The 69,520-nt window shown below is 45.5% G+C and overlaps 6 protein-coding genes and 1 long non-coding RNA gene across 8 annotated transcripts in view; 1 reads left to right on the forward strand and 6 right to left on the reverse strand.

Annotated features, from left to right (window-relative positions):
* Positions 1-3,606: 3,606 nt before the first annotated feature.
* Positions 3,607-14,703, reverse strand: LOC135541203 (otolith matrix protein 1-like). The gene is made up of 10 exons (XM_064967309.1): positions 14,420-14,703; positions 14,092-14,228; positions 13,808-13,910; positions 13,645-13,723; positions 9,121-9,227; positions 8,860-9,034; positions 4,435-4,502; positions 4,088-4,272; positions 3,849-4,008; positions 3,607-3,743 (listed from the first exon to the last, which is right to left on the reverse strand). The coding sequence occupies exons 1-10, from the start codon at positions 14,496-14,498 to the stop codon at positions 3,733-3,735; spliced, it is 1,104 nt and encodes a 367-aa protein (XP_064823381.1). The 5' UTR covers positions 14,499-14,703; the 3' UTR covers positions 3,607-3,732.
* Positions 14,704-22,153: 7,450 nt separating this feature from the next.
* LOC135542656 (uncharacterized) lies at positions 22,154-26,722 on the reverse strand. Its single transcript, XM_064969770.1, has 6 exons — positions 26,197-26,722; positions 25,835-25,897; positions 25,682-25,744; positions 25,398-25,460; positions 22,835-22,963; positions 22,154-22,536 (listed from the first exon to the last, which is right to left on the reverse strand). Exons 1-6 carry the CDS (start codon positions 26,666-26,668, stop codon positions 22,256-22,258), a joined length of 1,071 nt encoding a protein of 356 aa, XP_064825842.1. The 5' UTR covers positions 26,669-26,722; the 3' UTR covers positions 22,154-22,255.
* Positions 26,723-27,408: 686 nt separating this feature from the next.
* Positions 27,409-37,144, forward strand: LOC135542655 (activin receptor type-1-like). The gene is made up of 11 exons (XM_064969769.1): positions 27,409-27,559; positions 30,832-30,894; positions 31,433-31,503; positions 31,602-31,856; positions 31,985-32,196; positions 32,288-32,387; positions 34,126-34,272; positions 35,196-35,471; positions 35,666-35,863; positions 36,008-36,138; positions 36,343-37,144. The coding sequence occupies exons 3-11, from the start codon at positions 31,446-31,448 to the stop codon at positions 36,472-36,474; spliced, it is 1,509 nt and encodes a 502-aa protein (XP_064825841.1). The 5' UTR covers positions 27,409-27,559; positions 30,832-30,894; positions 31,433-31,445; the 3' UTR covers positions 36,475-37,144.
* Positions 37,145-40,188: 3,044 nt separating this feature from the next.
* Positions 40,189-47,454, reverse strand: d2hgdh (D-2-hydroxyglutarate dehydrogenase). Of its 2 annotated transcripts, XM_064969766.1 has the most exons (10): positions 47,121-47,454; positions 46,238-46,585; positions 45,918-45,975; positions 45,660-45,799; positions 45,315-45,508; positions 45,045-45,213; positions 44,701-44,844; positions 44,442-44,584; positions 44,133-44,298; positions 40,189-44,028 (listed from the first exon to the last, which is right to left on the reverse strand). In XM_064969766.1, the coding sequence occupies exons 2-10, from the start codon at positions 46,581-46,583 to the stop codon at positions 43,766-43,768; spliced, it is 1,623 nt and encodes a 540-aa protein (XP_064825838.1). In that variant the 5' UTR covers positions 46,584-46,585; positions 47,121-47,454; the 3' UTR covers positions 40,189-43,765. The 2 variants fall into 2 exon arrangements, with proteins under 2 accessions (XP_064825838.1, XP_064825839.1); XM_064969767.1 differs by lacking the exons at positions 46,238-46,585; positions 47,121-47,454 and having other exon boundaries at positions 45,895-45,953.
* A 2,635-nt stretch (positions 47,455-50,089) lies between these two features.
* On the reverse strand, positions 50,090-51,894 carry LOC135541694 (DNA ligase 1-like). Its single transcript, XM_064968007.1, has 3 exons — positions 51,891-51,894; positions 51,270-51,853; positions 50,090-50,913 (listed from the first exon to the last, which is right to left on the reverse strand). The coding sequence occupies exons 1-3, from the start codon at positions 51,892-51,894 to the stop codon at positions 50,200-50,202; spliced, it is 1,302 nt and encodes a 433-aa protein (XP_064824079.1). The 3' UTR covers positions 50,090-50,199.
* Positions 51,895-52,129: 235 nt separating this feature from the next.
* Positions 52,130-55,617, reverse strand: LOC135541204 (uncharacterized). The gene is made up of 3 exons (XR_010455937.1): positions 55,521-55,617; positions 54,309-54,519; positions 52,130-52,439 (listed from the first exon to the last, which is right to left on the reverse strand). It is a non-coding gene; the product is annotated as an uncharacterized LOC135541204 (long non-coding RNA).
* Positions 55,618-68,860: 13,243 nt separating this feature from the next.
* The window catches only part of LOC135541695 (uncharacterized), a 2,824-nt gene continuing 2,164 nt past the window's right edge, over positions 68,861-69,520 (reverse strand). Inside the window, exon 3 of the mRNA XM_064968008.1 lies at positions 68,861-69,520. This exon is cut by the window's right edge and continues 165 nt beyond it. Within this exon, the coding sequence (XP_064824080.1) occupies positions 69,155-69,520 (366 nt within the window). The 3' untranslated portion in view covers positions 68,861-69,154.

Consider the following 69,520-nt stretch of genomic DNA (forward strand, 5'->3'; position numbering starts at 1 on the left):
TCAAACTTGCAACCTTTCGGTTAACTAGTCCAACGCTCTAATCACTAGGCTACCCTGCCACCCCTATACAAGAGTTTTATTGAACAATTATTTGAGCTTAATAGAGTTGATAAGTAGACAATACTATCATAGTATTAGTAAGACAAATTCCTGCAGACTGTCTGGATTGAGACAGTATATAGCGTGAAATAATGAACCCCAGTGGTCTGCTTCCTGTATGTCTAAACCACATCACCTCTCTACCACGACCTTCTGATGCCTTCCATCTGATCTCCTTCAGTAGGTTACACACACACACACACAGGCACGGGACACACACACACACACACACACACACACACACACACACACACACACACACACACACACACACACACACACACACACCTCAGCAGAGTGCATCAGATGCTTTTCGGTAGTAGTCTCAGTCAGTGAACTCTGACTGAACTAACTGATAACTGGTTTCACCCAGCTATGACCTTACACACTCTAGTGTCTCCATCACACCCCTGGAGAGCAAGATACACACACAAAGGCACACACACAAACCAACACACTCACTTTGCACGCTGCTGTGATCTCCAGTCCAGTTAACTGGTGAGAAAAAAGAGACACAAAGAGAAGAGATGAGAGGCTAGATGGTACAGATTTAAGCAGCCATGAAGCCAGTGAGCTCTGAGGTGTCCTGTCAGTTTGAAGGAATGTGTCTTTAGAAATGATGAAACACCTCGATTGTCTCTCTCTCTCTGTCATGTTTTAGAGAACAGATATTGAGGGAGGGATTTAACAAAGATAATAAAAGAGAAGGACCAGGGTTGACAGAGGGGAGAGGAAGCACTGTAGGGTGTGTGTGTGTGTGTTGTCATGGCGATAAGACGCTCTCCGTTAACAGCTCTGATTTTCTCTACATTTTCAATTAACATGTTTAATTAATAATGAAAAGCTCAATCTCCAAACACACACATGAACACACAAACACACACATGAACACACACGCACAAACACACACATGAACACACACGCACAAACACACACATGAACACACACATGCGCAGGGAAAGAGAGAAAGAAAGAGGACAGACAGAATGGTTAAGAGGGAGAGGAAAAGAAAGAAAGAGGGAGGAAGTGGTTGAGAAATGGAAGAATAGAGGGATAAATAGAAAGGTCAATAGTAATGGGTAGAAAACAAGAGAATGACAGGAATGGAGAGATTAAAAGAAGGCAGGAAAATAGAAATGGAGGGAAAGACAGATAAAGGTTAAGAAGGATTTCTGTAATACATGTTCCTTATTCCGCCATCCAGTCTTAATAGCGGTCTTACCACTTCGTGACGTAACCTAGGTTACCAAACACTGTAGTTTGACAGCAGATATCACTTACCACACACACACACACATAGCCCCCAGGTTCCAGTAAATGCAGTGCCAGTGTGATCGAAATGATTGCTGGGTGGGAAATGTAACGACACTATCATTCCCAGGTTGTGTGTGTGTGTGTGTGTATTCTGTTATCATTCCTAAACTCATCATACCCAGGTAATTTCCAGCTCTAGCTCCTGCAACGGTGCTTAACTTAACACATACAATCATGCGTACACACACACACATGTGCGCCTCCACATGCGCATGCCACACACACACACACACACACACACACACACACACACACACACACACACACACACACACACACAGTGATGGCCCTAGGGTACCATCTAGTGTCTAAAATGTGTGTGTGACGGGGGAAAATACATCTCATGTCTAATCTGACTCATATTCTCACTGTGAACTATGGAGAAGATGGGGAAGGAGATATACAGAGAGAGAGAGAGAGAGAGAGAGGAGGGGGTATGAGAAAGGGAAGGGTGGGGGGGCGAGAGAGAAGAGGGGGTATGAGAAAGGGAAGGGTGGGGGGCGAGAGAGAGGAGGGGGTATGAGAAAGGGAACGATGGGAAGAAGGAGGGAGAGATTTTAGGGTCTACTGCACTAAAAGCATATGGAAACACAGTGCCAAACTCATTATCCACACACAGTGTACACACTTCCCTTGACTAAGCAGAACTGACCCTTCAATACAGCCAACCACTTACCGCAGTGTGTGTGCGCGGGCATATGTGTGCGCAAGCGAGCATGTGTCTGTGTGTGTGTGTGTGTGTGTGTTTGTGTGTGTGTTTGTGTGTGTGTTAGTGTGTGTGTTAGTGTGTGTGTTAGTGTGTGTGCGCGTGGGGGTTATCAGTAGTGTAAAGGATGGGTGGTAATTGAATACCTGATGGATCACCTGTCACTACTCTGTCCTCCATACCTGTCACTACTCTGTCCTCCATACCTGTCACTACTCTGTCCTCCATACCTGTCACTACTCTGTCCTCCATACCTGTCACTACTCTGTCCTCCATACCTGTCACTACTCTGTCCTCCATACCTGTCACTACTCTGTCCTCCATACCTGTCACTACTCTGTCCTCCATACCTGTCACTACTCTGTCCTCCATCCCTCCATCCTTATCCTCTCCTTTCTTTCAATCGCACCATCCACAGCTTCAAGTCAAATCAGCCGTCAGCAGTGTAAGCAGGCTAAAGGCCCAGGTGTGTGTGTGTGTGTGTGTGTGTGTGTGTGTGTGTGTGTGTGTGTGTGTGTGTGTGTGTGTGTGTGTGTATAAAAACCCCTCATAACAGCGTCTAGAATCTACTTCTTCCAAAGCAAAGATGCCTTTGACAGCATTTTGTCAGCATTTCTTTAATATATTTAAAGAGGTTGCAGAACTACAAATACAAGCAGGTGAAGAGTATTTACACACATGTCTCTTTAGAACAATTTATGTCCTGAAGACAGACAGAAAATACTGTAGTGTCACAGCACCAATATCCCTCCGTAGAGTGAGTTACTCTACGGGTACAACATTAACAAAATATAGAGGTCATAAGGAATTGTTTAGAGAGAACATTCTCCAGAAGAAATTATAGAAAAAAATTGTAATTCCTGTTCATTCAATGATTTACAGTACAAACATAATTTCAGTGGCTTCAAACATCTTATCACATCTCCAATATTTCATCACCTTCCAGGTCAATCAAATCTCTCTGGAGACATGGTTTAACGCAGTCAGCATTTGTTTGAATTGCTGTGTATAGAGTATCATGGATTACTGCTCTGGATAGAAGTTCCTATTTTAGCACAGATCAAGGATCAGCTTACCTTACCAAAATGGAACATGAACCATTATGGTTAAAAACATTAACCTGACCTTAGATCAGTGTCTGGTGGTGACTTACAGCTGTAATCCCCTCTCTGTCAGGTGTAGAGTGACTAGCATGGTGGTTTGCTATACCAACCGTGGGAACGCAGTGAACCAAGGGTACACACACACACACACACACACAGAGTTAATGACATTGATATTTTTTATAGGAGGAAAAGTGACTACTGGAACTGTGTGGGAGGAAATAAACACTCCGGATATCTATGTAGGGAGGGAAGGAGGCGAGGGAAGGATGTAGGGATGGAGGGAGGGAGGGGAGGGGGGCATGTAGGCAGGATGTAGGGAGGGAGGGAGGGGGCATGTAGGGAGGGAGGGAGGGAGTGGGCATGGAGGGAAGGAGGGGAGGGGGGCATGGAGGGAGGAAGTGGGCATGGAGGGAGGGGGGATAAGATATAGAGGGAGGGAAAGAAAGATGTGGAGAGATAGTGAGGGGAGAGATGGAGAGGATGCTGGTTGATTTCTTTCTAGAAGGATCAGCACAAACCTGTGGGAAGAAACACAAGACATGAAAGAATGAAACCACACTGTGTCTCTTTCTCTCTCTCCACTCTCTCTCCACTCTCTCTCCACTCTCTCTCCACTCTCTTACTTTCACACTCGAAGGCCTGCAGGACCGTGGTGTATGTAGGACCCAACCAGGAAGTGTAACGACCCACAACCCTGAGCAGGTGGTGGGTGGAGTCAGAAAACAGGAGATCTGATTGGGTGTAGCCTACTGAGCTGAACATGGTGGTGTTCCCTAACACATTCTATAGAGAGAGAAGAGAGGGGGTGAGATGTCAAAAAAAGTACACACACATACATACTTAGACAAGCGCACACACACACCTGTAGACGTTCCAGGTATTTCCAGACTCTACACTTGTCCTCTAGGCGTACCACCACAGCGTTAGCTGGTACCACAGCCAGGTGACACGTCTCATGGTCAAACGGCCCGGCCTCCCTGCCATCCGGGCACAGCAGCTTCAGGTCCTCCAGTTCCAGGTCCATGGCCCATGATTCCATATTGTTGCCTAGGGTCGAGTAGAAGAATAGGTGAAGTGATGTGGAGGAAGCTGATCAGAAAAACTATGAAATACTGACACTTAGTGTCTCGAGCGAGAAATGCTGAAGTTTGTTTCGAGAGGAGACATTCTGAATGTTGGTGTTTGGTTAGATTTAGATCAGACTCTCACCATACATGTTGTCAGAAATGGTGGTGTGTTTGACAAATGCCACATCGCCCAAATTCTCAGCCACACACCTGGAAGAAAGACTCAAGTCAAACACAGCTAGTTAAATAAGACACTGTCCTCTGGGACACCAGTCCTCTGGGATCCACAGCAATTCTACCTGATTCAACTAATCAAGGGCTAGGTGATTTGTTGACGCGTTACATTTGTAGACTGGTGTTGGAATATATCAAATATGTGGGATGGTTAGGGGCCCCCATGGACTGATTTGAGAAACTTTCAAGAAGGAGAAATAGATCCTTTCCTCCTCTCGTCTCATCCCTATCGCCTCTCCTCCTCTCCTCTCTTCCCTACCTCAGTGCCCCAGCCTCTCCCTCTCTCCTCTCCTCCCTACCTCAGTGCCCCAGCCTCTCCCTCTCTCCCTCTCTCCTCCCTATCTCAGTGCCCCAGCCTCTCCCTCTCTCCTCCCTACCTCAGTGCCCCAGCCTCTCCCTCTCTCCTCCCTACCTCAGTGCCCCAGCCTCTCCCTCTCTCCTCCCTACCTCGGTGCCCCAGCCTCTCCCTCTCTCCGCCCTACATTTACATTACATTTAAGTTATTTAGCAGACGCTCTTATCCAGAGCGACTTACAAATTGGTGAATTCACCTTCTGACATCCAGTGGAACAGCCACTTTACAATAGTGCATCTAAATCATTTAAGGGGGGGGGGTGAGAAGGATTACTTTATCCTATCCTAGGTATTCTTTGAAGAGGTGGGGTTTCAGGTGTCTCCGGAAGGTGGTGATTGACTCCGCTGTCCTGGCGTCGTGAGGGAGTTTGTTCCACCATTGGGGGGCCAGAGCAGCGAACAGTTTTGACTGGGCTGAGCGGGAACTGTACTTCCTCAGTGGTAGGGAGGCGAGCCTCAGTGCCCCAGCCTCTCCTCCTCTCTTCCCTACCTCAGTGCCCCAGCCTCTCCTCCTCAACTCAGTGCCCCAGACTCTCCTCCCTACCTTAGTGCCCCAGCTTCTCTTCTCCTCCTCTTCCTCTCTTCCCTACCACAGTGCCCCAGCCTCTCCTCCCTACCTCAGTGCCCCAGCTTCTCTTCTCCTCCTCTTCCTCTCTTCCCTACCTCAGTGCCCTAGCCTCTCCCTCTCTCCTATTCTCCCTACCTCAGTGCCCCAGCCTCTCCCTCTCTCTTCCCTACCTCAGTGCCCCAGCCTCTCCCTCTCTCCTCCCTACCTTAGTGCCCCAGCCTCTCCTCCCTACCTCAGTGCCCCAGCTTCTCTTCTCCTCCTCTTCCTCTCTTCCCTACCTCAGTGCCCTAGCCTCTCCCTCTCTCCTCTCCTCCCTACCTCAGTGCCCCAGCCTCTCCCTCTCTCCTCTCCTCCCTACCACAGTGCCCCAGCCTCTCCTCCTTGCCATCTCTCCTCTCCTCCCTACCTCAGTGCCCCAGCCTCTCCCTCTCTCCCTCTCCTCCTCTCCCTCTCCTCCCTACCTCTGTGCCCAAGCCTCTCCTCCTCTTCCTCTCCTCCCTACCTCAGTGCCCCAGCCTCTCCTCCTTGCCATCTCTCCTCTCCTCCCTACCTCAGTGCCCCAGCCTCTCCCTCTCTCCCTCTCCTCCTCTCCCTCTCCTCCCTACCTCTGTGCCCAAGCCTCTCCTCCTCTTCCTCTCCTCCCTACCTCAGTGCCCCAGCCTCTCCTCCTTGCCATCTCTCCTCTCCTCCCTACCTCAGTGCCCCAGCCTCTCCCTCTCTCCCTATCCTCCTCTCCTTCTCCTCCCTACCACAGTGCCCCAGTCTCTCCTCCTCTCCCTCTCCTCCCTACCTCTGTGCCCAAGCCTCTCCTCCTCTCCCTCTCCTCCCTACCTCAGTGCCCCAGCCTCTCCTCCCTACCTCGGAGCACCAGCTTCTCTTCCTTACCTCAGTGCCCTAGTCTCTCCTCCTCTCCACCCTACCTCAGTGCCCCAGCCTCTCCTCCTCTCCACCCTACCTCAGTGCCCTAGTCTCTCCTCCTCTCCACCCTACCTCAGTGCCCCAGCCTCTCCTCCCTACCACAGTGCCCCAGCCTCTCCTCTCTACCTAAGTGTCCCAGCCTCTCCTCCTCTCCTCCCTTTCTCAGTGCTCCAGCCTCTCCTCCCTACCTCAGTGCCCCAGCCTCTCCTCCTCTCCTCCCTATCTCAGTGTCCCAGCCTCTCCTCCTCTCCTCCTACCTCAGTGTCCCAGCCTCTCCTCCTCTCCTCCCCTCCCTACCTCAGTGCCCCAGCCTCTCCTCCTCTCCTCCCCTCCCTACCTCAGTGCCCCAGCCTCTTCTCCTCTCCTCCCTCAGTGTCCCAGCCTCTCCTCCTCTCCTCCCTACCTCAGTGCCCCAGCCTTTCCTCCCTACCTCAGTGCCCCAGCCTCTCCTCATCTCCTCCCTACCTCAGTGCCCCAGCCTCTCCTCCTCTCCCCCTACCTCAGTGCCCCAGCCTCTCCTCCCTATCTCAGTGCCTCAGCCTATCCTCATCTCCTCCCTACCTCAGTGCCCCAGCCTCTCCCTCTCTCCCTCTCCTCCTCTCCCTCTCCTCCCTACCTCTGTGCCCAAGCCTCTCCTCCTCTTCCTCTCCTCCCTACCTCAGTGCCCCAGCCTCTCCTCCTTGCCATCTCTCCTCTCCTCCCTACCTCAGTGCCCCAGCCTCTCCCTCTCTCCCTATCCTCCTCTCCTTCTCCTCCCTACCACAGTGCCCCAGTCTCTCCTCCTCTCCCTCTCCTCCCTACCTCTGTGCCCAAGCCTCTCCTCCTCTCCCTCTCCTCCCTACCTCAGTGCCCCAGCCTCTCCTCCCTACCTCGGAGCACCAGCTTCTCTTCCTTACCTCAGTGCCCTAGTCTCTCCTCCTCTCCACCCTACCTCAGTGCCCCAGCCTCTCCTCCTCTCCACCCTACCTCAGTGCCCTAGTCTCTCCTCCTCTCCTCCTACCTCAGTGTCCCAGCCTCTCCTCCTCTCCTCCCCTCCCTACCTCAGTGCCCCAGCCTCTCCTCCTCTCCTCCCCTCCCTACCTCAGTGCCCCAGCCTCTTCTCCTCTCCTCCCTCAGTGTCCCAGCCTCTCCTCCTCTCCTCCCTACCTCAGTGCCCCAGCCTCTCCTCCCTACCTCAGTGCCCCAGCCTCTCCTCCTCTCCTCCCTACCTCAGTGCCCCAGCCTTTCCTCCCTACCTCAGTGCCCCAGCCTCTCCTCATCTCCTCCCTACCTCAGTGCCCCAGCCTCTCCTCATCTCCTCCCTACCTCAGTGCCCCAGCCTCTCCTCCTCTCCCCCCTACCTCAGTGCCCCAGCCTTTCCTCCCTACCTCAGTGCCCCAGCCTCTCCTCATCTCCTCCCTACCTCAGTGCCCCAGCCTTTCCTCCCTACCTCAGTGCCCCAGCCTCTCCTCATCTCCTCCCTACCTCAGTGCCCCAGCCTCTCCTCATCTCCTCCCTACCTCAGTGCCCCAGCCTCTCCTCCTCTCCCCCCTACCTCAGTGCCCCAGCCTCTCCTCCCTATCTCAGTGCCTCAGCCTCTCCTCATCTCCTCCCTACCTCAGTGCCCCAGCCTCTCCTCCCTACCTCAGTGCCTCAGCCTCTCCTCATCTCCTCCCTACCTCAGTGCCCCAGCCTCTCCTCCTCTCCCCCCTACCTCAGTGCCCCAGCCTCTCCTCATCTCCCCCCTACCTCAGTGCCCCAGCCTTTCCTCCCTACCTCAGTGCCCCAGCCTCTCCTCCTCTCCCCCCTACCTCAGTGCCCCAGCCTCTCCTCCCTATCTCAGTGCCTCAGCCTCTCCTCATCTCCTCCCTACCTCAGTGCCCCAGCCTCTCCTCCCTACCTCAGTGCCCCAGCCTTTCCTCCCTACCTCAGTGCCCCAGCCTCTCCTCATCTCCTCCCTACCTCAGTGCCCCAGCCTCTCCTCCTCTCCCCCTACCTCAGTGCCCCAGCCTCTCCTCCCTATCTCAGTGCCTCAGCCTCTCCTCATCTCCTCCCTTCCTCAGTGCCCCAGCCTCTCCTCCCTACCTCAGTGCCCCAGCCTCTCCTCCTCTCCCCCTACCTCAGTGCTCCAGCCTCTCCTCCTTACCTCAGTGCCCCAGCCTCTCCTCCTCTCCCCCTACCTCAGTGCCCCAGCCTCTCCTCCTCTCCCCCCTACCTCAGTGTCCCAGCCTCTCCTCATCTCCTCCCTACCTCAGTGCCTCAGCCTCTCCTCCTCTCCTCCCTACCTCAGTGCCCCAGCCTTTCCTCCCTACCTCAGTGCCTCAGCCTCTCCTCATCTCCTCCCTACCTCAGTGCCCCAGCCTCTCCTCATCTCCTCCCTACCTCAGTGCCCCAGCCTCTCCTCATCTCCTCCCTACCTCAGTGCCCCACCCTCTCCTCATCTCCTCCCTACCTCAGTGCTCCAGCCTCTCCTCCTTACCTCAGTGTCCCAGCCTCTCCTCCTCTCCACCCTACCTCAGTGCCCCAGCCTCTCCATAGTGTCTCTCTCGGTGGTTGTTAACACATATATGTCTCTCGTTGTCGTCTCCTATGCAGGCTTCACACAGGTTCTTAGGGTTGTTTCCTCTGGGGTCGTGTTCTCTGTCCTTTACTCCTGGTACACAGCTGTAGCCAAAGAAGTCCCCCACCGCTGGAGGGACACACAATAACACCAACAATACACACACAGAGTCGGGGCCACACAACCCCCCCCCCCCCCACACACACAGGTCTCACCTTTAGGAAAGTTGCATTGTTCATCAACACTGATCTGTGAGGTGTTGACCAGGAAGCCAATAGGAACAGTCCAGCCCACCGTGGTACGGATCCCTGGGTGACAGGAGCTACAATATCCAATCAATCAATGAGTCAATCATTCAAATCGCAAAGTTGGTGTGGAAGAGGCAACGTTTTTTCCCCGCTGTCTATAAGAACAAGCCACCTGGTACCGACAACCTGGATGGTCAATTGCTGAAACTGGATTCCTCTTTGCCACATCTTCAATTTAAGCCTAGAAGACAGTATGTGCCCTCAGGCCTTGAGGAACGAAAGGGTCATTCCGCTATCCACGTATAGCAAAGCACCAATATAGTATAGCCACCAGTATAGCAACAGCCGACCAATGAGCCTGTTCCCGGTGCTTAGCAAACCACCCTTTAATGTTTCAAACAGCCGGCCAATGAGCCTGTTCCCGGTGCTTAGCAAACCACCCTTTAATGGTTCAAACAGCTGACCAATGAGCCTGTTCCCGGTGCTTAGCAAACCACCCTTTAATGGTTCAAACAGCCGACCAATGAGCCTGTTCCCGGTGCTTAGCAAAGCACCCTTTAATGGTTACAACAGCCGACCAATGAGCCTGTTCCCGGTGCTTAGCAAAGCACCCTTTAATGGTTACAACAGCCGACCATTGAGCCTGTTCCCGGTGCTTAGCAAAGCACCCTTTAATGGTTACAACAGCCGACCATTGAGCCTGTTACCAGTGCTTAGCAAAGCACCCTTTAATGGTTACAACAGCCGACCAATGAGCCTGTTCCCGGTGCTTAGCAAACCACCCTTTAATGGTTCAAACAGCCGACCAATGAGCCTGTTCCCGGTGCTTAGCAAAGCACCCTTTAATGGTTACAACAGCCGACCAATGAGCCTGTTCCCGGTGCTTAGCAAAGCACCCTTTAATGGTTACAACAGCCGGCCAATGAGCCTGTTCCCGGTGCTTAGCAAAGCACCCTTTAATGGTTACAACAGCCGACCATTGAGCCTGTTACCAGTGCTTAGCAAAGCACCCTTTAATGGTTACAACAGCCGACCAATGAGCCTGTTCCCGGTGCTTAGCAAACCACCCTTTAATGGTTCAAACAGCCAACCAATGAGCCTGTTCCCGGTGCTTAGCAAAGCACCCTTTAATGGTTACAACAGCCGACCAATGAGCCTGTTCCCGGTGCTTAGCAAAACACCCTTTAATGGTTCAAACAGCTGACCAATGAGCCTGTTCCCGGTGCTTAGCAAAGCACCCTTTAATGGTTCAAACAGCCGACCAATGAGCCTGTTCCCGGTGCTTAGCAAAGCACCCTTTAATGGTTACAACAGCCGACCAATGAGCCTGTTCCCGGTGCTTAGCAAAGCACCCTTTAATGGTTACAACAGCCGACCAATGAGCCTGTTCCCGGTGCTTAGCAAAGCACCCTTTAATGGTTTCCCACAGCCGACCAATGAGCCTGTTCCCGGTGCTTAGCAAACCACCCTTTAATCGTTCAAACAGCCGACCAATGAGCCTGTTCCTGGTGCTTAGCAAACCACCCTTTAATGGTTACAACAGCCGACCAATGAGCCTGTTACCGGTGCTTAGCATACCACCCTTTAATGGTTACAACAGCCGACCAATGAGCCTGTTACCGGTGCTTAGCAAACCACCCTTTAATGGTTACAACAGCCGACCAATGAGCCTGTTACCGGTGCTTAGCAAACCACCCTTTAATGGTTACAACAGCCGACCAATGAGCCTGTTACCGGTGCTTAGCAAACCACCCTTTAATGGTTCAAACAGCCGACCAATGAGCCTGTTACCGGTACTTAGCAAACCACCCTTTAATGGTTCAAACAGCCGACCAATGAGCCTGTTACCGGTACTTAGCAAACCACCCTTTAATGGTTCAAACAGCCGACCAATGAGCCTGTTACCGGTGCTTAGCAAACTTTATGAAATGATCGTGTTTGACCAAATACAATGTTATTTTACAGAAAACTAATTAACAACACTGTATTTACACTGTATTTCTGATCAATTTGATGTTATTTTAAAGGACAACATTTTTTGCTTTTCTTTCAAAAACAAGGACATTTCTAATTGACCCCAAACTTTGAACGGTAGTGTACTTTCCGCATGACGACCGGGAAGGGCACTCAACATGCACGGCACTGACACTAATGACTGATGATCGGCTGAAACTATTTGATAAGAAGAAGATTGTGGGAGCTGTTTTGTTAGATTTCAGTGCAGGTTTTTGATATCATTGATCATGACCTATTACTGATAAAAACGTAGGCGTTATGGATTTACATCCTAATCATGGATTCAGAGTGATCTAATAGAACACAGAGGGTTTTCTTTAATGAAAGATGCAAATTAAATTGAGTGTGATATACCGCAGGGCAGTTTTTACTAATGACCTTCCACTGGCCTTGAATAAAGCCTGTGTGTCTATGTACGCTGACGACTCAACCGAATACACATCAGCTACAACAGTAGAATAAATAACTGACACCCTTAGTATAGAGCTCCTGTCCATTTTAGAATGGTAACTAGCAATAGGCTGGTGCTAAGTATCAAAAACGAAAAACATTGTTTTTGGGATAAATCACTAACTCAACCCTAAATCTCATCGAGATCTATTATTGAATAATGTGGTGATTGAGCAGGATGATGAGATTAAACTGCTGGGTCTAACCCTAGATAGCAAGCTGTCATGGTCAAAACATATCGACTACAGTGCCTTGCGAAAGTATTCGGCCCCCTTGAACTTTGCAACCTTTTGCCACATTTCAGGCTTCAAACATAAAGATATAAAACTGTATTTTTTTGTGAAGAATCAACAACAAGTGGGACACAATCATGAAGTGGAACGACATTTATTGGATATTTCAAACTTTTTTAACAAATCAAAAACTGAAAAATTGGGCGTGCAAAATTATTCAGCCCCTTTACTTTCAGTGCAGCAAACTCTCTCCAGAAGTTCAGTGAGGATCTCTGAATGATCCAATGTTGACCTAAATGACTAATGATGATAAATACAATCCACCTGTGTGTAATCAAGTCTCCGTATAAATGCACCTGCACTGTGATAGTCTCAGAGGTCCGTTAAAAGCGCAGAGAGCATCATGAAGAACAAGGAACACACCAGGCAGGTCCGAGATACTGTTGTGAAGAAGTTTAAAGCCGGATTTGGATACAAAAAGATTTCCCAAGCTTTAAACATCCGAAGGAGCACTGTGCAAGCGATAATATTGAAATGGAAGGAGTATCAGACCACTGCAAATCTACCAAGACCTGGCCGTCCCTCTAAACTTTCAGCTCATACAAGGAGAAGACTGATCAGAGATGCAGCCAAGAGGCCCATGATCACTCTGGATGAACTGCAGAGATCTACAGCTGAGGTAGGAGACTCTGTCCATAGGACAACAATCAGTCGTATATTGCACAAGTCTGGCCTTTATGGAAGAGTGGCAAGAAGAAAGCCATTTCTTAAAGATATCCATAAAAAGTGTTGTTTAAAGTTTGCCACAAGCCACCTGGGAGACACACCAAACATGTGGAAGAAGGTGCTCTGCTCAGATGAAACCAAAATTGAACTTTTTGGAAACAATGCAAAACGTTATGTTTGGCGTAAAAGCAACACAGCTCATCACCATGAACACACCATCCCCACTGTCAAACATGGTGGTGGCAGCATCGTGGTTTGGGCCTGCTTTTCTTCAGCAGGGACAGGGAAGATGGTTAAAATTGATGGGAAGATGGATGGAGCCAAATACAGGACCATTCTGGAAGAAAACCTGATGGAGTCTGCAAAAGACCTGAGACTGGGACAGAGATTTGTCTTCCAACAAGACACTGATCCAAAACATAAAGCAAAATCTACAATGGAATGGTTCAAAAATAAACATATCCAGGTGTTAGAATGGCCAAGTCAAAGTCCAGACCTGAATCCAATCGAGAATCTGTGGAAAGAACTGAAAACTGCTGTTCACAAATGCTCTCCATCCAACCTCACTGAGCTCGAGCTGTTTTGCAAGGAGGAATGGGAAAAGTCTTGTATAATGTGTTGCATAATGTGTTGTATTAAGTATTTTATATTGTATTATGTGTTGTATTAAGTATTGTATGATGTATATTGTATTATGTGTTGTATTAAGGATTGTATGATGTATATTGTATTATGTGTTGCATTAAGGATTGTATGATGTATATTGTATTATGTGTTGTATTAAGGATTGTATGATGTATATTGTATTATGTGTTGTATTAAGGATTGTATGATGTATATTGTATTATGTGTTGTATTAAGGATTGTATGATGTATATTGTATTATGCATTGCAGTATGTATTGTATTATATTTTGTATTGTATTATATATTGTATTATAGTGTTATGTATACTATGTAATTATTTATTTGTTTGGACCTCAGGAAGAGAAGCCACTGCCTTGGATCCTAATCAAATCAAATAAAAATCTAACAAACAATCAATCAATCCGTCTATCTGTTCTCACCTGCGTTCATGCATCTCCAACAGGGACAGGTCACTGGAGGAGCGACGAGCCAGAGCTACAACATAGTAGCTGATGCCATCTGAGAGAGCAGACAGGATAAGGTAAGACAGGTTCAACTTTTACACATGGTTTCCTTCTCCCCGTCTCCCCCCTCCTCACTCACCCACTCCGTTGTAAGACTCTCCAGCAGCCAGTTCTAGTCCAAAGCACCAGCCAGCTGTGTATATGTCATCAGCAAACATGGATGCTGCATCCGCTGTACCATTCTGAACAGACATAGGTCATATTACATGTTGCACAATTCAACTACACTTTCTCTACAGGTCGTTTAAGGTTGCACAATTCTGGTAACTTTCCAGAAATCCCGGTTGTAGGGTTCCCAGATTTCCTGTGAATTTTTTTGTAATTCCATGGATTTCTGCAGCCCAAAGGCTGTTTGCCACACACCTTGATCTTCTCCATGCAGTCTGTGGGACTCTGGCCACGGACACACAGCAGCGTTCCTCTGATATTCCGGGCTTTAGCACTCCCAGCCAGGTCCAGACACTTCTGCTCCTCTGCCTCCGACACTACACACCAGGAGACTGGGAAAGACAAGGAATGTTGAACTGTGTTCAACTTTATTCTCACTGGAGAAAAACAGGTACAAGCATTGTACCTTCGCACCTGTTGCAAATGCTACAGAAATTCTCAATAGCCTTCACATTATGATGAGGTTCATCATAACCGGGGTGAAAACACAGAATACATCTGACCTAAAGACTCCCAGACTTACCAGAGGTTTTCTGAGTGGAGAAAGAGATGAATGAGAAGAGGAGAAGAGTCATGGCCAGCCTTCTGTCCCGATGAATCATGTCGACTGACAAAATCAGAGAAATCTTCTCCCTCTCAAACACACTCTGTGAAGACGAAATCTCCTCTCACACACGAGACACTCCAACGGAACGCTACAGTGGAGAAACCAGTAACCTGAGGTTTTATCAGGAAAAAATGCTTTCACATCGACCCCCTCTTATACCCTTGTTCTTAGGAACCCTCAAGCGGAGAGATGGATGTGGGAAGGGGGAGAGGGGGGGGGGGGTGTCAGGTAAGAAGAAAACATTTCATTATTCTCCTCCATTCCAAAAATTCTAACCCCTGGTAGATAATCTCCTGATAGCTGTCTAACGTTTCTCTTTCAATTATCCCCTTAGCTTTAGAAAGCGAGAGGAGGGGAGAGAGAGATGGGAGGAGATGGGGAAAGAGAGGGAAAGGAGAGGAGAAATGCAAGGGGAGAGGAAGAGAAAGAGAAAGAGAGAGAGAGGGTAGAGAGAGGTAGAGGAGGGGAGTTGACAGAGAGAGAGAGGGGAGGGAGAAGAGAAGGAGGGAAGAGGAGAGGAAGAGAACGAGAGAGAGAGAGGGTAGAGAGAGGTAGAGGAAAGGGGAGGTGATGGAGAGAGAGAGAGGAGGGAGAAGAGAAGGTGAAGAGAAGGAGGGAAGAGGAGAGGTAGAGGAGGGGAGAGAGGGTAGAGAGAGGTAGAGGGGAGAGAGAGGGTAGAGAGAGGTAAAGGAGGGGAGAGAGAGGGTAGAGAGTGGTAGAGGAAGAGAGAGAGTGTAGAGGTAGAGGAGGGGAGAGAGAGGGTAGAGAGAGGTAGAGGAAGAGAGAGAGGGTAGAGAGAGGTAGAGGAGGGGAGAGAGAGTGTAGAGAGAGGTAGAGGAAGAGAGAGAGGGGGTAGAGAGAGGTAGAGGAAGAGAGAGAGAGGGTAGAGAGAGGTAGAGAAAGAGAGAGAGAGAGAGGGTAGAAAGAGGTAGAGGAAGGAATGGAAGTTGATGGAGAGGGTGGGGGAAAACAGAGAGAGGGGAGGAAAGGTAGAGTGGTAGAGGAGGGAAGGGGAGGCAGGCTGACTACTTGGCTTGGCATACCCTCTCCAGTACACCTGGCATATCCCAGCAATCTCTCTAATTAAAAGAGTGACGCAGACAGAGTGTCTCTGTGTGGAAGTCTGGTGGGATGCCTTGCCAAGGAGAGTGGATACTCCCTGTCCCCCGCTCTGCCTGGGCTGAGATTAAAGATGTAGCCTGGCCACCATAACAGGCTGTGTATTGTTCAGGTGTACGGCAGCCAGTCAAGGAAAACGTATTGGCTATCTGATACCGCTTCCCCTCTCTCTGGGTCTCAGCTCACAAGCAGGCAGGTACACATACACGCACAGACACATGTACATAATGTCTAGCTCTACCTAATATAATATAATAATATATCCCATTTAGCAGACGCTTTTGTCCAAAGCGACTTACAAGTCGGCTGGGGCCACTACTTTTACATATGGGTGGCCCCAGCGGGAATCGAACCCACGACGCTTGGCGTTGCAAGCGCCATGCTCTACCGACTGAGCCACACAGGACTCAAGAGCCACCTTGACTTAAGAGATTTTAAATCTTGTTTCTACATCTGGAATAGGCTCAAAACTGGTAAAACCACTAGAAACAACAGTACCATAAAATCATGTGTTTGTTACCCAAACCGCTTTAACTATTGCATCCAGGGGTGCAACTTTCACTGGGGACCGGGGGGGGCAGTCTGAAATTGCCCCCCCCCCCCAATTTCATCATTGGAGTGTGATACAAAACGAGGAAACAGTGTGCTTTAGGACCATGCGGACGCCTCAGAGCGGTCGGTAGGCTGTTTCCAGTGATTATCCGACTGGAAAAGACGTCATTAAAAAAGAGTTATTGTGATGATCAGAGGCCGGTGCTCCCGGGGATGTGAAGGCTCCTGAAGCACAAGAAGAGAGGGAACAACCTTTTAAATTGTGGCCACAAGATTTTTGGTTGTAGCTAATGGGGATGAGCTAAGAAGAGGAAAATGTCAGTCAAAGCTGCAGTTGAGCTTAATGGAGGGAAGTGGCCCTAATGCAAACAAGTAAAATAGCACAATCGATATGGATGCAGTCCATATTGATCAACAGTCTAATGTCAAAGCCTCTATAAAGGGCCTAGTGGTTGAGGCCAGGGGTCGGTTTGATATTGGGCAATATGTTTAGTAAAGGTAGGCTACCTGTATGTTGGCTGTAAGGCATTGCCTATATTGGTGAAGACTTTGGTGTAGATCTGGTTTCAGAACTGAAGGGTCCTACTGCTCCTGAATCAGTCAAAGCCGCATAGAAGGCCACCTTCGGTCTGTCTGTGAATGCAGGAGAGAAAGTATAATTAGGGCAATTCACTGAAAACACTCAGAAACTTTACTTAGTTTCTAATGAGGTGTTTTTTGAAAGTGTAGAGAAATTCTCCAATACCATAATTGAACAACATGGGAACAAGTGAAGTTTTCAGAAAATGTTTCACCTCTCTTTACCTCCTCCTCCTTGCCCTTCATTTTCATTCTATGATACAATGAGGAACAATATACCCTATTTAAATTTCTGGTGGCCAAAAAAAATACAGATTTTCCTTTTGACTCAAATCTGCATACGGTATCTTTCTTCACATTTGTACTCAACATGTATTTCATTGCTTTCTATAAAGGCATGTTCTGTCATATTAAATACAGTACATTACCAGTATTCTTGGTATTTAGCTCCTCCACCTTCCTCTCACTCAGTCTTGCTGCCAATGCTAGAATGATATCAGCTTACCTCACAGTTAAAACTGAGAGACACATAAAGTGACCAACCCACTGTAGAACGTGAACTGATACACACGATCGTATTAGCATTTTCACTCTCACTGGCAGTCAATCCAATTCAACTTTATTAGTCATCTTGATTCTCCCACTAATTCAAGAATACGCTTTTCTACACTACCTGTGTTCTACACTACCTGTGTTCTACACTACCTGTGTTCTACACTACCTGTGTTCTACACTACCTGTGTCACTGGCTTACAGTCTGGCCCCCATATTCCACAGCTCCACTCTCTGTTCAACGACCATGTCTCTCAGCGCTCTCAGCTCAGCCCTGACATCAGGTGGTTTGGTCGTGCGTTCACCTGTCGTGCCTGTAGCTTCAGTTCTTTATCTGAAATTCACTCACCATATTCTGTTCCCCTGTCCGTTGAGTGATGTCTTTCTCTCTGACCTCTCCTCTCTCCTCCTGAGTCCATGTCCCAGACAGACAGAACACCCTCCTCTCTCCTCCTGAGTCCATGTCCCAGACAGACAGAACACCCTCCTCCTGAGTCCATGTCCCAGACAGACAGAACACTCTCCTCCTGAGTCCATGTTCCAGACAGACAGAACACCCTCCTCTCTCCTCCTGAGTCCATGTCCCAGACAGACAGAACACTCTCCTCCTGAGTCCATGTCCCAGACAGACAGAACACCCTCCTCTCTCCTCCTGAGTCCATGTCCCAGACAGACAGAACACCCTCCTCCTGAGTCCATGTCCCAGACAGACAGAACACTCTCCTCCTGAGTCCATGTCCCAGACAGACAGAACACCCTCCTCTCTCCTCCTGAGTCCATGTCCCAGACAGACAGAACACCCTCCTCCTGAGTCCATGTTCCAGACAGACAGAACACCCTCGACTCTCCTCCTGAGGCCATGTTCCAGACAGACAGAACACCCTCCTCCTGAGTCTATGTCCCAGACAGACAGAACACCCTCCTCTCTCTTCCTGAGTCCATGTTCCAGACAGCCTCGGGAGGAGAGTCGAGGGTGTTCTGTCTGTCTGGAACATGGCCTCAGGAGGAGAGTGTTCTGTCTGTCTGGAACATGGACTCAGGAGGAGAGTGTTCTGTCTGTCTGGAACATGGACTCAGGAGGAGAGTGTTCTGTCTGTCTGGAACATGGACTCAGGAGGAGGGTGTTCTGTCTGTCTGGAACATGGCCTCAGGAGGAGAGTGTTCTGTCTGTCTGGAACATGGACTCAGGAGGAGAGTGTTCTGTCTGTCTGGAACATGGACTCAGGAGGAGGGTGTTCTGTCTGTCTGGGGCATGGACTCGGGAGGAGGGTGTTCTGTCTGTCTGGAACATGGACTCAGGAGGAGGGTGTTCTGTCTGTCTGGAACATGGCCTCAGGAGGAGGGTGTTCTGTCTGTCTGGAACATGGACTCAGGAGGAGAGAGGAGGGTGTTCTGTCTGTCTGGAACATGGACTCAGGAGGAGAGTGTTCTGTCTGTCTGGAACATGGACTCAGGAGGAGAGTGTTCTGTCTGTCTGGAACATGGACTCAGGAGGAGAGTGTTCTGTCTGTCTGGAACATGGACTCAGGAGGAGGGTGTTCTGTCTGTCTGGAACATGGCCTCAGGAGGAGAGTGTTCTGTCTGTCTGGAACATGGACTCAGGAGGAGAGTGTTCTGTCTGTCTGGAACATGGACTCAGGAGGAGGGTGTTCTGTCTGTCTGGGGCATGGACTCGGGAGGAGGGTGTTCTGTCTGTCTGGAACATGGACTCAGGAGGAGGGTGTTCTGTCTGTCTGGAACATGGCCTCAGGAGGAGGGTGTTCTGTCTGTCTGGAACATGGCCTCAGGAGGAGGGTGTTCTGTCTATGTTCCAGACAGACAGAACACCCTCGACTCTCCTCCTGAGTCCATGTTCCAGACAGACAGAACACCCTCCTCTCTCCTCCCGAGTCCATGTTCCAGACAGACAGAACACCCTCCTCTCTCCTCCTGAGTCCATGCCCCAGACAGACAGAACACTCTCCTCCTGAGGCCATGTTCCAGACAGACAGAACACCCTCCTCCCGAGTCCATGCCCCAGACAGACAGAACACCCTCCTCCTGAGTCCATGTTCCAGACAGACAGAACACCCTCCTCTCTCCTCCCGAGTCCATGTTCCAGACAGACAGAACACCCTCCTCCCGAGTCCATGTTCCAGACAGACAGAACACCCTCCTCTCTCCTCCTGAGGCCATGTTCCAGACAGACAGAACACCCTCCTCCCGAGTCCATGTTCCAGACAGACAGAACACCCTCCTCCTGAGGCCATGTTCCAGACAGACAGAACACCCTCCTCCCGAGTCCATGCCCCAGACAGACAGAACACCCTCCTCCTGAGTCCATGTTCCAGACAGACAGAACACCCTCCTCCCGAGTCCATGTTCCAGACAGAACACCCTCCTCCCGAGTCCATGTTCCAGACAGACAGAACACCCTCCTCCTGAGTCCATGCCCCAGACAGACAGAACACTCTCCTCCTGAGTCCATGCCCCAGACAGACAGAACACCCTCCTCCTGAGGCCATGTTCCAGACAGACAGAACAGCAACACAAGCAGAGCTACAGCACCCCTCATTCTGAAACAATGCTTCTTCAGATATGATATAGTCTACAGAGCTCAGTTCCCTTCCTTATACACAGAGAACACACATCGTAGTGAACCACAACATGGGACACAAGCTGCACGTGTTCTCAAAGGTGAAGTCTAGACAATAAACCCAAAAACTGGTAAAATACAAGACAATTGAGAAGATGTTTCCTTAAAACGTCTTTGGCCAACATCCGGTGAAATGGTAGAGCACCAAATTCAAATTAAATTACTATAAATATTACATGTTCATGAAATCACAAGTGCAATACATCAAAATAAAGCTTAACTTGTTGTTAATCCAACCAAGGTGTCAGATTTCAAAACGGCTTCCAGCAAACAAATGCATAACAAATCATTTTCAACCAGGGAGTTGCGACACGAAAGTCAGAAATAGCGTTATAATATGCCTTACCTTTGAAGATCTTCTTCTGTTGGCACTCCATAAGGTCTCAATTACATTACAAATGGTCCTTTAAAAAAAAAAAAAATCTTTATATCCATAGAAACTCAGTTTAGCTGGCGCGCTTCAGTCAATAATCCACTCGGTTTGCCTCCTTCAAATTGCATACAAAATTAATCACAAACGTTACCAATAAACTTATCCAAACAAGTCAATCAATGTTTATAATCAATCCTTAGGTACCCTAATAAGCAAATAAACAATACAATTTAATACGGAGAATCATTATAGTCTTTACCGAAAATGGGATCTACTTAGAAAAACTACAACTTCTCCCTCATTTTTCCAAAAACCAGCCTGAAACTCTTTCTAAAGACTGTTGACATCTAGTGGAAGCCCTAGGAACTGCAATCGGGGACGATTTCGCCCTATTATAAAAGTGCCAGGCATTGAAATCAGTGGTATGCTGAATATTCTTTTGTTTGATGGTTTGTCCTCTGGGTATCGCCTGCCATTTCAGTTCTGTTACACTCACAGACATTATTGGAACAGTTTTAGAAACGTTAGAGTGTTTTCTATTCAAATCTACCAAGTATATGCATATCCTAACCTCTGGGCCTGAGTAGCAGGCAGTTAACTTTGGGCAGGCTTTTCATCTGGGCGTTAAAATACCGCCCCCTATCCCAAATATGTTTTTAAAGCAGGTCATTTCGATCAATGAGGCTACGAGACTGCTTGTTGTTATTGTCTGTCATTTGCCAGTCGCCAAGGTCATCAGATTTCAGGTTGAAAACACTGCTCCAGATAATGGGGATAATGCTAAGATGCTAGGACCTGAAGGGGCATGGACACAGAGCCAAACCCAGAGCAGTGTACAGAGAAGATATCTACTGTGCCCTCCAAACTTATTTAAATTAGGCTAAAGTACAGAATGTCACCTTTTATTTCTCATGTTGGTCCTGTGTGTCTCAGCTGGTAGAGCAAGGCCCTTACAATGTCACGATTGTGGGTTGGTTCCCGCTGGGGCCACCCATAAGACAATGTATCCATGCACTACTGTAAGTTGTTTTGGATAAAAACATCTGATAAATGTCATAGTCTATATTATTATAGCGAAGACGTTAATTACGGAAAAAGAGTGCAAAGTTGTCTGCCCAAGTTATTGTACCGATCGAGCAGCATTAAATTGCTGAAGAGGAGACTGAGGTAAAAGAAATATTGAAAAGCGGTGTGAAAAAAGCTGATCAAGGCATCGGTGTCCAAAGACCTCGCTTTATTTCACCTTGATAATTTAGCCAATGAAATTGCTTCATAATAAAGCAACAACAAATAAGTTGATCTGTCCAGATACCGGAGGGCGCTGTAGTTCATCTAACTCTAGGCCACTACCAAGAAGACTATTTCCCTCTAGAGATCCCTCTGTATGTCCTTGGATCCATACTGATAAACAGTCAGTCAGATACCAACACTACCAGATGGATAGTAACATTGCCGGTTAACAATTTAGTTATATGGGTGATTTCATTGCCATCTAAGGGGGCAGAGTTGTACTTGTTTTTTCCCCCAGATGAAAATAAACAGGTTTAAGGTCTAATTAAAAGGTTAAAAAACTATAAGGAGTATGGTATTGAGGTAAAGCGTAAATTAAGAGTTCTCTGTTCAGAATTGGAGTTTTACTTGGTGCTAATGATAGGTACATTTGGGCCTTGTTGTGGACAAACTATGCCATGACTATATAATGTAACCTAATCATCCATCCCAAACCTTCCTCTCCCCCTCTTCCCACCAACCAGAAACACTGAGCTACTGTCATGTTGAACTAATTAACACATTCATCAGGATGTCATACTGACTGTAAAACATAAATAATACAAAATACTGCTTTTAATGATGCATTTATTAATACGGGAATCATTTTGGCTCCAAGAGACCCTGACATACAGACACTTTACTAGAGACCATTACAGCATCCATGATGTTCTCACACTGTGAAGAGCAGGAAGCCACTGAAGATGTTGTGATTATTTGAGTTATCATAGAGCTGGTTGCTTGCAGGGATGCGCATGTACACCACGTCTCCCTCCTCCAGCTCTAGACTGACTCCATTAGACAGTGTCTCATAACCGCCAGCATTATATCCCTGACTATACATGATTTTCTGTCCATTCTTATACATGTATGCATAAAAGTAAAACGAGGTCTGGACACTCATGGCAGTGAAGCTAATGTAGTAGAGTCCTCTCACTGGTGCTGTGAAGACACCTGTATCAGAGGAGAGTAAAGAGGAATCAACACAAATCAACAGAATGCCATTGGCACCTGATAGCTAAACAAGATAAGTTAACTTTGTAGCTACAGTAAGTACCAGACTACTTAACCTCCTGGCCCAACGGCCATAAGAGCGACTGGCCTCAGAAGCCCAGGCCTATGAAGGAGGATTTGGAAGGATGGCCACGCATGACTAAAGAGCGACAAATACATATCACATTTGCAAGGAGCATTCAAAAAGGGACAAAGGGTTGGTTTGAAATCAGGCCAGAGATCAGTGAAAGTAGACTACCTGTAGCTGGGTTGTAGGCCTTGCCAATGTTTGAGAAGATTTTGGTGTATACCAGTGTGGTTTCAGCAACAAAGGGTCCAACAGTTCCTGAATCAGTCAAACCAGCAGAAAAGGCCACCTTTGGCCTGTCTGCGAAAACAGGAAAGATGACATTCAGATTGAATGACAGACTGTACTTCTAGTATTCTCAAGTACACAGTGAAGACTGCATCACCCTCTGGCAAAAGATTAAATGTTGTTAATAACCCAAATCCAGATAGCTGATGTTCTGAAAGAGCTGCAAAATCTGTACCCCTACAAAATCAGCTGGGCTAGACAATCTGGACACTCTCTTTCTAAAATTATCTGACGATATTTTTTGCAACCCCTATTACTAGACTGTTCAACCTCTCTTTCGTATTGTCTGAGATTCCCATAGATTGGAAAGCTGCCGTGGTCATCCTCCTCTTCAAAGTGGAAGACACTCTAGACCCAAACTGCGACAGACCTACATCTACTCTACCCTGCCTTTCTAAAGTCTTTGAAAGCCAAGTTCACAAACAGATTACCGACCATTTCGAATCCCACTGTACCTTCTCCACTATGCAATCTGGTTCCAGAGCTGGTCATGGGTGCACCTCAGCCACGCTCAAGGTCCTAAACAATATCATAACCACCATTGATAAGAGACATTACTGTGCAGCCATATTCGACCTGGCTAAGGCTTTCGACTCTGTCAATCACAACATACTTATTGGCAGACTCAACAGCCTTGGTTTCTCAAATGATTGCCTCGCTTGGTTCACCAACTACTTCTCCAATAGAGTTCAGTATGCCAAATCGGAGGGCCTGTTGTCCGGACCTCTGGCAGTCTATGGGGGTGCCACAGGGTTCAATTCTCGGGCCGATTCTCTTCTCTGTATTCACCAATGATGTCGCTCTCGCTGCTGGTGATTCTTTGATCCACCTCTATGCAGACGACACCATTCTGTATACATCTGACCCTTCTTTGGACACTGTGTTAACTATCCTCCAGATGAGCTTCAATGCCATACAACTCTCCTTCCGTGGCCTCCAACTGCTCTTAAATGCAAGTAAAGCTACATGCATGCTCTTCAACCGATCGCTGCCCGCACCTAACCGCCCGTCCAGCATCACTACTCTGGACGGTTCTGACTTAGAATATGTGGACAACTACAAATACCTAGGTGTCTGGTTAGACTGCAAACTCTCCTTCCAGACTCATATTAAGCATCTCCAATCCAAAGTTAAATCTAGAATCGGCTTCCTATTTCACAACAAAGCATCCTTCACTCATGCTGCCAAACATACCCTCATAAAACTGACCATCCTACCGATCCTCAACTTCGGCGATGTCATTTACAAAAAAGCCTCCAACACTCTACTCAACAAACTGGATGCAGTCTATCACAGTGCCACCCGGTTTGTCACCAAAGCCCCATATACTACCCACCACTGCGACCTGTATGCTCTCGTTGTCTGGCCCTGGCTTCATACTCGTCGCCAAACCCACTGGGTCCAGGTCATCTACAAATCTCTGCTAGGTAAAGTCCCCCCTTATCTCAGCTCACTGGTCACCATAGCAGCACCCACCCGTAGCACAGGCTCTAACAGGTATATCTCACTGGTCACCCCCAAAGCAAATTCTTTCTTTGGCCGCCTCTCCTTCCAGTTCTCTACTGCCAATGACTGGAATGAACTGCAAAAATCTCTGAAGCTGGAGACTCTTACCTCCCTCACTAGCTTTAAGCACCAGCTGTCAGAGCAGCTCACAGATCACTGCACCTGTACATAGCTCATCTGTAAATAGCCAATCCAATCTACCTCATCCCCATACTGTACTTATTTATTTTGCTCCTTTGCATCCCAGTATCTCTACTTGCGCATTCATCTTCTGCACATCCTACCATTCCAGTGTTTAATTGCTATATTGTAATTACTTCGCCACCATGGCCTACTTATTACCTTACCTCTCTTATCCTACCTCATTTGCACATGCTGTATATAGATCTTTCTACTGTATTATTGATTGTAACTCTGTGTTGTTGTATGTGTTGAACTGCTTTGCTTCATCTTGGCCAGGTCGCAGTTGCAAATGAGAACTTGTTCTGAACTACCCTACCTGGTTAAATAAATGTGACATATTAAAAAAAAAAAACACAAAAAAAGTGTGTATCCGTGTTGCAGAGTGAAAACAGCACAATGCTAAATGCTGGAGCAAGAGCTTTGTGTGAGATCTCAGGGAGAGTGATGTCACCATATGATAGAACTCTTCTACTGTGGCAGATGTGACATTTTTGGGAGTAGGGGGGAGCTGAATACAGCCAAACTGGGAGAGAGTAGAGAAGCTTTGTGGTGTTTGGATAGATTCAAAACTGAACAGAGCAGGCAAATCAACTGCTACATTTTCAATTGTGTGTGTGTGTGTTGTAGAGTTTAAACTGAACTGTGACATCACCCTCCTAAGATCGAAGACTCAACTGTGGCTCTCAGAGAGACAAGCTAATGTTTTGCGAGACGCGTGTATGTTTGACGCAGATGTCAAGGCAATCATCTGTTTTACCTGCAGTTGTTCTCTTCAGCTCCTCCACCTGGCTCTCACTAGCACTCAGTCTGGTCTCCAAGGCTGAACAATCATTACAAAGTCAGGACTACTCTTATGTATAATGCACTTCCTATGAACAGTAAGGTTAAGTACAGTAGCATGTTTAATATACATTATGTAAACATACCTGCAAGATACCACATATTCCATATAATTATTACAAGGTAAAGAAATAATCAAGTATTAGTCATTTAGGTGTACTATCCCTTTTTAACAACCAGTAAATCACTCTTACTTATTACCTGCATTCTCAGCCTCACTGGCTGTCACTCTGTCCCCCATGGCTGATAGTTCAACAGCTTGGGCTAAATTTATGGAAACATAAGCTATTCAAGTTTATGTAAAACAGGTGAGTAATAAGCATAACCATTCAGAGAAGCAATATAGAGAATGACCTGCATTCTTTGTCTGCAGCTCCTCCACCTGGCTCTTACTGCCACTCAATCCAGCGGTCAGGTCTAGAATGATAGAAGAAATATGAAAAACAGTTCATGTTGACCTCTGTTCTGATTGTGGAAAGAGGTGCCTGAAAAAGAAAAAATAATAATCCCAGGACAGGAAATATGGCGGGACATTGTAGAGGCCTTATGTGTCTCTTGGCGTAATAAGGCCAAAGTACGCAAGTGCCTTACAAACTAACCTGAAAGAAACATCCATCCAGAATGTTAAATGTTCATTATTTCCACTTTCGCTGACAATCAAATGTAACTTCAGTTGACTGTTTACTGTAAAGCAATAAATAATAAGCTTAAATGACCTGCATTCTCTTTCTCCACTTCCTCCACTTTATTCTTGGTGACCATCAGCGCCACCCTAAGATCGGTCACTGTGTTTCTCTGCTCCTTTGCCTCAGCCTCACTGGCTGTCGCTCTGACCTCCATGTTCCTCAGCTTCTCGCTCTGCTCCACCACAGTGGTTCCCAGGTTGTGCACTATGTCTCTCAGCTCCTTCATCTCAGTCCAGATGTCAGGCGAGATGGTCGTCTGTTTGTTGGTTTTCTCTGAAGCGTCAGTCATTTGGCTCTCCATCTGAACCTCTCTCACCCTGCTCTCTCTCCCTGCACTGTGTCCCTGTTGAGTGATGTCACTCTCTCGGACCCCTCCACTCTCCTTCTGAGTCCATGCCCCAGACAGACAGAACAACAACACCAGCAGAACAACAGTACTCCTCATTCTGAAACAATACCTGTTCCGATATGATACACTTTGAGGCTCAGACCCCTGACTCATTTACACACATCTCAGTTAAGCAGTACATGTACAAGAGACACGTCATACTCAGTGGAAAAATACTAAAGCCATAAAGATGTTCCGATAAAATTTTTAATCAGAAGTTTCAACACAGCAGTTAAATCGATGTTGCGTAAGACTGTGAGAAGTCTGCAACTGCAGTGATCTCATGTCTCAGTACAGTTTGTACTTGGGTCACTTTGACATTATTCCAACTAATGATTATGGATATGATCGGGGAGGGGATGCTGATCCTAGATATGTACCTAGGGGAACTTCATCCCAGAGTTTATGATAGTTGTGACTGGCCATTTTCCGATCTCATCCAAGTAGGTTGGATCTAAGTATTATGGCGAAGGTCCATCGAGCATTCTAGGCAAAGGGAAGGTTAAGCCCTACTGCTTCTCCACCTATCCAGTGTTTCATATCTGCATTCTGTAAACACAGAAGGGGATGGAGGGGTCAAGGGACCAAGAAAGCTGATAAAGAATGAGTGCAAGTCAATGAGTTATAAATATATTACATAAGTGAACTTGCTTTGATCTGTCTAGCTACCTGGCTGTCTAGTCCCCTGCAGAGTTGAGCTACATCAGACACTCATTGTAAATGCTTCAATGAATTACATGAGATGTGTGTACAAAAACACCTAAACAAAAATAAAATAACTTTGTACTGGGGAGAACCCCAAAATGGTTTGAGGACTGGGGTACCCACAATGCATTATAACGGGAACGTTGTTGTGACGTCATGTTGTTGCGCTAGAACTGCACGACCCAACAAGAAGCCTGTGGGTGGTGGTCGGTTCGTTCAGCCTTTTTATAGTAAAAGCAACTGAACTAACGAGCACGCTAATTTGGATTATCCCTACCCAAATCAGTTAATTAAGCCCAGGTAAGCACCATTTCGCAAGCTTTTGGGGAGATAGCTGCTACTAGCTAGCTAAGGGCATGCTAACGAAGCTGAGCTAGAACAATTAACGTTAAGATGGTTCAACGTTAGGGTAGCGAAATTGCCAATAGCTTATAGTAAATTGTAATAAAACAGCAAGTAAACGTTCGCTAACTAGAAGTTTTGATACAATAATACAGTGCATTCAGATAGTGTAGACCCCTTGACTTTTCCCAAATCTTATTACGTTACAGCCTTATTCTAAAATTGATTAAATTGTACCCCGCCCCCAATTCTACACCCAATAGCCCATAATGACAAAGCCAAAAGGAAAAAAAAATAATATTTTTGCAAATGTGTAGAGAATACAAACTGAAATATCACATTTTACATAGGTATTCAGACCCTTTACTCAGTACTTTGTTGAAGCACCATGACTCTACAAGCTTGGCACACCTGTATTTGGACAGGTTCTCCCATTCTTCTCTGCCGATCCTTTCAAGCGCTGTCAGGTTAGATGGGGAGCGTCGCCTCATATTTTCAGGTCTCTCCAGAGATGTTCGATCGGGTTCAATTCCGTGCCACTCAAGGATATTCAGAGACTTGTCCCGAAGCCACTCCTGCGTTGTCTTGGTTGTGTACTTCGGGTCGTTGTCCTGTTGGAAGGTGAACCTTTGCCCCAGTCTGAGGTCCTGCACTCTGAAGCAGGTTTTCATTAAGTAGCTCTGTACTTTGCTACGTTCCTCTTTCCCTCGATCTGCTGAACAACATCCCCACAGCATGATGCAGCCACCACCAAGCTTCACCGTAGGGATGGTGCCAGATTTCCTCCAGATGTGACGCTTCACATTCAGGCCAAAGAGTTAGAGTTTGGTTTCATCAGACCAGAGAATCTTGTTTCCCATGGTCTGAGAGTCCTTTAGGTGCCTTTTGGCAAAATCCAAGTGGGCTGTTATGTGCCTTTTACTGAGGAGTGGCTTCCATCTGGCTACTCTAGTATAAAGGCCTGCTTGGGGAAGTGCTGCAGAGATGGTTGTCCTACTGGAAGGTTCTCCCATCTCCACAGAGAAACTCTAGAGCTATGTCAGAGTCAACATCTGGTTCTTGGTCACCTCGCCGACCCTTCTCCCCCGATTTCTCAGATTGGCTGGGCGGCCAGGTCTAGGAAGAGTCTTGGTGGTTCCAAACTTCTTCCATTTAAGAATGATGGAGACCACTGTGTTCTTCGGGACCTTCAATGTTGCAGAGATTTTTTTTGTACCCTTCCCCAGACCTGTGCCTCGACACAATCCTGTCTCGGAGCTCTACGGACAATTCCTTGATTCGCATGGCTTGGTTTTTGCTCTGACATCCACTGTCAGCTGGAGGACCTTATATAGACAGGTGTGTGTCTTTCCAAACCATGTCCAATCAATTGAATTTAACCTAGGTGGACTCCAATCAAGTTGTAGAAACATCTCGGATGATCAATGAAAACAGGATGCACCTGAGATCAATTTCGAGTCTCATAGCAAAGGGTCTGAATACTTATGTAAATAAGGTATTACTGTTTTTTATTTTTAATACATTTGCAAAGAATTCTAAACCTGTTCGCATTGTCATTATGGGGTATTGTGAGTAGATTGGATATCTTAAAAAAAATACATTTTAGAATAAGTCTGTAACAGAACAAATTTTGGAAAAAGGGAAGTTGATTATCGAGTTGATTATCCCTTTTATACCATGGTCATAATTTAACACGTTTGCTGCTAGAAATGTGTTAAAACATCCAGTTGAAATAATGCACGCTCTAGAATGCCCTTCAAGTATTCAACAATGCCATGGTATAATTAAGCAATAAGGCTTGAGGTGGTGTGGTATATGGCCAATATACCACGGCTAAGGGCTGTTCTTAGCCGTGGTATATTGTCCAAATACCATAAACCTCCGTGGTGCCTTATTGCTATTATAAACTGGTTAACAACATAATTAGAGCAGTAAAAATACATGTTTTGTCATACCTGTGGTACATGGTCTGATATACCACGGCTGTCAGCCAATCAGCATTCAGGGCTTGACCACCCAGGATATAAAGCCCATTATAAACTGGGTGGTTTGAGCCCTGAACACTGATTGGCTGACAACCGTGGTACATCAGACTGGATACCACTGGTATGACAAATTATTTTTACTGCTCTAATTACGTTGACCAGTTTATAATAGCAATAAGGCACCTTGGGAGTTTGTGGTATATAATCAATATACAGAGGCTAAGGCCTGTATCCAGGCACTGCGTTGCGTCGTGATAAGAACAGCCCTTAGACGTGGTATATTGGACATATACCACACCCCCTCGGGCCTTATTGCTTTAAATAACGCACAGTATATCGGCACAGTAGAATTCGATGGCTAAGTTCATTCTTAGATGTACGAGCTGCTTTTGAAAGCAAAATTTTAATTGAAAACATTATTTTCGTTGCTGAATTAGATTTTCATAATAGCAAGCAAGGACTGATGGTTTGGTTAGCTGAACTAGCAAGTATTTTTGGTTACCAAGTCTACTCTAGTAAACTAGCTAGCTACTAGATGTTAAACACATTCATAGCAGCAAATGTGTTAAATTGTAGTCATGGTATGAAAGGGATAATGAACTCGGGGCTCTATGCGTTCTCTAAAAAAATAATGCAACTCTAGAATGTTAGTTCACTCCTCTAGCGCGTCGTGGAACACACCTCCCACGTCGTTCATTATTTTTCACAGAACTCGTTGATTATCCCTTACATAATGCACACTCTAGAATGTTCTTCAAGCCAATCAGGAGTATTCAACAATGCTAGCGAAAATGTTCTAGATATCTAGTTGGCTTGACATGATTTGTGTCATGCCATAACTAGCTAGCCTGCGTTAGCGAACAGTAGCTAGCTAGATGGCCGAGGAGAACAGATGTGTGGAGACTGGCTGCGAGCCAGTTAGCTTCCACTAAACCTTCCAGGGCATAACACAAATCATGTCCAGCCAACTAGATATCTAGAACATTTTCGCTAGGTAACGCTGTCTAACTAGCTATGCTTTATGTTTTATGGTGACTGAAAGAGTCAATCCAGTAACTTTACCACAGTGTTGGTTTTGTACTTCCTAGACTGATGTACATCACATCATTAATGTGTTGTGCAGTTGAGATACCCGGCTATAAAATAAGCAGTAATACGTGTATGATGGCTACCTGATATGAGAATGTGTCTAACTGAATCCTGCTACTGTTTGGCTTCTCTCCTGTCCCCTCCGGAAATTTGTAGAGGCCAGACTGGCTATGTCTGAGCCCTAAGGCACAGCAGAGCATCCCAACTGGACCACTACAAGTAAGACCTGCTAGTAGTAAGCCCATATCTAACCAGGGCTTGGGTCAGTTCCAATGCAATTCAGTCTATTCAGAGAGTGAATAGCAATTCAGTTTCAATTCCTCTCCAAATAGAAATTAAATTGACCCAATCCATGGTCTAATGTGGATCTTATATTCTGCTATTTGTTTATTTTTAAATGTTTTATTTAACCTTTATTTAAGTAGGCAAGTCCGTTAAGAACAAATTCTTATTTACAATGACATCCTACCAGAAGACAAAAGGCCTCCTGCGGCGACGGGGGCTGGGAATATAAATATAGGCCCAAACACACATCACGACGAGAGACACTACAACACTACATAAAAAGATCCCTAAGACAACATAGTGTGGCTATGTATTTTTCCCTGTCAACATTGTGAGTTGCAGCCCAGTCTAATTCACTCACATGCTGCAGAGGATCGATCAATTGAGACAAAAGCCACTGTGTCCCTTAAAGAGAGGAAATAAAATGACTGTGACCAGTTCTGAGAGCTGACCGTCTCCCTCTCCCCTACAGTGCAGTGAACCAAATGGGTCTTTGTGTCTTTCTGTTCCTGCTGCTACAGACCCTGCAGACATTGGCCGAAGGTAGATGTAAAGTATATCTACCTCTCTCTCTCATATGGACATTTGCTTTGCATGTGTGTTAACTCTCTCCCCTTCTTCTTCTCCTCTCTCTCTATTAGATGGCCAGTTGCTGTGTGTGTGTGAGGGCAGCGGCTGCCTCAACTCCCCCCAGTGCGAGGGCTCTCAGTGCTACTCGTCGGTGGCGATCAGTAGCCATGGGGCCGTAGTAACACGGGGCTGCCTGCAGGGATCAGAGAAGACCCGTTTGATCTGTTCTACGGCCTCCTCCCTCAGCCATGCCCTGCTCTGCTGTTCCAGCTTCATGTGCAACCGCAACGCCACCGCCAGCTCACTACTGCCCCTCCTCGCTACAGGCGGGAACTGCACCCTTTAAACTACTTTTAAGAAAAGCAAAGACTTTGGCTTGTTTCATTGCATGCTGGGTCCAGTTATAGTGATAACATTTTCTCTCTCTCTCTCTTCTGCCTTTCTCTCCCTCCAGCTCCAGAAGAAGAGCCTGTGAGGTATCGTGTGGAGACTCTGGCCCTGTTTGTATTGGGTCCAGTAGTGATCCTTACCCTCCTGTCAGTCCTATCTGTGTTGGGCTGCAGGAGGCTGCACCACGGCAGGCTACAGCGACTACAGGAGTTTGACCCAGAACAGGATGCGATTGACGGACTCATCACTTCTAATGTTGGGGACGGCACTCTGGCTGTAAGAAGAAAAGACTTGTATGAGTTTGTTTGCGTGTATTTTATAGAGATGACCCTGATGACCTCTGTCTCTCCCCCACTTCTCTCTCTAGGAGCTGTTGGACCACTCCTGTACGTCAGGCAGTGGTTCAGGCCTGCCCTTCCTGGTCCAGAGAACTGTAGCCAGACAGATCAGCCTGATGGAGTGTGTAGGTACGTAGAAACGCAACAATAAAATCAACCTGATGGAGTGTGTAGGTATGTAAAAATGCAACAATTATATCAGCCTAATGGTGTGTGTAGGTACATAGAATCACAACAGACAAACACATACAGTGGGGCAAAAAAAGTATTTAGTCAGTCACCAATTGTGCAAGTTCTCCCACTTAAAAAGATGAGGCCTGTAATTTTCATCATAGGTACACTTCAACCATGACAGACAAAATGAGGGAAAAAAATCCAGAAAATCACATTGTAGGATTTTTAATGAATTTATTTGCAAAGTATGGTGGAAAATAAGTATTTGGTCACCTACAAATAAGCAAGATTTCTGGCTCTCACAGACCTGTAACTTATTCTTTAAGTTAGTCCTCCACTCGTTACCTGTATTAATGGCACCTGTTTGAACTTGTTATCAGTATAAAAGACACCTGTCCACAACCTCAAACAGTCACACTCCAAACTCCACTATGGCCAAGACCAAAGAACTGTCAAAGGACACCAGAAACAAAATTGTAGACCTGCACCAGGCTGGGAAGACTGAATCTGCAATAGGTAAGCAACTTGGTTTGAAGAAATCAACTGTGGGAGCAATTCTTAGGAAATGGAAGACATACAAGACCACTAATAATCTCCCTCGATCTGGGGCTCCACGCAAGATCTCACCCCGTGGGGTCAAAATGATCACAAGAACGGTGAGCAAAAATCCCAGAACCACACGGGGGGACCTAGTGAATGACCTGCAGAGAGCTGGGACCAAAGTAACAAAGTCTACCATCAGTAACACACTACGCCGCCAGGGACTCAAATCCTGCAGTGCCAGATGTGTCCCCCTGCTTAAGCCAGTACATGTCCAGGCCCGTCTGAAGTTTGCTAGAGAGCATTTGGATGACCCAGAAGGAGATTGGGAGAATGTCATATGGTCAGATGAAACCAAAATAAAACTTTTTGGTAAAAGCTCAACTCGTCATGTTTGGAGGACAAAGAATGCTGAGTTGCATCCAAAGAACACCATACCTACTGTGAAGCATGGGGGTGGAAACATGCTTTGGTGCTTTTTTTCTGCAAAGGGACCAGGTCGACTGATCCATGTAAAGGAAAGAATGAATGGGGCCATGTATCGTGAGATTTTCAATCAGCAAGAGCATTGAAGATGAAACGTGGCTGGGTCTTTCAGCATGACAATGATCCCAAACACACCGCCCGGGCAACGAAGGAGTGGCTTCGTAAGAAGCATTTCAAGGTCCTGGAGTGGCCTAGCCAACCCCATAGAAAATCTTTGGATGGAGTTGTAAGTCTGTGTTGCCCAGCAACAGCCTAAAAACATCACTGCTCTAGAGGAGATCTGCATGGAGGAATGGGCCAAAATACCAGCAACAGTGTGTGAAAACCTTGTGAAGACTTACAGAAAACGTTTGACCTCTGTCATTGCCAACAAAGGGTATATAACAAAGTATTGAGAAACTTTTGTTATTGACCAAATACTTATTTTCCACCATAATTTGCAAATAAATTCATTAAAAATCCTACAATGTGATTTTCTGGATTTTTTTTCCCTCATTTTGTCTGTCATAGTTGAAGTGTACCTATGATGAAAATACAGGCCTCATCTTTTTAAGTGGGAGAACTTGCACAAATTGGTGGCTGACTAAATATTTTTTTGCCCCACTGTATAACAGAAATGTAAACATGGGTTTTGTAACGAATGAGGTCTCTCTCCCCATGTCTTTAGGGAAGGGGCGTTATGGAGAGGTCTGGAGGGGTCAGTGGCAGGGGGAGAACGTGGCTGTGAAAATCTTCTCCTCCCGGGACGAGAGGTCATGGTTCAGGGAGACTGAGATCTACAACACAGTGCTGCTGAGACACGAGAACATACTGGGTGAGTAGGAGTCCATCTCGCTCTCTAACCCACATCCAGCTCCCACATGCTTTATTGGACACAAGCACACAACAGCATATTGAACAATGTTAAGATATGAAATGGTAATATTCAAATAATATTTAATAATGGTCAGCGTTATTATATACAGTGCCTTCGGAAAGTATTCAGACCCCTTGATCTTTTCCACATTGTTACTTTACAGCCTTATTCTAGAATGGATTAAGTCATTGTTCCCCCTCAATCTACACACAACACCCCATAATGACAAAGCAAAAACAGGTTTGTAGAAATGTTTTCACACACAAAAAAAAGTAAGGTTGGATAGGGAGTGTCGCTGCACAGCTATTTTCAGTTTATTTGGTACCCCAGATCTGTTTCTCGACACAATCCTGTCTTGGAGCTCTACAGACAATTTCTTTGACCCTCATGGCTTGGTTTTTGCTCTGACATGCACTGTCAACTGTGGGACCTTATATAGACAGGTGTGTGCCTTTCCAAATCATGTCCTTTCCAATTGAATTTACCACAGGTGGTCTCCCAAGTTGTAGAAAGATCTCAAGGATGATCAATGAAAACAGGATGCACCTGAGCTCAATTTCAAGTCTCAGAGCAAAGGGTCTGAATATGTATGTATATAATTCTCTTATTAATACATTTGCAAAAATGTCTTAGCCTGTTTTCGCTTTGTCATTGTTGGGTATTTTGTGTAGAATCCAATTTAGAATAAGGCTGTAACAAAATGTGCTAAAAGTCAAGGGGTCTGAATACTTTCCGAATGGCCTGTAAAACCATTACAAGTGTTAAAAAATCTCCCGCCGTACTCAGCAGCAGCACCTTGTTAAAAATTCCTAGGGAGAACCCGATGGTAATATTAAAATAATAGTTATTAGGTAAGATATTTGACCTCCGTTTCCTTCCAGGCTTCATGGCGTCAGACATGACGTCTCGTAACTCCAGCACCCAGCTCTGGCTTATCACACATTACCATGACAACGGCTCGCTCTATGACTACCTCCAGAGGGTTCCCGTGGAGACGGGGGAGGGCCTAGCGATGGCGACGTCGGTGGCGTGCGGTTTGGTGCACCTGCACACGGAGATCTTCGGCACCGAGGGGAAGCCGGCCATCGCTCATCGAGACCTGAAGAGCAAGAATATACTGGTGACCAAGGAGCTACGCTGTTGTATAGCTGATCTGGGTCAGTAGTGTGTGTGTCTGAGTGTCTGTCTTTACATGCTACTAATTAGTGTCGGTACATAAATCCAATGTGAAAGAAATATGTCAGACATTGATAGATGCAGAGCCATATAACAAAAAATAAACAGGGCACCCACAGTAGCCATTTTGTGCCAGTACTGACCAGTTTCTCTCCTCTCACCCTGTTCGAAACAGGCCTGGCGGTAACCCACTCCCAGTCAGACAACCAGCTGGATGTAGGAAACAACCCCAAGGTGGGCACCAAGCGCTACATGGCTCCTGAGGTGTTGGATGAGTCCATCCAGACAGATTGTTTTGATGCCTATAAGAGAGTGGACATCTGGGCCTTCGGTCTGGTGCTGTGGGAGATCGCTAGGAGAACCTACAGCAATGGTGAGGACTAGTAATATTTTTATTACATAAAATAGTTCAGAAACCTCTGACGTCAAGTGGCTTACTCTCCTCGTCCCCTTTCCTTCACCTAGCCCCGGTAACCATTGACCCTAACACTAGATGTCTTCTTACCTCTGTGAACAGGTATTGTGGAGGAGTACAGGCCTCCATTCTATGACCAGGTGCCTAACGACCCCAGCTTTGAGGACATGAGGAAGGTGGTATGTGTGGAACAACAACGACCGTTCATCCCCAACCGCTGGTTCTCCGACCCTGTGAGTATGACCACTACATGACCGTTAAATGACCACACACACTGGTACCATGACCTTAACGGTAACACTACATTAAGGTAATCCGTTCTCAGGTTTCTGTGTTTCAAACCCTGTCTTCTTGTGTATCAACTTACAATGACCCTCTCCATCTCTCTCCTCTCTCTGTCTCCCTATCTCTTTCTCCCCCCCACCCTCTCGCTCTAGACCCTGTGTGCCCTGGTGAAACTGATGAAGGAGTGTTGGTACCAGAACCCCTCGGCTCGACTCACAGCCCTGCGCATCAAAAAGACCCTGAACAAGATCCATAGCTCCCTGGAGAAAGGAAAGAAGTCGTGAGGAAAGGAAAGGAGGATGACTGCCAGAGGAGAGATAGAAAGAAGGCAGGAGAGTAGAGATGCCAGATCAGATGGACACAGCTGCTGCTACTGAACATGAATGTTGATATCCTTATTGGCTGAATGCTGAACTGAACTAGCTGGTCACTCAGTGTGAGATGGTGTTACCGTAGCCTTACCCTGCTTTAAAGGCCTGTGCACGCTGCAGGGGTTAAGGCTGGGGCTCAGACCCTCTACACACACGCACTTCTGCCCATTTGTCGTTTCAATGTTCAGCCAATCATATTATGTTGCTCTACTCAGACAATCAGATGTGTATTCCAATGTAGCTACACACACGAACGAACACACACACAATCTTGAGTTCAGTTACACAGGAACAGAGCCAATAGGATCAAATGAAAGCTGTGGTTGTGAACTCTATATTAAAATATTTATGTAGTGTGCTTTATGTGTAGGGTGGGACTATGATGATTTGTAATGTTATGACTAGGAATTCGGGAGTCTTGGTAAGGGAAAACTGATTACAAGGAAACTTTATGTACCCATGTAAATGCAGTTTTTTGGCTGGTAAGACATTGTGTATTTAAAAAGGAAGTCAGGAGATATGCCTCCACATGCTTTGAATTGTGAGCTGTGAATGCATTATTGTTATAAATATTGGAACCACATACTGATTCAGTATTGTATGCTTTGTAGAATTCCACCCAGGGCTCTTGATTTACTTCAGACCTGCGCCATGTTTGCAGAGTTTTCACCTTGACTTGTTTCAAAAGTGAAAAACTCTCCCAACCCAGAGTGCAGGGCCGGCTGTAGCCTTTGAGGCCCTAAGCCAGATTTGGTTGTGGGGCCCCTCACCTTGCGACAAAACATTTTATTGCCCCCCCTCTTTACAGAGGAGAGCGAATGTTTTTTTTAAAGTGATTTTCCTGTGTTCTATATATTTCCACAGTATGAGGTTGGAATAATACTGTGAACATGAAAATGCCCTTTTAGTGTAGTAGCTGTTTGGAATTTCAGCCTGTTTTGGTGGAAGTTTCAGCCTTCCATGGTGACATCACCATGTGGTAAATGAGTTAATAGACCAATAAAGAGTTCCAAACCTCTCCCAATAACACTTTTAGTTTTCCACTCAGACAGTGCTAGTAAAGTTTTTTTGCTTTAGAAAGTGCTCTTGCTAAGAAGCTATTTTCGACCATTTTAATTAAACAATCACAGGTACTTAAAGGGATTCTTCTGTATTTGACCAATGAAGCCCTTTATCTCCTTCCCCAGAGTTGGATGGACTGGATACCATTTGTATGTCTCTGCCTCCCGTATGAAGTCAGTTGGAGGTTGTCTCGTGAGCCAATGCTAACTAGTCTAAGGTATCTACTAGCAGGTGCTAATTCTAGCTAGCAATCGCACTAACGCTAGTTAATAACTTCCTTCAAACGGCACGTAGACACATGGTATCCACGAGTTAATCTGACTATGGGGAAGTAGAAAAGGTATGGAGTTGTATTCACTCACTACTGTAAATCGCTCTGGATACTGTAAGTCGCTTTTTGTCATTTAGCGTCTGCTAAATGACAACAAAAAAAGGGGGGCTTATTGCCAAAATCCTGAAGTATGAAGTATGCCTTAAATGTTACCCAGAAATGATTTGATATTGATATACAAACGGCTGGATTGGACCTCAGAAGTTTGGGGCAGAGAGAAAACGGAAACATTAACACATTTTGCCAATTTCCTGTAATTCTACACTACACTATTAACACGTCATGTTAATATGATATCTGAGTGAGAATGACAATCAATGGGGCCCCCGGGCATGTGCCCTGTCGGTATTTAGCCATGTTTAGATAGGTGGCTAGACTAGCTGACATGGTTAATTGAGTGACTGACACTGAAACTGCTGTTGCACAATAACATTTCTAAATGGCAGCTGGTATATTCTACTATTCTTACTCTCAATGGTAAATTGAGACCCGGCTGAGTTCCTGTTTTGGGGGGGATCCCGGAGGCCCTTAGTGCCCGCTCATGTCACTTATGCCTGGAACCGGCCCTGCCAGAGTGTCAGGCAAATTTAATCACATGTACCTAATGATTCTGCTCAGCCAGGACTTTACCTGATCGGGATTAGTGAACAGGATCGCCAATACATAGGAAACAGACTTGTTCCTTTTGAGAGAAAGTTTGACAGGAAAAGCCAGGATTAAATCAGATCCGCAGTAGCCTGGTTAGCTGAAAAACACATTGCTCCTTTTGGGGGTCAGAGGTGTAACTGATTGGATTGAATTCTGACCTTAAATCTGTAAGGAACCGTGTCTGTGGAAAATGTGTTTGTAATAAGGTTGTACTTGTAACAAGATTTTTAACGTTGAGCCCCTCTATAAGACTCTGTGAAGTGATCTGTTTTCACACTGGTACTGAAGCTAACAGGAGTCGCTCAATTAAAGGTTCCAGGTAGAAGTTTCCCCTAACCACAGATTACCATGCTACCCACATCCTAACCTTAACCACTACGGGGATGACATATCAGACCCTGTATCAGGCAACTTCTATCTACTCAAGGAGGTCAAGAGAGAAAATGTGTTTTAAAGGCAGATTAGTGTATTTCTAGGGGCTGGATTAGATCCGTATCGCGGAAAATCCATGTTAGAGCTCGATTGAAATTTACAGGTAACGTTCCTGAGTTCTCGGGAGACAATATTCACCGTAAACACCATTGTCTCACGTCAGATGGCGTCATCACTCCGCGTCGCTCGTCCCTCAACCAATATCAGTGCATGCCGAATCGTCTCCCTACGTAAAACAATGCGGTAAACGCTGCATATGTCGACTCAATCGGAAATGACCTTTACATTTTAACGCGGATCTTCCACTACACGGAATTAATCCAGCCCTTATTCAGAGGGCAGCTAACCAAGGTGATTGGTTACGTTAAAGCAAGAAATATGAATGGAATTAGAAGACAACCACTGAGATTTGAACATCAGGGCATCAACAAGATCAGAACGTACCTTCTGGTCCCTGTACCTAGTCCATTGCGCCACTAGGGGGAGCCATCAGTCTTTTTACTGCACATATATAACGCTGTTCAGTCAAGTCTGTCAGAATGACAGTAGATTGGGAATGTGATTGGTTAAGTACGTTGGGTTAGTGAACTGAAACCACACTGGGTTTCGAACTAGTGACTGTGTGTCAAAACTAATTCTGTACACCCTCTACCGCTCCCAAGTGGCGCAGCGGTCTAAGGCACTGCATCTCAGTGCTAGAGGCGTCACTACAGACACTTTGGTTGGAATCCAGGCTGTTTGACAACCGGCCGTGACTAGGAGTCCTATAGGGGGGCGCACAATTGGTCCAGCGTCGTCCGGGTTTGGCTGGTGTAGGCCATCATTGTAAATAAGAATTTGTTCTTAACTTACTTGCCTGGTTAAATAAAGGCTGAATAAAATAAAATGTTTTACCACCAAACAAGCCTTTCTTTATTTGACATTCACCTGTTGCTGCAAACTCTGCCTACATCCAACCAATCACATTTATTCTGCCCTCAGAACAAGATTGAAAAAGGAGAACTCCACTGAGCTTTTAACATCAGAGGGCAAGGTGCAGCCACCATATTGCTTATAGTGTAGGGGTTAAGGGTCCATTTGGAATTGGGCATCTATGGGTCCCTTTGGGGAAACGAGCATGCACAATTATTTACATAAAAAGAACCAACCGTACAGAGCTTTTAGAGATTCTGTATTCATTCACAAAATGAGCTTATGTTGTTGCTGTACATTTTAAAAACACACATATATATATATATATATATATTACATGTAATAAAACAATATCTGCACTGTTACCAAACACCATCTGCTGTCTTCAATTCTGGTGGTAAAATAAACTGATTAGGTAAAAAAATATAATCTGCTCTATTTACAATGAATGTACACAGATTATGCTTATATTAGAGGTTGATCAGACACTTGTACAATGAGAGAACTATGGCCACGGTTAGCCCCCTAATCAGACTGGTCTACTGGGGCCTCATCAGTGCAGGGTAGAGTTGCGTATCAGAGGTAGTTCACTAGGGCCGGGATTCAATCCGATCACGGACTTGGACAATGCGCCACTTAAGGTCATTTCCGATTGAGCAGACATCTAAGCTAGATGCCCTCAATCTCACACAAATCATCAAGGAACCCACCAGGTACAACCCTAACTCTGTAAGCAAGGGCACCCTCATAGACGTCATCCTGACCAACTGGCCCTCCAAATACACCTCCGCTGTCTTCAATCAGGATCTCAGCGACCACTGCCTCATTGCCTGTATCCGCTACGGTGCCGCAGTCAAACGACCACCCCTCATCACTGTCAAACGCTCCCTAAAACACTTCTGTGAGCAGGCCTTTCTAATCGACCTGGCCCGGGTACCCTGGAAGGACATTGACCTCATCCCGTCAGTTGAGGATGCCTGGTCATTCTTTAAGAGTAACTTCCTCACCATTTTAGATAAGCATGCTCCGTTCAAAAAATGCAGAACTAAGAACAGATACAGCCCTTGGTTCACTCCAGACCTGACTGCCCTCGACCAGCACAAAAACATCCTGTGGCGGACTGCAATAGCATCGAACAGTCCCCGCGATATGCAACTGTTCAGGGAAGTCAGGAACCAATACACGCAGTCAGTCAGGAAAGCTAAGGCCAGCTTCTTCAGGCAGAAGTTTGCATCCTGTAGCTCCAACTCCAAAAAGTTCTGGGACATTGTGAAGTCCATGGAGAACAAGAGCACCTCCTCCCAGCTGCCCACTGCACTGAGGCTAGGGAACACGGTCACCACCGACAAATCCATGATTATGGAAAACTTCAACAAGCATTTCTCAACGGCTGGCCATGCCTTCCGCCTGGCTACTCCAACCTCGGCCAACAGCTCCGGCCCCCCCGCAGCTCCTCGCCCAAGCCTCTCCAGGTTCTCCTTTACCCAAATCCAGATAGCAGATGTTCTGAAAGAGCTGCAAAACCTGGACCCGTATAAATCAGCTGGGCTTGACAATCTGGACCCTCTATTTCTGAAACTATCCGCCACCATTGTCGCAACCCCTATTACCAGCCTGTTCAACCTCTCTTTCATATCGTCTGAGATCCCCAAGGATTGGAAAGCTGCCGCAGTCATCCCCCTCTTCAAAGGGGGAGACACCCTGGACACAAACTGTTACAGACCTATATCCATTCTGCCTTGCCTATCTAAGGTCTTCGAAAGCCAAGTCAACAAACAGGTCACTGACCATCTCGAATCCCACCGTACCTTCTCCGCTATGCAATCTGGTTTCCGAGCCGGTCACGGGTGCACCTCAGCTACACTCAAGGTACTAAACAACATCATAACCGCCATCGATAAAAGACAGTACTGTGCAGCCATCTTCATCGACCTTGCCAAGGCTTTCGACTCTGTCAATCACCATATTCTTATCGGCAGACTCAGTAGCCTCGGTTTTTCGGATGACTGCCTTGCCTGGTTCACCAATTACTTTGCAGACAGAGTTCAGTGTGTCAAATCGGAGGGCATGCTGTCCGGTCCTCTGGCAGTCTCTATGGGGGTGCCACAGGGTTCAATTCTCGGGCCGACTCTTTTCTCTGTATATATCAATGATGTTGCTCTAGCTGCGGGCGATTCCCTGATCCATCTCTACGCAGACGACACCATTCTATATACTTTCGGCCCGTCATTGGACACTGTGCTATCTAGCCTCCAAACGAGCTTCAATGCCATACAACACTCCTTCCGTGGCCTCCAACTGCTCTTAAACGCTAGTAAAACCAAATGCATGCTTTTCAACCGATCGCTGCCTGCACCCGCATGCCCGACTAGCATCACCACACTGGATGGTTCCGACCTTGAATATGTGGACACCTATAAGTACCTAGGTGTCTGGCTAGACTGCAAACTCTCCTTCCAGACCCACATAAAACATCTCCAATCGAAAATCAAATCAAGAGTCGGCTTTCTATTCCGTAACAAAGCCTCCTTCACTCACGCTGCCAAGCTTACCCTAGTAAAACTGACTATCCTACCGATCCTCGACTTCGGCGATGTCATCTACAAAATTGCTTCCAACACTCTACTCAGCAAACTGGATGCAGTTTATCACAGTGCCATCCGTTTTGTCACTAAAGCACCTTATACTACCCACCACTGCGACTTGTATGCTCTAGTCGGCTGGCCCTCGCTACATATTCGTCGCAAGACCCACTGGCTCCAGGTCATCTACAAGGCCATGCTAGGTAAAGCTCCGCCTTATCTCAGTTCACTGGTCACGATGGCAACACCCATCCGTAGCACGCGCTCCAGCAGGTGTATCTCACTGATCATCCCTAAAGCTAACACCTCATTCGGCCGCCTTTCGTTCCAGTACTCTGCTGCCTGTGACTGGAACGAATTGCAAAAATCGCTGAAGTTGGAGACCTTTATCTCCCTCACCAACTTCAAACATCAGCTATCTGAGCAGCTAACCGATTGCTGCAGCTGTACATAATCTATTGGTATATAGCCCACCCATTTTCACCTACCTCATCCCCACAGTTTTTATTTATTTACTTTTCTGCTCTTTTGCACACCAATATCTCTACCTGTACATGATCATCTGATCATTTATCACTCCAGTGTCAATCTGCAATATTGTAATTATTCGCAATTCCTCATGCCTTTTGCACACAATGTATATAGACTCCCCTTTTCTTTTTTTTTCTTTTGTCTACTGTGTTATTGACTTGTTAATTGTTTACTCCATGTGTAACTCTGTGTTGTCTGTTCACACTGCTATGCTTTATCTTGGCCAGGTCGCAGTTGTAAATGAGAACTTGTTCTCAACTAGCCTACCTGGTTAAATAAAGGTGAAATAAAAAATAAATAAAAATATGCAGGGTATACTGTGAATGTTGTCTCTGTGAACTCGTAAACATTGCTTTTAAAACGTGCACTGCCGACAAAGTGAGATCAGATTGAATCCTAGCCTAGACAAACCTTACAGTACCTTTACACAACAATAACACCCTACCAGAGACCTGGGCCCAGATTCACAAAACACTTCTTATGCAAAAAAGTAAGACATTTCTTGTTAAGAAGGTTTTGTGAAACTGGGCCCTGGAATCAGCAGTGGAGGTGGTCTGTAGTCTGGAGGGGGGTTTGGGTCAGGGTTCATTGAGTTCATCGGGTATGGTCGTGCAGGGTGAAAGGTCAACTGGTAGTGTCTTATGAGAGTTGAGTGAAGGTCAGGTCAGGTGTTTAAGTTAAGTTAATCAGGGAAGGAGCAATATGGTCATTGCAGGTCGTCCGGCAGGGTCTTGTAAGGGTTGAGAATGCCTTTGGGATCTAACATGATCTTAATGTTCCCCATCAGAGCGACAGCCAGGCTGGCTTTACTGTAGTAAATATAGTTCCTCTTCTTCAGGCCCAGGCCGTGCTCTGCACTGATGCTGCCCTGGAAACGGGCCGTCCACTCATAGACAAAGGGTTCGATGGATGCCAGGAGGTCGGGATCTTTGGTAGGAGAGGTGATGTTCAGGTGGAGGTTACCATCACCTGGTGGGAGGAGAGGACACACACAGTCAGGCATGCGCACACACACACACACACACACACACACACACACACACACACACACACACACACACACACAGTCTTACCAACGTGTCCGTATCCCACCACACTCTTGGCCCTGTCTCCCAGGTGTTCTCTCATATCTGTGACCAGCTGGTAGATCCGTTCCACAGGAAGTGAGATGTCGTATTTATATGTGAAACCATCATGAGTTAAAGCCTCTGTTACCCGCTCACGCAGTGACCAGAGAGCCTAAACACACACAGGAACCCACACACAGGAAAACACACACAGGAAAACACATTGAGGCAACGTCTTGCACCCTCCAATGTTTTATCATTCTTTTTAATGATTCTCTTTAATTTGATATCAACATATTTATAAACGAAAGTCACCTTGATTTTAGCCTCGTCCGTTGCTACGGTCCCGTCGATAACCTGGGATGATGTCATGGCCTCCTCCAGAAACTGGTGCAACTTCTCCTCATCGTGGGTGGGGTTAGAGCCGGACGTTTCTATGACGATGTAGAACGGACAGTCTGCGGAACAAAGCAAGAAATAGATAAGAGGCTTTGAACCAATCAGTGTTAGAATTACTGAAACAAACAATTACTAGAACGTTCAAAAGCATTAGAAAATCTGTGTGTGTGTGTACCTGTGATGGGGTTAGCCAGTTTTAGGTGTGTGTTCAGCAGTCTCATACACTCTTTGTCCAGGAACTCAAAGGCTGAGAGGATCTCTCCCAGCATGCCTCTACACAGCTGGAAGGTCTGCAGCAGCTGCTCAAAACTTTCACAGCCTGGACACACACACACGATCATATCATCACATTAAATTGTCATGGCGATCATCTCACAGAAGAAACATATCACATGCGTCCTATATTGGACTGCGTGAGAGTGTGTAAACATAAATAAGTCAAAAGGAGGATGCATTTGTGATATCAGATGATCACTAGTTACAAGGTCAAAAGGGGTCATGAGGTCAGGTCACACCCACCCAGGAAGGCCACGTTGACGGCTTTAGGTTTCCGTGGACACAGGATAGTTACGGCGGTGATGACCCCCAGCGTGCCCTCTGACCCGATGAACAGCTGTTTGAGGTCATATCCTGTGTTGTCCTTCCTCAGGGTGGCTAGGCAGTCCAGGACCCTCCCGTCTGCTAGCACCTACACACAAATACACACACATTGGTGTATTGGTGCTGTCCTTTATAGTTAGTTGAATTTCAAAAGGCATAGCCCCCTGCCCCCCCACCCCTCCTACTGACCACCTCTAGTCCTAATACTGTCCCTCGTAGGGATCCGTAGCGTAGCAGCCTCAGTCCTCCAGCGTTAGTGGCCACGTTGCCTCCTATATGGCAGCTTCCCTTTGCCCCCAGGTCCAGAGGCATGATGTAGTCCCTGTCCTCTAGGTAAAGAGACAGGTTCTCCAACACACAACCTGCTTGGCACGACAGAATACCTAGCAGGAGGAAGAGAGAGGGGTGAGTCTGGCTCAACTGGATTGGACTGTTAAACACTAGGGCAAAACTTGGAGAATTGGAACAGGAAATTTGACGTGTAACTGACCAATGAATAGTGACAGTAACCCTAAAATTACAGACGATACTGACCGGAGACAGAGTCGAAGTTGAGGACATTGTTCATGAGAGCGGTAGAGAGGATGATCTCATCATAGACAGGAACACTGCCTCCCACCAGCCCTGTGTTACCACCCTGAGGACTCACTGCCAGGTTACGACTGTTACAGTAACTACAGGAGGAATGCAACACAACATTAGAACACAGGTACGCTGCCTGCTACCAGTCATGTAACACTGCAACAGAAGAGGAAACCTGGCTTCATACACTAGAAGACTGGAGAATAATACCCAAGGATCTGAGAAACTTCCTCTGTAGTCTGGGGCCTCAGCAGAACCTCACTGAAACCTGCACAGACAGAGAGAGGAGATCAACACATCAACTCAATACAACAATAACATAAACAGTTCCTAACAACGCTACAGAGGAGACAAAGATAGCAAGCTCTTTCCTCCACAATCTCCCTCCTCTGACCTATCTTTCTACATTTGAGTTATTTAGCAGACACTCTTATCCACAGTGACATAAAGGAGTGAGTGCATACATTTTCATATTTGTTTGTACTATTTGTTTCTCTCGCTCTCTCCCTCCCCCTCTCTTTCTTTCTCACCTCTCACTGACTTTAGCCAGTCCACATTACTGGCCTCCAGTATATCTGGGTCAGTGATGGTCCTGCCTGGTATTATCTTGCTGAAGAAGGCCATGTCCTCTGGAGTTACCCTGGAGAAAGGCCTCCTCTCTGGGGCAGCTGTGGGTGACGGGGTGGGTCTCTCTTCCCCAGCATGGAGCTCCCGACAGCGGACGACACAAGACCCGGGCCTGGGTGTCTGGAGCAGGCCGCTGCTAAAGCCTGGGGGTAAAGTTCTGACTACGGCTGGAGGTGAGGCAGTGCTGAAGGGACTCATCCACCTGAGAGAAGTTCTTAGACGCAACCTTCTGTGGAAGAGACCAGCCATGGCTGGGGAGAGAGCGGATGGGGAGGGATACTTAGTTACATTGCAAAGTGTATTATGTGGATGTTTTACATGCCCTGACAAATTATTCCTGCAGAACTAAAACCAATCATATAACTACAGAATTTAATGTTGTAAATCTAACCACAATCTAATGGTTTAAACACACACACACACACACACACACACACACACACACACACACACACACACACACACACACACACACACACACACACACACACACACAGTAAGCTAGAGCCATGCAACAATGCCATGCTTCCCATTGTTAACCCACGTGGTGCAGCGGTCTAAGGCACTGCATCTCAGTGCTTGAGGAATCACTACAGACACCCTGGTTGGAATCCAGGCTGTATCACGTCTTGCCGTGGTTGGTAGTCCCATAGGGCGGCGTACAATTGGCCCAGCGTCGTCCGGGTTTGGCCGGTGTAGGCCGTCATTGTAAATAAGAATTTGTTCTTAACTGACTTGCCTAGTTAATTAGAGGTTAAATAAAATAAAATCGTTAACATACTGTACCTGTCAGTGTTGTTTGTGCTTTTCTTACATTCTTAGAATGTGCACCATTCTCATTAGATGGACGACGTTTTCCTTGAAAGCAATAGCACTGCAACTTTACACGTCAACCACCGAAAAATACACGATGTGGCTATAGCTAGCAAACGTTAACGTTACTTCGTATAACATTTGCTACCAACCAATCGGGGAACGTTGTTGGTTGCAAGTGTCTCTATTAATGTCGTTAATGTCGTATAATGTCGCAAATATAGCTATCTGTCACAAAGTTCAAGGGCAGGTTAAACTACAACGTCAAGATTGTTGTGGTCAATATATTGTTTACATCCGGGACAGCTAGCTAGGAACCTAGTACGTAAGAACACGTGGGAGATCAGGACCGTGTAGCTGTAAACACAGTTCTGAGGAGGTGCAACACAAAAAGGGTATTTCCGGTTTTGAATCGAATAAAAGCACAATAAAAGCTTATGTCTGATAAAAACCCTCCTAAAACGTTAGAATAATATTTTGTTTTATTATATAACATTTCAATGGCCACGGTTCTATGAATGATATCTGGGTATAACAAAACAAATCATAACAAAGGCAGGCTTTTATTTTATCAGCAGTTCATCTTCTGAATTGGATAATAAATTAGTCTCTCTAGGCAGACAAGGTTGGGTTTCATACCTCCCATAATGTTAACAATGTTCCATCCTAGGTCTGGGATTGCCTAGACTAATACATCATTTTAAGAAAGTATGATCAACTGTAGAAATAGGAACAGTGCCCTCCTGAATTATTGTCACCTTAGGTAAATATGAACAAAAAAGGCTGAAAAAATGTAATTGTTGTTTATCAGCTTGATCTTACATTCAAAATATCATATGAATATAACCTTTAACTGAGTTAAAATAGTTAAAAAAAAATGTATCGTCATCAAAAAAATATTATTTTATTCACAATAATTGTCACCCCTGCATTTAGTACTTTGTGCACCCTCCCTTTGCCAAGATAACAGCTCTGAGTCATCTCATATAATGTTTGATGAGGTGGGAGAACACATAGGAAGAGAACGGATTTGAGACTATTCCTCTATACAAACCCTCTCCAGATCCTTCAGAGTCCTTGGTCCTTGCTTGTGGACTCTCCTCTTCAGCTCACCCCACAGTTTTTTCAATGGGGTTTATGTCAGGGGACTGGGATGGCCACTGCAAATGCTTGATTCTATGGTCAGTGAACCATTTTCGTGTGGATTTGGAGGTATGTTTTGGATTATTGTCCAGCTAGAAGATTCAATGACGACCTAGTTTTAGCCTCCTGGCACAAGTAAAATCTTCTGGTACTTGATGGAGTCCATGATGCCATGTAACCTAACAAGGTTCCCGTGGCCTTTGGAAGTAAAAGAGTGTGGATTAGGTTCTTTTCTGCATGGCCATGGCACTTCTTACACCAAACCCTCAAAATCTCAATTTTAGTCTCATCAGATCATAGAAACTGGTTCCAATCATAGTTCCAATGGCATTTAGCAAACTCCAGCCGCTTACGTCTGTGGTTTGGAGACAGCAGAGGCTTTCTTCTGGCAACCCTTCCAAATAACTTCTTGGCATGGAGGTGGTGTCTAATTGTAGTTTTGGAGACTTGATGACCCCAAGATGTTACCAACTTCTGCAATTCTCCAACTGTGATCCTTGGAGATTTTTTGTTGCCACTTGAACCATCCTTCTCACTGTGCGTGGGGGCAAAATACACTGGCGTCCTCTTCCAGGAAGGTTCATCACAGCTCCAGGTGTTTTACATTTCTTAAGTATTGCCCTATTAGTGGAGATGGGCATTTTCAGGCGTGTAGCTCTCTACATTACCCCAGACAACAGTAGTTCATTTGACAATGGAAGAGAGCTTATGAGATTTGTTTTTGAATTTTCTCTACCTATCCCAAATGTATAAGCACTGGTAATGGCTCTACCATTCCCTCTGATAGGCTATGTTGGCCATAATACACCTATATCTCCCTGTACACCTATGAAATCATTTCAAGATGTAGGAGTGCTCAGTGTAAATACTGTGTTATACAGCCTTACAGTCGAGGGATTTTTACAGTACGCATGCTGGTAGAGAAATAAGATGTGCTGGATGGGTAATTATCTAGGCCTGACACGTTTGATTGATGAGTAGATTCAATCAAATCAAATGTTATTTGTCACATGCGCCGAATACAACCTTACAGTGAAATGCTTACCTACAAGCCCTTAACCAACAGTATATTTAATACGTTTTAAGAAAGAAAAAAGTGTTAAGTAAAAATGTATAAATGAAAGTAACAAATAATTTAACAGCAGCAGTAAAATAACAATAGCGAGGTTAGATACAGGGGGTACCGGTACAGAGTCAAAGTGCAGGGGACACAGGTTAGTCGAAGTAATTGAAGTAATATGTACATGTAGCTAGAGTTAAAGTGACTATGCATAGACAATAAACAGAGAGTAGCAGCAGCGTTAAAGAGGGGTCTGGGTAGCCCTTTGATTAGCTGCTCAGGAGTGGTATGGCTTGGGGGTAGATGCTGTTGGCTGTGTCCCTGAATTTTTTGCATTCTAGTTCAATAAATGATTAATTAAGGAAATCAATATAAGCTGACTATAGAACCTGCCAACAGTGCCTATTGTTAAAAACATGTCTGAAAATGTTCTTATCCATGTTGATCTAGCCAATCAGACAACCTTTCTTGCAAAAGAGCATCAGACATTCCTCTATTCATTCTCTATCATATTCCCCTCTATCAAATTCCTCTCTATCATATTCCTTTCCATCATATTCCACTCAATCATATTCCTCTCTACCCTCCATTTACTCCCCCCCCCCCTTTCCGTCCTCCTCATCTCAGCACAGCTCCGCTCCATCGGTTCGATTTGGAATTCAACATTTTAACAGTGCAACACTCCCCAGATTTGTGAAATGTAAACATTGTGTGTTTAAACTGTGTTATACAGTATGCCTTGACAAAAATCAAACAGAGTAAACCTTTTTTATAGATTTTTTTAATTGCATTTTTCATTGCATGCAAAAATACAGTATCCCGCCCTGCTCTCTCTCTCTAATACCCAGTCTACTCATCCATCTTCAAGCTTTCATCCTTTCCCTGCTCTTCTATCACCCTCTCAGTTCCACCTCCAGCTGGCTCCCTCTTTTTCTTCTTCTCGAGTCTCTTCCTCTCCTCTTTCCTCCTCTTTTCTCTCTTCTTCTCCTCCTTTTCTTGAATCTTTCTCTCCATCTCCAAGAACTCAGCTTGAGCTTTCTCTCTCTTTTTCAGCTCCTCAGAACACTTCTTCTCTTTCTTAATCCTGTCTTTCATCATGTCATTATGTATCTTCATCAGCCCCTCTAATCTCCTTTTCTCTGCCTTTTCCTTCTCTTTTCTTTCCTTCTCTCTCTTTTTCTGTTCTAACTTCTCCCTCTTTTTCTCAGCCTTCATGACTTTCTTCTGCTCTTTCTCTCTCTCATTCATCTCTTTCTTCTCCCACTTTTTGTTCTCCTCCTTGTTTTTCTTCTCCTTTCTCTCTTTCTCGTCATCTTTCAACTTCTTATGCAGTTTCTTATTTTTCTCTTTTTCCTTCATCTTCAAAAATGGAATTTTCTGCATGTGGTTCATGACCAGAAAGCCCACTCTTCCAAGGATGGTCTCTGCTCTCTCTGATGAAGCCATCCCATTGGAGCTCTTGGAATGGGCACAGTCCGCCTCACGCTTCAATCCCTCCCTCTGTCTCACCTCCTCCTTGACGCTCCTCTCTTCACTCTCAATATCAATGCCTATCCAATAATCCTGACAGGAAGACATTGACTCTAGATGTAATATTGTTCCAATGTGTCACATTCAATACACATTTGAGTGATCGACATACAATGATGACCTCATGGGGCACACAATTTGGAGGACAGTAATTAAGGACCTTGTTTTTTTGTATCCCCATTATATTTTACAATACCCATAGATGTTCTTCCTGGGTCCATACTAAAAGTAATACAAATGTTAATTCCATGAGCAAAGAGCAGCAAGGTTGGGGTCAATTCCAGTCAATTCAAGAAGAACTCTAAAATTCCAATTCTCTTCAATGCTTTGAATTGAAATGGAACTGACTCCCATACCTGTAAAGTAGTAGTGTAAAATAGGACACCTACCTTTGCCTCTTCCAGGGTCCAGGTCCTGGGTTCATCATTGCGGGTTGCCAGAGTTAAGTTAACATCTGGGTCCAGCTGGTGAGTGTGAGGGCAGAGATCCACCTCTTCACTAGGGCCCTTCACTTTCTGCTCTGGCTCCTTTTGGTCCTTGTCATGGATGCATCCCAGGATTGGAGGAATTGCTCGGACAGGGCTTTTATCACCTGTCAGTTCCTCTCTCTTGACAGTGGGTGCAACTGCACTTGCCTCGGTGTCAACTGAGCACTCTGTGTTGTCCTCAACTGTCTCCTCTGGCAGTTGGTGGTCGTTGTTATTGTGGATGCATGGCAGAACTGAAGGACTTTTATCTTCCCAAGTGTAAATGGCAACAGTTGCTTCTTTGTCTACTGAGAACTCTGTGTTGTCCTCAACTTTCTCCCATAGCTGTTTGTGGTCAATGCTGTGGGTGCAGGGCAGCCTAAGAGGCAGTGCTGTGGGTGCAGGAAGACTCTTATCAGCTGAAAACTCCTCTTGGAGGACAGCGGACACGGAAGCGGCAGATTCACTAGCGACTGGACACTTGTTGGTTCCCTCTACTGCCTCCTCTGGCAGTTTGTAGTCAATGTCAAAGAGCTGGGCTGCCCATCGGTTCTCTCTCTTGACATTGGCTGTGTCTGCAGTGGCCTCTTTGGCAATTTGGCACTCTGTGGCTGAAACAGCAGGCTGGGAGGTTTCCGGGACAATGAATAAATTACCAACGAAACGCTGAGCCAGTGGTGGGAGGGAGAAAGGATAGAATCTGTCCTCTTCCTTAATATTTGATATTGCCACTGGAGCAACTGAGACCTCAGTGGTTCCCTCTACTGTCTGCTGTGGTGGAATGGAGTCATCGTGATAGAAGTGTGGCAGGTATCGATGCAGCATTGAGGAAAGATGTGTATCTGTCAATAAGTCCTCTCTTTTACGAGTAGATACATCTGCTGTGGCCTCTGTGGCAACTGGGCACTCAGCAGGGACAAAGTATGAAAATACAATGAACCGCTGTGCATCCTGAGTGCGTATGGCCAATGGAGAGGGGGGATGCAACATGGTTGGTATAGGCCTCCGATTGGTGAAAGCCAGCGGTGGGAGGGAGTCAATACAGGGAGCCATGAACTCAGTGAGTGGACGGTTGGTCACATCTCTCACATTCTGTGGGAGAAAAGAAACAGACATGTTGAAAGTGATCACATTCACGACATATATATACTTTATGAGTCAACGCTATTTACTTATACATCACATATACAGTGCCTTCGGAAAGTATTCAGAACCCTTCACCTTTTCCACATTTTGTTTGGATAATCCAAGTTAGGTTGGATGGGGAGATTTTCTGCACAGCTATTTTCCGGTCTCTCCAGAGATGTTCGATCCGGTACAAGTCCAGTCTCTGGATGGGCCAATAAAGGACATTCAGAGACTTGTCCCGAAGAAACTTCTGTGTTGTCTTGGCTATGTACATAGGGTCATTGTTCTGTTGGAAGGTGACTCTTCACCACACTCTGATGTCCTGATTGTTCTGGAGCAGGTTGTCATCAAGAATTTCTCTGTACTTTGCTCTGTTCATCTTGGCCTAGATCCTGACTAGTTTCCCATTCCCTGCCATTGAAAAACATCCCCACAGCATGATGCTGCCACCACCATGCTTCACCGAAGGGGTGGTGGCAGATTTACTCCAGATGTGACCCTTGGCATTGGGGCAAAAGAGGTCAATCTTGATTTCATCAGACCAGAGCATCTTGTTTCTCATGGTCTGAGAGACTTCAGGTGCCCTTTGGCAAACTCCAAGCGGGATGTCAAGTGCCTTCTACTGAGGAGAGGCTTCCATCGGGCCACTCTGCCTTAAAGGCCTGATTGATGGAGTGCTGCAGAGATAGTTGTCCTTCTGGAAGGGTCTCCCATCTCCACAGAGGAACTCTAGAGCTCTGTCAGAGTCACCATCTGGTTCTTGGTCACCTCTCTGACCAAGGCCCTTCTCCCCCGATTGCGCAGTTTGGCTGGGCGGCCAGCTCTAGGAAGAGTCTTGGTGGTTCCAAACATCTTCCATTTAAGAATGATGGAGAACAGTGCGTTCTTGGGGACCTTCAATGTTGAGGAGAGGTTTTGAACCCTTCCCCAGATCTGTGCCTCGACACAATCCTGTTTCGGAGCTCTACGGAGAATTCCTTCAACCTCAGGTTTGTTGTTTGCTCTGACATGAACTGTAAACTGTGGGACCTTATATAGACAGGTGTGTGCCTTTCCAAATCATGTCCAATCAGTTAAAAATACAACTGGTGGATTCCAGTCATGTTGCAGAAACATCTCAAGGATGATCAGTGGAAACAGGATGAACATGAGCTAATTTCCAGTCTCATAGCAAAGGGTCTGAATACTTACGTAAAAAAGGTATTTCAACATTTCTAAAAACCTGTATTTGCTTTGTCAATATGGGGTATTGTTTGTAGATTGCTGAGAATTTGCATATATTCAATCAATTTTAAAATAAGGCTATTACGTAAAAAAAGGTAGAAAAAGTCAAGGTGTCCGAATTCTTTCCAAAGGCACTGTATATATCTGGTGTCCTCTCAGATGCTCTGCACCAGTCTGTACCAACCCTGGGTCTTCTAGCCAATGGGTTAACTCATTGTAAAAATACATGCCCCACACCCAGTATGACATTTGACATTTTAGACATCTTGCAGATGCTTTTATCCAGAACGACTTACAGTTAGTGCATTCAACTTCAGGTAACTAGGTGGGACAACCATATAATCCTGATATGAAGGTCTACGAGAGATCGCTTGGTCTAGTTATTTGTATTTTTTTAAGACAACCATAAGAACTGAGGACTATGTCCATAACAATTCTCAAACAGAGAGACAGACCCGATACAACACAAGAAAAGATGACAGACAAAATATTGTTAGCTTACAATTCAAGGCAAATCGCACATTTTGCACATTGTATTGACATGTATTTGCTTTAATCAATATTGTTCAATAGAACTCTAGTCAACTTTGTCAAAGTTGGTCTTGTTACCTCCTCAATCAGGCTTGGCATTTTCCTCGTCTCAAACCAAATCCTCTTCATCTCCTTCTCCTGCTCCCTCTGGATTTGTCTCACGAGAGCCAACCTGGCTCCCAGCTCCATCATGTAGTCTGTCTGGATCTCCCTTTCCTTCAACTGACACTCAGCCCTCCTCTGTGTCAGCGTTGAACCCTCCATGTCTTCCTCCTAGCTAACAATAACTCTGAAAAATACATAACGTTGTAGTAAGTGGCGTGTTGCTCACCAAAGAATAATGCATCTCTTTACAATGTGCACACATTTTCTTCCCATTTACTTACAATGAAGCAAGTGACAATCCTGATCCAGAGATGATTACGCAATAGGACTATCTGAATTACTAGTCAAAAGTTGGCAACTGGAAACTCGACCAAGTTCAAATTAATCACATTTTTGCCTTTCCTATCATTATGTACACAATATCCTTATGACATCATCATTGTGATGCAAGGCGTTGCCATTGGAGATGACAAGGCACAACACAGACTTTAAAAAGAAAACTTCAGTCTCCCTCCGTGCGTTACTACTGAGCCCTATCCACCCCCCCCCCCCCCCACTCCATATTGGGCCTGTTTTTCACAAAACACACTAATCACATATCATATCATTCAAAAAAGGTTTGGGGTAGAAAATGACTCTGTATCCATGCAGGACCTAACTTATTGTACAGTTTCATATATTGTATAAAACAAGGAGGTAAACACTCCAGTCTTCTCTTTGAGTGCCCCTGTGTGCACCTTCATGCAAAGAGGTCTATCAATTCAACCATTTGAAATGGATGACCATTCATTTAAGAAAAACTGATTTTCATTAGCAATTTAGCAACTACAAATTAGGAAGGTCGACTTGTTTTTTTACATAACCTTCCCTTTGGTACATATTTATTCAGATAATTGATGACAATATCAGTTGTTATTAACACAGAGAGAGGGTTTTCTTTCATCAATATAATGCATTTGCCATTAGTCTGACTCACTACAACAACTAACATGTCATCTCAGGTGTCAGGATGAACCATTTTCTCACAAAAATTGGATTCAAACAAACTGTCTCTCGTCAACAGTTTCACTTGTCACCATGATTGCATGTTAGGCCTAAATAAAAGGTCATGTAAGTACACAAGTCATATGAAAAGTAGTTATTCTACAGGAACATAGTTATACAGTAAGTTATATTACAACCTACCTCTCCAGTAAGCAGCGTGTTCTCTCTCTAATGAAATAGGACATTAATAATCTGTCAGTAGTTAGTTGAATCACTACCTTTACACTGTTCTGTTTGTCTGTACAACAGCTAACCTCCCAGAATCAGAATCTTGTGATGTCACAATGAAGGCCTCATTGCCATGACTACCCACAGAAGCTCTCATGTGTAGTCAAATGCTGGAACAATTCACTTTTTTAGCCTATGCAGCACAATCATAATTGATATTTGCATTGAATCCATGTTACCACATTTTTTATTCAAATAAAATGCTCTACCTCATATCAAATGGTTGACCATTCATAATACAGGTGTTTTGACTAATTCAAAGTCAATATGTTTTAGATATCACAACAAGCATCCAGGTTTACTTAGGTTATTTGTTTGATCTCAGCCTACCACTAATGTCAATGTTTACCAGTCAAACGTTTGGACACACCTCCTCATTCAAGGTTTTTTTCTCTTTTTTTCTACATTGTAGAATAATAGTGAAGACATCAAAACTATGAAATAACACATACAGTGAGGCAAAAAAGTATTTAGTCAGCCACCAATTGTGCAAGTTCTCCCACTTAAAAAGATGAGAGAGGCCTGTAATTTTCATCATAGGTACACTTTTTTTTAAAGTCCATATTATGGCAAGAACAGTTCAAAACAGCAAAGAGAAATGACAATCCATCATTACTTTAAGACATGAAGATCAGACAATCAGGAAAATGTCAAGAACTTTGAAAGTTCCCTCCCAACCCCTCTTGTACGCTGCTGCTACTCTGTGTTTATCATATATGCATAGTCACTTTAAATATACATTCATGTACATACTTCCTCAATTGGCCCGACCAACCAGTGCTCCCGCATATTGGCTAAACGGGTCATCTGCATTATGTCCCGCCACCCTCCACCAGTCAACCCCTATTTTACGCTACTGCTACTCTCTGTTCATCATATATGCACAGTCACTTTAATCATATCTACATGTACATACTACCTCAATCAGCCTGACTAACAGGTATGTAGCCTCGCTACTTTTATAGCCTCGCTACTGTTATTTTTCACTGTCTTTTTACTGTTGTTTTATTTCTTTACTTACCTATTGTTCACCTAATACCTTTCTTGCACTATTGGTTCGAGCCTGTAAATAAGCATTTCATAAGCTCAACACCTGTTGTATTCAGCGCACGTGACATATAAACTTTGATTTGATTTGAAGAACCATCAAGCGCTATGATGAAACTGGCTCTCATGAGATCTGCCACAGGAAAGGAAGACCCAGAGTTACCTCTGCTGCAGAGGATACGTTCATTAGAGTTACCAGCCTCATAAATTGCATTCCAAAGAAATGCTTCACAGAGTTCAAGTAACAGACACATCTCAACATCAACTGTTCAGAGGAGACTGCATGAATCAGTCCTTCATGGTCGAATTTCTGCAAAGAAACCACTACTAAAGGACACCAATAATAAGAAGAGACTTGCTTGGGCCTAGAAACACAAGAAATAGACATTAGACCAGTGGAAATCTGTCCATTTGTCTGATCAGTCCAAATTTGAGATTTTGGTTCCAACCGCTGTGTCTTTGTGAGATACAGAGTAGGTGAATTGATGATCTCCGCATATGTAGTTCCCAGCGTGAAGCATGGAGGAGGTGTGATGGTATGGAGGTGCTTTGCTGGTGACACTGTCTGGGATTTATTTAGAATTCAAGCACACTTAACCGGCATGGCTACCACAGCATTCTGCAGCGATCCGCCATCCCATCTGGTTTGCACTTAGTGGAACTCTCATTTGTTTTCAACAGGACAATAACCCAACACACCTCCAGGCTGTGTAAGGGCTATTTGAACAAGAATGAGAGGGATGAGTGCTGCATCAGATGACCTGGCCTCCACAATCACCCGACCTCAACCCAATTGAGATGGTTTGGGATGAGTTTGACCAACAAGTGCTCAGCATATGTGGGAACTCCTTCAAGACTGTTGGAAAAGCATTCCAGGTGAAGCTGGTTGAGAGATCGCCAAAAGTGTACAAAGCTGACATCAAGGCAACGGGTGGCAACTTTGAAGAATCTCAAATATGTAATATATTTTGATTTGTTAATTATAGATAAAACGTATCGGTGCTCATTGGCCATTGGACATAAACATTAAGTTGGATATCGCAAACTCAACAATGAGTGGTTTGGAAGGAATCAGTGGCTAACTGCAAGCATTACAATGCAAACATTAGCCTGCTATACACTGGAGTGGCTGTGTAGTCCCAAGTCTAAGATTAAGGGTCTCTTTTCCTAGTTTAAAATCATAAACATTCAACATTGGCCATGCTGTCAATGAAGCCTTATTTGTGCCGCGTTCAAAACAACTGCTAACTCGGAACTGCAAAATCTGACTTTAGTAAGTTCAAGACATCTGGGAACTCGGGAAAAATGAGCTACGACTGGGAAAATACGTTTTGAACTTTCATCCAGCTCAGAATTGTACATTCGGAACTCAGGCCTCATTCTAGAGCTACGACCTGAAGATCACCGCCCCACCGTCTTGTTCAAGTGAGCACAGCACAACAAGGTGAGTCCAAAAATGTATTGTATGCTGCTACATAAATTACGTAATATGGCAGAGATATATATATATACTGTAGCTAAGAAAGTAAGCTGTTAGCAGACCATGTGCCTCACCGAATGAATGAACTATTCCACTACCAGACAAGGCTTTGCTGATAGCCAGGTGCAGCAGTGGTACTGATGTTGAGACTCTGCTTTTGGGACAGCTTTATGTAGGCTCTAACAGTATGTGGGCACCATCTTTCACCGTTATAGTGCAATTAATGTATTGTTTAGTGTTGTATTGTGTAGTGATTTTGTTGGCATGCATCCAACATTTTTTCTTTTCTTTGCCCCACCAAGATATACAAACTAAAATCATCACTCATCATATTCCCTGTATTTTATTCCCCTCTATCATATTCTGGGAATTATATTCCCCTCTATCCTTTTCCCTCTATCATATTTCCCTCTATCATATTTCCCTCTATCATATTCCCTCTATCATATTCCCCTCTATCATATTCCCTCTATCATATTCCTTCTATCATATTCCCTCTATCATTTTCCTTATATATCATATTACCCTCTATCATATTCCTCTCCAACATTTTCCCTCTATCATAATGCCTCTATCATATTCTTAAATATCATATTAAACTCGATCACAATCCTCTCTATCATTTTCCCCTCTATCATATTCCTCTCTTTGATTTTCCGCTCTATCAAATTCCTTCTATCATACTACCCGCTATAATTTTTACGATACATCATAATCCCCTCTATCATATTCCTCTCTGTCACGAGGGTCTAGGTGTGTAAGGAAGAATCAGGTTCAGAGAGCAGAGAGTTCCAAAGGAAGAAGTGCACTTTAATTCGGGACCAAAAGCAATGCCCACAACACAGTGCGCGGAATTTTCTTATATTTCTCTATATCATGTTCCCCTCCATCATATTCCCCTCTATCATATTCCCCTATATCATATTCCTCTCATTCATATTCCTCTTGTCACGAATATTACCGACGTTGGCTCCCATTCTGGTTCAGGTGGCGCTCAGAGGTCGTCGTCGCCGGTCTACTAGCAGCCACCGATCCTTTGTTCTGTGTTCGTTTGTTTTTGTCTAATTGGTTTCACCTGTTCCTGGTTTGGTTGTTACGGTGGGGTTATTTAAGTTTGTTTAGCCCACTTATGTTTGTGCGGGCTTGTTCTACTGTATTTGTGAGAGGTGTTAGAAATTTTGTTGGGTTTTTTCGCTGTCCTGGTATTTTACCTAAGGGTACTATTTGTTTTAATAGTTACGCCTGTGTTGGGTAAATACTATTTTGTTATTTTGATTTTGGACATTAAAGCCTGTTTTTCCCGCATCCTTTGCTCTCTGCGCCTGACTCCACACACATTCACTCATTGAGCGTTACAGAAGCCCGCACCATAACATGGAGTCAGCAGGAGCAGCGACCACCCCTATCCCCACGATGGAGGAGAGAGTCCTTCATCACACGTCCATCCTCCATCGCATCGGATCAGCGATGGATCAAATGATGGAGAGAATGGAATGTTGGGAGAGGAGTGGTCTCCCAACTACCCCACCTACCCTCCCACCAGCAACTCTGCCATCTCCCCCAGCGGAATCCGGTCCCAGCGCTCTGCGCATTACGCCTCCGAGGTAGTACGATGGAGCAGTGGCGGGGTGCCAGGGATTCCTACTCCAACTAGACCTCTACCTGGCCACCGTTCGGCCGGCTCCCTCGGACGAGGAGAGCGTGAGTGTCCTCGTCTCTTGCCTTACGGGTAGAGCCCTGGAGTGGGCCAATGCTGTCTGGAACGGGCCCGACTCAGCGAGGGGCAACTACCCGGAGTTCCCCCGCCGTTTCTGGGCCGTGTTCGATCACCCTCCGGAGTGCCGAGCGGCGGGTGAGAGGTTGTTCCATCTCAGGCAGGGGACGAGGAGCGCGCAGGACTTCGCGCTGGATTTCCGGACCTTAGCCGCTGGAGCAGGGTGGAACAACAGAGCCCTGATAGACCATTACAGGTGTAGCCTGAGAGAGGACGTCCGCAGGGAGCTGGCTTGTCGGGACACTACGCTTAGCCTGGATGAACTGATAGACTTGTCGATCCGGTTAGACCATCTGCTAGCTGCTCGCGGACGTTCTGAAAGGGTCCTGTTAGTTCCACCTCCTGACCCTCCCGCTCCTATCCCGATGGAGCTTGGAGGGACCGCATCTAGGGAGTTCGGAGGAGAAGGCTCCTCTTGTACCAGTTGTGGCCGGAGAGGGCACACTTCAGGTCGGTGCTGGAGGAGTTCCTCTGGGAGTCGAGAGGGCAGGCAGAACACTCCTCGGTTACCCCAGGTGAGTCAGCACCACACTCTCCCAGAGTTTCCTGTTGGTCACATGTTTTTATAAATTTGTTTCCTTACATTTTTTCCCTCTCTCCAGCATAAGGCGCTAGTCGATTCAGGCGCAGCTGGGAACTTTATAGATGGCGGACTCGCTCAGAGGTTGAGGATTCCTTTAGTAAAAGTAGACCCCCCTTTTCCCGTGCACTCTTTAGATAGTCGACCATTAGGGTCAGGGCTGGTCAGGGAGGCCACAATTCCTTTGGAGATGACGACGCAGCGGAATCATAAGGAGCGGATTAGTCTGTTCCTTATCGATTCACCTGCGTTTCCGGTGGTACTGGGGATTCCCTGGCTGGCTATTCACAATTCAACGATTTCGTGGAAACAGGGAACTCTCCAGGGGTGGTCTGATGAGTGTTCAGGCAGGTGTGTAGGCGTTTCCATCGGTGCGACAACGGTGGAGAGTCCAGACCAGGTTTCCACCATGCGCATTCCCGCTGAGTATGCCGATTTGGCTATCGCTTTCAGTAAAACGAAAGCGACCCAATTACCACCCCATAGGCAGGGGGATTGCGTGATAAACCTCCAGGGAAACGCTGCACTCCCCAGGAGTCATGTGTATCCTTTATCCCAGGAGGAGACGTTGGCTATGGAGACATATGTCACGGAAGCTCTGGGACAGGGATACATTCGGCCCTCCATGTCACCCGTCTCCTCGAGTTTCTTTTTTGTGAAGAAAAAGGATGGTGGTTTGCGTCCCTGTATTGATTATCGAGGTCTCAATTCCATCACGGTGGGTTTTATTTACCCACTACCTCTCATCGCTTTGGCAGTGGAATCACTTCACGGAGCACAGTTCTTCACGAAACTGGATCTCAGGAGTGCGTATAATCTGGTGCGTATTCGGGAGGGAGATGAGTGGAAAATCGCGTTTAGTACCACATCTGGCCATTATGAATACCTCCTCATGCCGTACGGGTCAACCCTTCGTTGACGAGATTCTCAGAGACCTGCACGGACAGGGTGTGGTGGTGTATATTGATTTTTTGATGTACTCCGCTACACGCACCGCGCATGTGTCTCTGGTGCGCAAGGTTCTTGGGCGACTGTTGGAGCATGACTTGTACGTGAAGGCGGAGAAATGTGAGTTTTCCAAACGATCCGTTTCCTTCCTGGGTTATCGCATTTCCAGCTCGGGGGTGGTAATGAAGGGTGACCGCGTCAAGGCAGTGCGTAATTGGCCGACTCCGACCACGGTAAAGGAGGTGCAGCGGTTCTTAGGGTTTGCCAATTACTACCGGAGGTTTATCCTGGGTTTTGGTCAGGTAGCAGCTCCTATTACCTCACTGCTGAAGGGGGGGCCGGTGCGTCTGCAGTGGTCAGCAGAGGTGTACGGAGATTTCCGTAGGTTGAAGGCACTGTTCATTGAGGCGCCAGTGTTGGCGCATCCGGACCCTTCTTTGGCGTTCATAGTAGAGGTGGACGCATCCGAGGCTGGAGTTGGAGCAGTGCTCTCACAGCGCTCGGGTACGCCACCGAAGCTCCACCCCTGTGCTTTTTTCCCCCGAAGAAGCTCGGGCCAGCGGAGCGGAATTATGATGTGGGGGACAGGGAGTTGTTGGCTATTGTTAATGCTCTGAAGGTATGGAGACACTGGCTTGAGGGGGCTAAGCACCCTTTCCTCATCTGGACTGACCACCGTAACCTGGAGTACATCCGATCAGCTAGGAGACTGAATCCTCGTCAGGCAAGGTGGGCCATGTATTTCACCAGATTTTGTTTTACAATCCCGTATCGACCAGGTTCCCTCAACACTAAGGCCGACGCGCTGTCCCGCCTCTATGACACTGAGGACCGGTCCATCGATCCTACTCCCATCATTCCGGCGGCTAAGCTGGTGGCACCAGTAGTATGGGAGGTGGACGCGGACATTGAGCGGGCGCTAAGGGAGGAACCAGCGCCTCCACAGTGTCTGGAGGGTCGTAGGTACGTGCCGCTCGCTGTTCGTGATCAATTGATTCGATGGGCCCTCGTCGGGTCACCCGGGTATTTCGAGGACTGTACGAAGTCTTAGGGGGAAGTACTGGTGGCCCACCTTGTTGAGGGATGTGCGATTCTATGTCTCCTCCTGTTCGGTGTGCGCCCAGAGTAAGGCTCCTAGGCACCTGCCACAAGGGAAGTTACAACCCCTCCCCGTTCCACAACGGCCGTGGACCCCTCTATCGGTGGATTTTCTTACCGACCTTCCCCCCTCTCAGGGGAACACTACGATCCTGGTCGTTGTGGATCGGTTCTCTAAGTCCTGCCGTCTTATCCCGTTGCCCGGTCTCCCTACGGCCCTGCAGACTGCGGAGGCTCTTTTCACCCATGTCTTCCGACACTACGGGGTGCCCGAGGATATTGTTTCTGATTGGGGTCCCCAGTTTACCTCCCGTGTGTGGAAGGCATTTATGGAACGTCTGGGGGTCTCGGTCAGCCTGACCTCAGGGTATCACCCGGAGAGTAATGTGGAGTGAGTGAACCAGCAGGTGGGTAGGTTTCTGCGGTCGTATTGCCGGGACCGGCCAGGGGAGTGGGCGAAATACATCCCCTGGGCAGAAATGGCCCAGAACTCACTAAGCCACTCCTCTACTAACATGTCACCATTTGAGTGTGTGTTAGGGTACCAGCCGGTCCTGGCACCATGGCATCAGAGCCAGACTGAGGCTCCTGCGGTGGAGGAGTGGGTGCAGCGCTCTAAGGAGACCTGGAGGGCCGTCCAGGAGTCATTACGCCAGGCGAGTGGACGGCAGAAGAAGAGCGCTGACCGTCACCGCAGTGAGGCCCCCGTGTTTGCACCGGGGGACAGGGTTTGGCTCTCGACCCGAAACCTGCCCCTCCGCTTGCCCTGCCGGAAGCTGGGTCCGCAGTGTGTAGGGCTATTTAAAGTCCAGAGGAGAATAAACAAGGTTTGTTATCGATTATTACTTCCTTCGTATTATCGCATTAATCCCTCGTTTCATGTGTCTCTCCTCAGGCCGGTGGTAGCTGGTCCCATGCAGGAAGGTGAGGTTCTGGAGGACCCTCCGCCCCCTCTGGACATCGAGGGGTCCCCGGCGTACACGATACGAGCTATTCTGGACTCAAGACGCCGGGTGACGGGCCTGCAGTACTTCGTTGACTGGGAGGGGTACGGTCCGGAGGAGAGGTGCTGGGTCCCGGTGGGGGATATTCTGGATCCATCTATGTTGAGAGAGTTCCATCACCTCCATCCGGATCGCCCTGCGCCTCGACCCCGGGTCGTCCCCGAGGCCGGCGTCGGCGCGCTGCGAGAGCTGCGCGTCAGGGGGGGTACTGTCACGAATATTACCGACGTTGGCTCCCCTTCTGGTTCAGGTGGCGCTCGGCGGTCGTCGTCACCGGTCTACTAGCTGCCACCGATCCTTTGTTCTGTGTTCGTTTGTTTTTGTCTAATTGGTTTCACCTGTTCCTGGTTTGGTTGTTAGGGTGGGGTTATTTAAGTTTGTTTAGCCCGCTTCTGTTTGTGCGGGCTTGTTCGACTGTATTTGTGAGAGGTGTTAGTAATTTTGTTGGGTTTTTTCGCTATCCTGGTATTTTACCTAAGGGTACTATTTGTTTTAATAGTTACGCCTGTGTTAGGTAAATACTATTTTGTTCTTTTGATTTTGGAAATTAAAGCGTGTTTTTCCCGCATCCTTTGCTCTCTGCGCCTGACATCACACACATTCACTCATTGAGCGTTACACCTCTCTATCATATTCCTCTCGTTCATATTCCTCTATCATATTCCCCTCTTTCATATTCCTCTGTCACGCCTTGGTCTTAGTATTTTTGTGTTTTAGTTTATTTGTTGGTCAGGCCAGGGTGTGACATGGGTTTATGTTGTATTTCGTATTGGGGTTTTTGTTGGTATTGGGATTTGCGGCTGAGTAGGGGTGTTGCATAGGTTTGGCTGCCTGAGGCTGTTCTCAATCAGAGTTAGGTGATTCTCGTTGTCTCTGATTGGGAACCGTATTTAGGTAGCCTAGGTTTCACTTTGTATTTCGTGGGTGATTGTTCCTGTCTCTGTGTAGTTTCACCAGATAGGCTGTAATTAGATTTCACGTTCCGTTTGTTGTTTTGTATTTTGTAATAGTTATTTTATGTATCGCGATCCTTCATTAAAGATCATGAGTAACCACCACGCTGCATTTCGGTCCGACTCTCTTTTGACAAACGAAGAACGCCGTTACATCCTTTCTATCATATTCCCTCTATCATTTCCCGCTATCATATTCCTGTCTATCATATTCCTTAAATATCATATTACCCTCTATCATATTTATTATGTATCATATTCTCTCTGTCATATTCCCCTCTATCATATTCCTCTATCATAATCATCTATATAATATTCCCCTCTATCATATTCCTCTATATCATATTCCGTTAATCATTCCCCTCTATCATGTTCATCTCTATCATATTCCCCAATATCATATTCCCCTCTATAAAATTCCTCTGTCATTTTCCTCTCTATCATAATCCTCTATATCATATTCCGTTAATCATATTCCCCTCTATCATTTTCAACTATATCATATTCCCCTCTATCGTTTTCCCTCTATCATGTTTTAAGGACCGACACCGGAGATGAAAAGCAGGTACGGGGAGTCAAACATTTAATTGTGAACAGACATAGAACAAGACAGGAACAGTGTCAGCACACTGGTAAACAAGGACATATGACAATCAATACAGAAGCAGGAAACAGAGAGTGGAACCAGACAGATATGGGGAAGGTAATGATAGAGGTGATTGAGTCCAGGTGAGAACAATAATCCCTGACCAGCAAGATGGGGGAAGGCAGGTGTGCGTAATGATGATGACAGAAGCAATCAATGCTGGGGAGCTTGGCGCCCTCGACAGACAGGGGGGAAGATAGGTAGCAGGAGTGACACATATTCCCTCTATCATTTCAATCTCTATCATATTCCTTAAATATCATATTCCCCTCTATCAGATTTATTATATATCATATTCCCCTCTATCATATTTATTATATATCATATTCCCTTCTTTCATATTTATTATATATCATATTACCCTCTATCATATTTATTATATATCATATTCCCCTCTATCATATTCCGCTCTATAATATTCCCCTCTATCAGATGTATTATATATCATATTACCCTCTATCATATTTATTATATATCATATTACTCTCTATCATATTCCCCTCTATCATATGTATTATATATCATATTCCCCTCTATCATATTTATTATATATCATATTCCCCTCTATCATATGTATTATATATCATATTCCCTTCTTTCATATTTATTATATATCATATTACCCTCTATCATATTTATTATATATCATATTACTCTCTATCATATTCCCCTCTATCATATGTATTATATATCATATTCCCCTCTATCAGATGTATTATATATCATATTCCCCTCTATCATATTTATTATATATCATATTCCGCTCTATAATATTCCCCTCTATCAAATGTATTATATATCATATTCCCCTCTATCATATTTATTATATATCATATTCCCCTCTATCATATGTATTATATATCATATTCCCCTCTATCATATTTATTATATATCATATTCCCCTCTATCATATGTATTATATATCATATTCCCCTCTATCATATTTATTATATATCATATTCCCCTCTATCATATTCCCCTCTATCATATTTATTATATATCATATTCCCCTCTGTCATATTTATTATATATCATATTCCCCTCTATCATAGTTATTATATATCATATTCCCCTCTATCATATTCCCCTCTATCATATTTATTATATATCATATTCCCCTCTATCATATTCCGCTCTATAATATTCCCCTCTATCGTTTTCCCTCTATCATATTCCCCTCTGTCATATTCCCCTCTATCATATTCCCCTCTATCATAATCCTCTTTCATATTCCTCTCCATCATATTCCCTCTATCATATTCCCTCTGTCATATTCCACTCTATAATATTCCCTCTATCGTATGACTCTATATCATATTCCCCTCTGTAATATTCCCCTCTTAATACATTCCTCTATATCATATTCCTCTGTCATATACCTCTCCATTGTATTCCTCTGTCATAAATCTCTATTTCATATTCCCTCTATCATATTCCTCTATTTCATACTCCCTTAGTCATATTCCCTCTATGGCTGCGTTGAGTGATGTATTGTTGTCCCTACCTTCTTGTGTTTTTTGTGCCTTACAATGTTTGTGCCCTGTTTTGTTCTGCTAACATGTTGTGTTGCCTCCATGTTGTTGTCAGGTTCTGTTGCAACCATGTAGTGTTGTCATGTGTTGCTGCCGTGGTATGTTGTCGTGTTGGGTCTATCATTATGTAGTGTTGTGTTGTCATTCTTGTTGTGATGTGTGTTTTGTCCTATATATACAGTGCCTTGCGAAAGTATTCGCCCCCCTTGAACTTTGCGACCTTTTGCCACATTTCAGGCTTCAAACATAAAGATATAAAACTGTATTTTTTTGTGAAGAATCAACAACAAGTGGGACACAATCATGAAGTGGAACGACATTTATTGGATATTTCAAACTTTTTTAACAAATCAAAAACTGAAAAATTGGGCGTGCAAAATTATTCAGCCCCTTTACTTTCAGTGCAGCAAACTCTCTCCAGAAGTTCAGTGAGGATCTCTGAATGATCCAATGTTGACCTAAATGACTAATGATGATAAATACAATCCACCTGTGTGTAATCATGTCTCCGTATAAATGCACCTGCACTGTGATAGTCTCAGAGGTCCGTTAAAAGCGCAGAGAGCATCATGAAGAACAAGGAACACACCAGGCAGGTCCGAGATACTGTTGTGAAGAAGTTTAATGCCGGATTTGGATACAAAAAGATTTCCCAAGCTTTAAACATCCCAAGGAGCACTGTGCAAGCGATAATATTGAAATGGAAGGAGAATCAGACCACTGCAAATCTACCAAGACCTGGCCGTCCCTCTAAACTTTCAGCTCATACAAGGAGAAGACTGATCAGAGATGCAGCCAAGAGGCCCATGATCACTCTGGATGAACTGCAGAGATCTACAGCTGAGGTGGGAGACTCTGTCCATAGGACAACAATCAGTCGTATATTGCACATATCTGGCCATTATGGAAGAGTGGCAAGAAGAAAGCCAATTCTTAAAGATATCCATAAAAAGTGTTGTTTAAAGTTTGCCACAAGCGTTTTTGGCAACAATGCAAAACGTTATGTTTGGCGTAAAAGCAACACAGCTCATCACCCTGAACCTACCATCCCCACTGTCAAACATGGTGGTGGCAGCATCATGGTTTGGGCCTGCTTTTCTTCAGCAGGGACAGGGAAGATGGTTAAAATTGATGGGAAGATGGATGGAGCCAAATACAGGACCATTCTGGAAGAAAACCTGATGGAGTCTGCAAAAGACCCGAGACTGGGATAGAGATTTGTCTTCCAACAAGACAATGATCCAAAACATAAAGCAAAATCTACAATGGAATGGTTCAAAAATAAACATATCCAGGTGTTAGAATGGCCAAGTCAAAGTCCAGACCTGAATCCAATCGAGAATCTGTGGAAAGAACTGAAAACTGCTGTTCACAAATGCTCTCCATCCAACCTCACTGAGCTCGAGCTGTTTTGCAAGGAGGAATGGGAAAAAATTTCAGTCTCTCGATGTGCAAAACTGATAGAGACATACCCCAAGCGACTTAAAGCTGTAATCGCAGCAAAAGGTGGCGCTACAAAGTGTTAACTTAAGGGGGCTGAATAATTTTGCACGCCCAATTTTTCAGTTTTTGATTTGTTAAAAAAGTTACAAATATCCAATAAATGTCGTTCCACTTCACTTGTTGTTGATTCTTCACCAAAAAATACAGTTTTATATCTTTATGTTTGAAGCCTGAAATGGGGCAAAAGGTCGCAAAGTTCAAGGGGGCCAAATACTTTCGCAAGGCACTGTATTTTTTATCCAAGCCGAGTTAAATAAATGTTCAATTAAATAAAATTTAAAAAAAATCATATTCCTCTCTAGCATATTCCTCTCTATCATATTCCTCTCTATCATTTTCCTCTCTATCGTATTCCTCTCTATCATCTTCCCTTCATCATATTCCTCTCTATCATATTCCTCTCTATGAGATTCCTCTCTATCATATTCCTCTCAATCATATTCCTCTCTATCGTATTCCTCTCTATCGTATTCCATTCTATCATATTCCTCTTTGTCATATTCATTCCTATCAATTTCCTCTCTAACAAACTCCGCTCTTCCCTCCATCTACTCCCCCTCCCTTTCCGTCCTCCTCATCTCATTACAGCTCCGCTCCATCGGGTAGATTTGGAATTCAACATTTTAACAGTGCAACACTCCCCAGATTTGTGAAATGTAAACATTGTGTGTTTAAACTGTGTTATACAGTATGCCTTGACAAAAATCAAACAGAGAGTAAACCTTTTTATTAGATTTTTTTTATTGCATTTTTCATTGCATGCAAAAATACAGTATCCCGCCCTGCTCTCTCTCTCTAATACCCAGTCTACTCATCCATCTTCTAGCTTTCATCCTTTCCCTGCTCTTCTATCACCCTCTCAGTTCCATCTCCAGCTGGCTCCCTCTTTTTCTTCTTCTCGAGTCTCTTCCTCTCCTCTTTCCTCCTCTTTTCTCTCTTCTTCTCCTCCTTTTCTTGAATCTTTCTCTCCATCTCCAAGAACTCAGCTTGAGCTTTCTCTCTTTTTTTTCAGCTCCTCAGAACACTTCTTCTCTTTCTTAATCCTGTCTTTCATCATGTCATTATGTATCTTCATCAGCCCCTCTAACCTCTTTTTCTCTGCCTTTTCCTTCTCTTTTCTTTCCTTCTCTCTCTTTTTCTGTTCTAACTTCTCCCTCTTTTTCTCATCCTTCATGACTATCTTCTGCTCTTTCATCTCTTTCTTCTCCCTCTTTTTGTTCTCCTCCTCCTGGTTTTTCTTCTCCTTTCTCTCTTTCTCGTCATCTTTCAACTTCTTATGCAGTTTCTTATCTTTCTCTTTTTCCTTCATCTTCAAGAATGGGATTTTCTGCATGTGGTTCATGACCAG

This window comes from Oncorhynchus masou, chromosome 6, assembly GCF_036934945.1.
Source record: "Oncorhynchus masou masou isolate Uvic2021 chromosome 6, UVic_Omas_1.1, whole genome shotgun sequence".
Lineage (NCBI taxonomy): Eukaryota > Metazoa > Chordata > Actinopteri > Salmoniformes > Salmonidae > Oncorhynchus > Oncorhynchus masou.

Excerpts from the sequence above, each read along its gene's own strand:
- LOC135541203 (XM_064967309.1), bottom strand. The coding sequence starts at position 14,498 with ATGATTCATCGGGACAGAAGGCTGGCCATGACTCTTCTCCTCTTCTCA. Across the intron at positions 14,229-14,419 it reads CTCCACTCAGAAAACCTCTG|TCTCCTGGTGTGTAGTGTCG; the intron begins GTAAGTCTGGGA and ends TGTCTTTCCCAG. Across the intron at positions 4,009-4,087 it reads AATACCTGGAACGTCTACAG|AATGTGTTAGGGAACACCAC; the intron begins GTGTGTGTGTGC and ends CTCTCTCTATAG.
- LOC135542656 (XM_064969770.1), bottom strand. The coding sequence starts at position 26,668 with ATGAGTCAGGGGTCTGAGCCTCAAAGTGTATCATATCGGAACAGGTAT. Across the intron at positions 25,745-25,834 it reads GCTGCAGACAAAGAATGCAG|CCCAAGCTGTTGAACTATCA; the intron begins GTCATTCTCTAT and ends CCATAAATTTAG. Across the intron at positions 22,964-25,397 it reads GCTGAAGAGAACAACTGCAG|ACAGGCCAAAGGTGGCCTTT; the intron begins GTAAAACAGATG and ends CTGTTTTCGCAG.
- LOC135542655 (XM_064969769.1), top strand. The coding sequence starts at position 31,446 with ATGGGTCTTTGTGTCTTTCTGTTCCTGCTGCTACAGACCCTGCAGACA. Across the intron at positions 31,504-31,601 it reads CCTGCAGACATTGGCCGAAG|ATGGCCAGTTGCTGTGTGTG; the intron begins GTAGATGTAAAG and ends TCTCTCTATTAG. Across the intron at positions 36,139-36,342 it reads ACCGCTGGTTCTCCGACCCT|ACCCTGTGTGCCCTGGTGAA; the intron begins GTGAGTATGACC and ends CTCTCGCTCTAG.
- d2hgdh (XM_064969766.1), bottom strand. The coding sequence starts at position 46,583 with ATGGCTGGTCTCTTCCACAGAAGGTTGCGTCTAAGAACTTCTCTCAGG. Across the intron at positions 44,299-44,441 it reads CGGACGAGGCTAAAATCAAG|GCTCTCTGGTCACTGCGTGA; the intron begins GTGACTTTCGTT and ends GTGTGTGTTTAG. Across the intron at positions 44,029-44,132 it reads GGTGGGATACGGACACGTTG|GTGATGGTAACCTCCACCTG; the intron begins GTAAGACTGTGT and ends TCCTCCCACCAG.
- LOC135541694 (XM_064968007.1), bottom strand. Across the intron at positions 50,914-51,269 it reads GGACCCTGGAAGAGGCAAAG|GATTATTGGATAGGCATTGA; the intron begins GTAGGTGTCCTA and ends TCTTCCTGTCAG.